This window comes from Sceloporus occidentalis, unplaced genomic scaffold (genome assembly GCF_023333645.1).
Source record: "Sceloporus occidentalis isolate IW3139 unplaced genomic scaffold, rSceOcc1.0.p SCAF_26, whole genome shotgun sequence".
In the NCBI taxonomy this organism is placed as follows: Eukaryota; Metazoa; Chordata; class Lepidosauria; order Squamata; family Phrynosomatidae; genus Sceloporus; species Sceloporus occidentalis.
The window spans coordinates 13,659,181-13,720,128 of record NW_028317006.1 but is presented as its reverse complement, the minus strand read 5'-3'; the positions used below and the strand labels follow the sequence as shown (position 1 = coordinate 13,720,128).

Here is a 60,948-nt window from a genome sequence, read left to right as displayed (position 1 = left end):
ATCTGCTGCGAATATCGAAGGAAAAGAGCAAAAACAAAACACGTTTCATACAGCCGGACACACTATACAGCTGCCTTGCAGATACAAAAATACAGTACAATATACTGATGCAGTTAAAACATCATGAAATACTATTGCTCCCATACAGTTCAGTTAAAATGCAACAGAAAATTAAATGGGGGAAGAGGGTATATGGTTAGAATTATAAATAGCAGCATATGCTATTTTTGCGCTTAATCCATCCACTTCCACAGTCACCTGCAAAACATTGCTCTGCATAGAATTACACAAACTCTGTGCCCCCCCCAGGTCGGGAACGCAGTAAAGGGGGCATGCGAGAAAGCTTTGAGGCTTCCTGGCAGTAAAAACTTCGTCATTGTGTTAAAAGGTCTAATAAATACAATAAAAATGATACCCAATTTAGTCATAATGTGGTGCAAAAGCATATAAAGGCAGCTTATGTGAATTAAAAAAAAACCCTGGGCATTATCTACCGGAAACACGGAACCTGTTCGCTTCAAGCAGGTGTTCGCAATACACTTTCTGCTTTACAGGATAACTTCACGGCAAAGATGGCTGAAATGCCTGTATGAATAACCGCACAATAAACAAGCAATGGGATTTCCAGGAATTCAATAGTAAAGAAATATAAATGCATAAAGAAAAAAAAAATCTATAACTTCATGTGAATTCTTTTGGATCAGAGGAGACCGAGATGGCATCCCCTGATCCAAAAAGCTTTATTTCTTCTTAATAGTATGGAAGCAAGCAGTCAATCCACTATGGGTTAAAACCTTGGTAGCAATTTTTTTGTTAAAAGTACAGGTGAAGAGTGAATTACAGGAGCCCCCCAAACATTATCAGGGGGAATGAGACCGTCAGGTAGGGTACCAAGTCCATCCAATATGTGTTCTAACGTAATTGCCCGGATTGTTAGGGGTAGCATGCTTTTTCTCGATACCCCCAGTCTTCTTGATCAGGCGAATTGCTTGTGGGATCTCACCGCTAGGACCAATTTTATCCTGGTGTTTGCTGTAAGCAGTTTGGAGGCACCAATCACCCTCCGAGGTACTGAGACTTTAATGCAGGTCTTTTTAATAATAAAAAGCCTGAAACAAATAATCATGGACCTGAGATTATCTTATTTAAAATGTGCCCAGTTGCACGAGCGTGAACTTTCTCCTCCTTGGCAGAAGAGGGTTTTCTTTTCCTTTTGGAGTTTTTCATTCACAGATTTAGATTGTATGGTTTTTTTGTCCCCAGTCCAAGATCTTTAATCTTGCGTTGTTAATGCTGGTTTTTGAAGAAAGGTGATTTGTGTCAGTCAGAAATCATCCATGATTGGCGGGATCACAGTTTTGTCCTGGTAGGAATGGTAGCTGGTCTTTGTCAGTTGATACTCTGCAAGTGTTAAAAAGCATTTAAGTAAGCGATCCGACGGGTTTTCCTTGTGCTTCAGGAATGGGTGGTCTTATTATGCACACTGTAACAGAAGCGATGGTCTTTTCTACTAGGGGGGGGCATCACTACAAATCCATCAAAACAGAAGGAAACTGAAATGGTGGTGAGAGAGGCAAGGGAAAGGGGCTAGAGGTATCTCTTAATTAACCCTTTCCTCTATCTTAGCACCCTTGGATAGTGGGGCAAGCTCTTCTGCGTAGATGAAACCATGTTACTCTGTGCTGGGTGTGATTTTACTTCTAAGCCATCCTGCCCCCACCACCCAGAAATAAGAAGAGACGGAATAGATTCTGCGTGTACTCACGCAGGTGTGTCAGCTCAACTGCACCTTTTACAGGAGGGTCTGAACAATACCGAGTACCCAATAAAAACAACAAGACTGAGCAACGCAAAGCAATTCCTGAAAATCATGCTATTCAATATATATGGGAAGGTAAGCGGCTCCAGGCGAGATGATGAAAGCCCCTCATTTGTGGCCCATTTTGTATAATACTGTGCTCCCCCCCGCTGTACTAGCCGTCCCTTGAAAGCATTAGCACTAGGTAGTTGTAAATAATGCACTAAGCATATTCAATCCTTACAAACATATGCGAGGCACCAAAAGAGGGGCTTTCATGAAAAAACAATAACTCTCTAACAGAGGTAACCACTGTAACCGAGCCGACGTGACGCCTGTAAATCTGCCAAAACAAGAAATGGGCGCCCAGAAAATGCAATGACTGTGACCGGGAAGCTTAAAATGCGATCCCTGGCCACCCAAATCTCAGGATTCTAGAACTGGTTTTTCATACATGCTGTGGGATATTTACCCAGATACCCTGCGGTACTATGCATGGCTGCTGACCATAGTGAATGGACCTATTTCATGTCACCTGGATGCTACTGACCCCCTCCCCCATCTATGTGCTCCTATAACTGTAATGAGTGTGTGGGTTACTGACCTCCCTCTCCTCAATCCCCCCCCCCTGGCCTCATCTTTTCCGTTCAATCGTCGTCCACATCTTCCGTCTCCGAGTCGTCCCCTCCTCCCCCGGAGCTCAGGCCGCCGCCCCTTTCCCCAGGCCCTCTCCGGTCGTACATCTTTTCGCGCTGCCTCTCCTGGATCTCCTTCATCTCCTCGGAATAGCGGCAGAAAGCGCCGCCAAACTTGCCCCAGGCCTTCAGGGGCACGGTGATGGAGTTGCGATAGCTGGGCTTCACCTCGCTCACCCGCAGGAACACGCCGTATTTATTACAGCCAACATCGAAGAAGAAGCGTTTGGAGTCCACGGTGATGGACGTGCCCTCGGGCAACTCTCCGTACATGCCAACGGCTCCTCCTCCCCCGCCAGGGCCCAGCCCCACTCCGAGCTCGTCGTCTTCCCCGCCGTAGTCGTCGATTAGCTTAGCCAGGGCGTCGCGGAACTCGATGAGGCCCTGGGCTGGGAGTGCGATGGTCTGCCCGCTCTGCAGGCCGGCTCCGCCGCCAGCCCCACCACTGAAGCCGGGGCCCCGATTTATGGTCTGGCGGATGCGCAGGAAGCGACCCCGCTGGTTCTCTTTCAGGTCCAAGTAGTACTTGCGGTTCTCTCGGACCAGGAACTCGCTCTTAAGGGCACGTCGGGGTCCTCCAGCCCCGGAGCCGTCCTCCCCGGAGGACTGTGCGATCTGTTCGGGGCTGCTAGGGCCCAACTGGGCGTAATGCTCGATGAAGTCGCCCAAGTAGTCGCGGAACTCGGCAGCCACGGCCATGGAGAGAGTGAGGCGGCTCTTAGAGCCCCCGGCCCCGACCTCGGCGATCTTAATGAAGCGCCCCTTAGCGTTCTGCTTGACGTCTAGGTAGAAGCGTTTGTTCTGGATGTCCAGCCGCTTGGAGGCCAGCTCCTGGGTCTCCTGGTCCCGGGACATGTGTTGCTGGAAGCCGCCGGGGCCCCCTCCTCCTCCTCCACTGCTGCCCCCTCTCTCGCTCCCGCTATCCCCGTCCGCCATCTTCTCCTCCTCACACGGCAACCTTCAGTCGCAGCCCTTATCAGCTTCCGTCCGTCCCCTGACCCGGGGCTTCCTTTCCTCTTTCCTGCGGGCTGCCTCCGGCTCCTGCCCGCACCCTCCTCTCTAACTGCCGCTCTCTGATACTCGTTGCCCTCCTCCGCACAGCTTGCCCCGCTTCTTCCCTCTCTCTCAGCCTCTCAGCCCAACCTCTCCTCCTCTTCCTGTGTGCGCCGGAAAAACAAAATGAGGGAAACCTGGTTGATGCGTAAACCGCCATCTTAACTGAGGGTAACGAGCCCCGCACAAGATGCCGCAAACTAGCCCTAAGATTAAAAAAAAAAAAACATAAATAAACGCGCGAAACAAAGGAACTGACTAACACCAATGATATGCGTCAGATACGCAGAGCGGTAAGAGTGGACAAGTGATAATCAGACATACATATGGTGACCTTCACTCAGTGGTATAAGCCCTTCAGATGTCCTTCCCCTCCATCCTGGTACATGAATTCATATCAGCGGAGTGGCCCTTGGCTAATGTCCTGCTCGGCTGCGTGCCAGCGACCCACCAGGAATCATTTTCTTAGAAAATGGCCTAGTGCTGCAAACTACTGGAAAAGGGTCCGCCATTAAAAAGAAAAAAGAGCCATATGAATGTATTTTCAAGGTGGAAGAAATAACACTTATGAGGGGGTGGAATAATGAATAAAATGCTAAAGGAAAGAGTTACATAGTCAAACGGTGACATAGCTGATACATTTGACGAAGAAGACACACGCACGTTCATTAAGTTTCTTTTTTTCCAAGACATCCTTATGTGTGTTGATCGAGATAAAGGTTTAAAAAAAAAAGGTTTAAAAAAAACAAAACCTTGTTTAAGAAAATGCATCAGAGGGAAGAACAAAAACATTTCATGATCCCAACTCTATAAATATATAGAGATCCGCACATAAATATATAATGTATATATAATTGTGATGATTTGCCCTACTATACTGTTTCGCCTGTTTAAGAGAGGGAACCATGCACCACATGCACTATATGTTTGATGGTTGCGACCTTTAAAGGTCAGAAGAGCCTTTTCCAAGCTGTAAAATACTTTTTGGCATCTACACTTCACTTCGTGTAACGGTTGACATTTGTGTTTCAGTCAGTTTTGTCAATCACATGTGTGTTTTGATACTGTTACAGCCCGATGATTATGTATTAGTGGAGGGTATGGAGTATCTAGTATATCTAGTTAACCCGCGGAAACATGGTGAAGATTCTTAGATGAGTGTCCAAGAAGGTATCACGGTCTCACTGATCCATGTTAATGAGGAAAGTTAAACACATTCATTATGTATCAATGAAGTTATGAGAATTCCGTCAGTTTTTTGACCTGTAGACGAGTCGTCCACCTTAATAAGAAGAATGCTGTGTAGCGTCTCACCAGCTGTAATAACCAAACGGTTCCATCACATGATATCAGATTCCAGCGCTCGGACTCAGCATGTTGGGCCTGAGGAAGAACGGCCTGCCGCTCCGGCCTAGAGGTACATCCGAGCCTCCATATTGGGGTCATGTAATGCACGTTATGTGACCCCGCTGCGTGCTTCCCCGTGGCCAAGCAGGGGGGGTCCAGTACACTAACACTAGTCATGCCCCCCATCAGTGTGTGTATTTATGTCTATATTAATGTGGTCATGCCTGTGGTGCATATGTGTGATGTGTGTGTATGCATGAACGTCCATTATGCTTTTAAGTGTCTATGTATATCAGTGCAGCAACACAAGGACAGAATCCGCTGCTGTGCCAAATGTAACGATTTATTTATTTTGATACTACCTTGTGTAATAGAGACGAGGTTGGCCATTCAGTTAACTATAATGCAGTTTTGTGCAAAAACTTGTTTAGCGTGATGTTTTTTGAATTGTGCTCTGAATAAAAAAATACTACATCTTTAGAAGAGAAGTATTTCTCCTGTGCCCCCCCCATAATTAGCACGCATACATTCTAACACACAAACTTGCTCTAACACCCACTCATTCTAACATTTTATGCTTACACACACACACATTCTCCTGCTGCTCTTTATCTCCCAGGCACCATTAACAGTAGACTCACCATATGCTGACATAGACATGCTAAGATCATATGCTCACACACACTAATACCACATGCTAACACCATACACATATACATAGACATACCCCGCTTTAAGAACATTTGTTATAAGGAAATTTGCGAGTAAGGACATAGCTGCAGGACAACCATTCCTATTTATGTACCCTAGCTTCAACAAAACGGACACAAAACAGCATGAGGCCATCACGTTAGTTTATCTTTTGAGCATTTATTGAGTGTTTTATGTTTTGTTGTGGGAATGACCTGATGATTGCAGTGCAGTAAATGCATTGATAACTGAAAAAAGGTAGCACGTGTTTTATATACGTGTGGTATGCCTGTACAATATCAAACTATATACTGACATACTCAGTCACACTAATGCCATACAGTAACATTCCATACGCCATACACTAATACACACACACTACCCAACAACACACACTATAGATGACTATACATACATATAAACACACACTAAGACTATAGATATTTGCGTATATATTTAATGCTTTTTTTTAATAAAAAAATACCCATAAATATACACACATGCCCTCTCCCTTACCCATTCATATACACTAACTACCCTTTACATATACACACACTCACTTCTACTTTACCATCATCTAAACTCTCCCCTTTCTCATTACCTCTCCTCTTTTCCTTTATCTCTACCCTTCCCTTTCTATATGCTGGTATATAGTTCATTGTATATTAGGGACCTAACTCACATGGACTCAAAGTTTACTTTCTGAATGTTGACTTTAACCACATTAAACTATGTAAATGTCCCCATAAGCAATAATGACAACCACAAGTCTTCTCACGGACATTGGTACCCAGGTATGGACCCTTTGCCTACCCTGGGAAGGGCAGAGGCAGAATAGACTGGCCCTGTAATGGAATTTTCATGCCAATCCTATGGATTTGTGATCAATTTATGGTTTAACCATTTAGGCAGGCACATTCAAATGATGTATTACCCTCTTAGTAAAGTAAAAGATGGCTGAGAAAAGTTACCAGGTTCCTAAGAGTGACCAGCACAATGGATTTGCCCTTATCCTTATAACTACCAAACTGCTACATTCATGACCTAGAATTTGATGGTAGATAAGAACACGTTTAGTCTGCCCATTTTTTCTTATGTAAGACTCAGGTCTTCGTGAGTCCTTAATCTTGTCTTATGTTCAGGATAGCTTTATAACTATCCCATTCTCTCAGTAAAGTAAAACTTATTTACCTTACATCTAAAGCTCTGACCATCTGGTTGTAGATTATTATCAAACTTCCCTCCTGTACTTTGTTAAATAATTTTAAGTATTTAAGGGTCCATCAAGGCTGCAGAGCTGTATATCTCTGTGTTTCTTGTTCCCATGTTTTGCTGTAATCCGTTTGTTGGTTGAAATAACGGTCAAATTCTCCTCAGAAAGAGTTTTCCTTTATTTAGATCATGCGCATAATCGAGACAAGGCACACAACACACAAAAGTCGAAGCGTTGTCTGATTACATGTTTGAATTACATGGTTTATATAACCTCTTATCTAATAGCATGTAACATTATGATTGGTTACTTTTCAAGCAAGTTACACCTCTTTAAGCTGCATAATTAAGAATGGCCTAGACTTGACCCTTTGCACATATATATATAGAACAACATAGAGTAGACGTGTTGGCGTGAACTCGTGCATATATCATAGACTAGACATTCCCTGCTTTCTTATGTCTTTGTCAGGAATAATATTTACGATAACATAAGCATTTTTCTAACACCGTTCCTGGATTTCCATATGCTCTGTTCTGTGCTTCTGAGTCATTGATTCCAGTTTTGCTCTTTGATTCAGCTCCTGTTTCCTTTATAAGGTGTGCCCCACCGGTTTGTTATGTTTGTCTCAGTTTGCAGTCTAAAGGTATGTCCTTGGTTTTGTGTTTAGATTCAATGTTTGGTTTCAGCTTATTAGTGATTCAGTAAGCAGGGTTTAGCGTTAGGACCCACCGAATATTGGCGTACTTTGGCATAGTGGTGGGCTAAGCATACTATGGCCATATGATGTCCCAGAATCTCCAATTGTTATCTTATAGTCCTAGGCTAGTCCTGTATCCATGTGCATCTGTATTTTGTGTACCTTTGCCCTCCTACCCCGAATCATCTGAGGATTTCGGTTCCTCTCTCCTCTCCCCATGTCCCCTGTGTTCCTTGCTCTGTCCTTTGTTGTGCCCTGTATCATGTATGTCTTGTCTGGTTATGTTACTTGGTCGGTCTTCCTGTCCCTTGCTTGCTCTGTCCCTCTTGCTTGCTATGTTTCTGCTGTTACTCTTCTTAGCTTCCCTACTCCCAGCCTGCAGCATCCCGCACATGAGTCTAGTGCTATGTCTCATGCCTGCTCCAGGGTGCCTGCAGGATATCTCCAAGTTCTGCTCTGTTCTGTCATCATCCGCTGCTATGTCAGGGCGATGGTATGTGGCTGCACAACCCTAGATGCTCACCACCTGGGTGAGTGCAGTTGCCCTGCACAAGGCCCTATCCTGTGACTCCGCTTCTGCATGTGGAATCCCTGCATTTCTCCATCCTTGGGCGCTCTGGGTCATTACAGTCGTCTGTATGGACCCAGTTCCTGACACTCACTTCTTTTCTCCAAGCTATACTGATTGAGTTCCCTTAGTGTTTCCTGCTAGTTCTTCTCCTGCACCCTGCTTGCTTTTTGTGGTGTTTTATGATATTGCCTACTTACCTTTAAGTCATCAGAAATAATTACTCTCTTCCTTTGTCACTGACATACAGCGTCCCCAATGCTATAAGCTGCCTTGGAATTTTTCCATCCCAACTGCATTATTTTACATTTATCAACATTAAACTGCAGCTGGCTCTCACCCATTCTTCTCATTTATTTGAATCACTTGCCGTTTTGCTTGTTCCACCAGGAATGTCTACCCTGGCGCAGACCTTTGTACCATCTGCAAAAATACATACCTTACCATTAAGCTCTTTTGTAACTCCTGTTTGTCTCTCTGTTTTATTAGAGATGTGAATTGCGGCACAAAGACGAAGATTTCACATATGGGGGAGCAGCATGCTGCATTGCAGAGCTGTGCATGTTCAGAGAGATGTGTGGGCAGAGCAGCATTCTACATCCAAAGATATAAATCGGCAAGGACACATTCCGTTTTGTTAACACGGTACAAGGAGATTATATAAAAAGCAAAGGCTGCTGAGTTACAAGGCTGCACACTTGCTGGTGTATATTATTACACAGTTACCGTGGAGACCATTCGTGTAGGTGCATGTGGGGTATAAAACCTGGAGGGAGGAGGGGGATGTGTGGAAAGGAGCACATATATATATATATATATATATATATACCGTATTGGCCCGATTATAGGCCGCACTTTTTTCCCCACGTTAAGTCTTTAAAGTGGGGGTGCGGCCTATAATCGGGGTTTAGCACAAGGTTGCGCAATTCGTATCACCCGACGCCCGGGACATGCAGTTCCGGGCACTGGGCAGGTGTTTTTTTTAATTTACTCTTTCATTTAGCCCTGCTGAAGGCAAGCAGCAGGGTTAGGATCCAGATCCTGGATCCTCCTCTCCGGCAGCCGGTGGACATCTGCGCGATGCTGGCACTTCCGCCGGGGCTTCTATAACGCAGCACGGGCATGACATAACCTTCCTGTGCTCCACCATAGAAGCCCCAACGGAAGTGCCAGCAGTAGCGAAGGTTGTCTCAGCGCAACGTGCAGATGTTTACAGACTGCCAGAGAGAAGGATTCCCTGCAGCACTGCAGGGTACCTGTATCCTTCCCTCTGGCAGCCTGTGAACTTCTGTGCGATGCGCGCAGACAACCTATGCTGCTGCCAGCATATCTAGGGGGGCATAAAGCATATCTGGGGAGCAGAGTGGCATATCTATAAGTAAGGTGCATTATGAATTAAGGGGGGGACCTTAAAATGGCTATTGGTTTTCCAAATTTGTATATAACATATGCTCACTAACTGCATAGATACCGAAAATGTTAAAATACATGTATTCCTGTTCATTAGGTAAAATACAGTTTTGCTATTCAACTGTGTATTTTTTCTTAAAAATATTTTTTTCTCTAACATAGCATCAAACTTTAAGGGTGCGGCCTATAATCGAGCCAATACGGTATATATATATATATATATATATATATATATAGGGAATGAGTACCAACACTAAGCGCTTTAACTGTAGCATTCCAGCATTTTGTTTTTGCTGGGGCCAAGTACCCATTAGGGGATAAAACAGAACTAGAAAAAGCATTTATTCTATCACGTCTGACTTCTTTATGACAAAATGAAAGCTGACATTTTAGTTTTTCACAGGAATTCTTCTAACTCTGCTTAATTAAATGGAACTCCCGCTATTTTCTAATTACTAGAATCAAATTAAAAATAAGTTTTGAAATATTTTCTTTTACCTTTGTTATCTTAGCCCAGAAAACGAAATCTTTAAACACGCTGCACGTCGGTAATCCTCCCCTCTAGCAGCCGCACACCCACGGACCTGGAAGGAATAGGTGCCAAAGACCTGCAGGCTTAGCACTCCAATAAGTACATATAAAGCGCTTGAATGTGTAATAAAGTGCCAATATGGCCGCATTGTACACAGGAGAAAAAAAACACAAAGCTTAACAGATTTTTGCGCCTTAGATGGCGCTTACTCATAAGCTCGTTACTTTTGCTAATCTTTTTCTCGTTTTCAATGCATTCATATTGATACTTTATTGCACATTAAAGCACTTATGTTTACTTACGTAGTGTGACTAAACACCCTGACTCTTGTCGTAAACAATAGAATGGCTCAGTCTCATTGACGCAACCGGACACTCTGACTAATGAAAGGTTAAGTAGGAAGTTACTTTTTTGTCCATTTAAGGGCCCACGATGGACACTGGACCCCAAATCTTCTTTTTTCCGAAGCTACACTCCCTGGAGGGATATCGACCTGAAGCCATGCAGGAGGCCAGATCATTTGTGCATTTGATACCAAGATCTTACTGGCAATACATGACCCCTTAGTTTCCATGTTGCTATTCTACGCTAGTCATACTGATAAAAAGAACACGTTGTGCATTTTCACACACCATATGGCTGTTTTTATTATATTTGCAAGAAAAAATGGTACCCAGCATACATCTGATCTCTCCATCCTACCCATTTTTAAGCTCTATAAAAGAGGTAGCCTATATGAATGCCCCAAATGCCCACAACACAGTGAGTTACACAATAGGCTGAAATCTATTACAGAGAGCTCGATAATTACCATATGGTGTTGTTACAACACAACATCTAGGCTGTTTTATGTTCTACTGGTTATTATAAAATAATGCACTTGGGAGGTAACAATCCAAAAGCAAATATAGCATTGGCAGTACATCTTTGTCAGCAAAAGCAGAAGAGGGGCCGGAGAGTAATTCTTTCTGAGGACAATGCAATAACGTGTCCGGAGAAATGTTAGAACAAGAGGCCATAATCTAAAACTAGAGTGTCAGAAGCTTACATGTAATACAAGGATGTTTTACTTTACTGAGAGTGTGGTGGATAAGTGGAGTAGCCACTCTGCATGGGATAGGCACGTGGTAATTCTGATTCTAAGACAAGACCAAGAACTGATTAGGGTTTGAGTCTTTACGGCAGGAAAACAGGCAGACAAATTCTATGTTTCTATTATTTCTGATGGCAGGTCCGCTCTTATATTCCATGAGGGCCTAGATAGGCAGTGTCCTAAATTCACATGAACCCGTATCCCACATATAAATATTGAGAATATGCTGCCTGACATACAAGGCAGGACTGCCATAGGACCGATAAAGTAGCCTTGGTAGTTTAATGGTTACTCCAAGCCCACTTAGGATACATTCCTCCAATTCAATGTAACATTGTTAGTGAATCGTTCAAGTAAAGATCATCAAGCAATGGCAAGACTCACACTCGCGGCACAAACCAGAGATCCCGTGACGCAACTTCAACGTATAACTTTATTTCTGTAGACATAAAGCAGTATCAGTGAAGGGCATATAAAATATCCATGCTTAGCTCTCTCTGTATATACTATATTTATATACATTAATTTATACATATAAATGAAACAAAAGCTTTGCATAAATACTGACAGTAAAATAGACATTTGGACTGCTGTACGTGCCATTACTTCCTAATGTCCAACGCGGTGGCCACCTGCACCTAGAAGGTATAGTTACTGTAAGGACCGAGCCAGTCCTCCCCACTCATACACAGAGCTAAATAATAATATGTATACCAAGCACAGGTACAGTGTGCCAACGTCTGCCAACACACACAACATTATGTCTACCTATAGCAAATATACAGTGAGAGCAGTGCCAGCCTACCTCACATACTGTTACGGTGTAAAGACAGCATAGGAATAGCTCAGGCAGCAGTGCCAATCAATTCCTATAGAGGAGACTAAAGCCCCCTACACATACAGCGTCATCATATAAATAATACAATGAAACAGTACAAGCAGCTACAGAACCAGTCAGGCTGCCATACATACAGATACAATACTTAATCACATCATAGGTAGTACCAGCCTCCCCTTCAAACATACATAAACACACTCAGTTGTACATCATGCCAATGTATACACTGCAGCTATAGGCAGTGCCATTATTCTTTTCACTCTAGCCTCCTCGTTGTTTTAACACATTACAGCAATCTAGGCCTACCTATATACCCTTGGATGTGACTCAATAATAGTGAAGTAGGTCATAGGATATAAAAAGGTATATAAAACATATCTCTGAGTACATGTAAACATAGTTCTAAAGTGTTTCGAGAGTTATGGGTGAGACTCCCCTATTCCATCCCGTGTGGAATTCTCATCGTATTTAAGGTTGTTGTTCATGAGCGTAATGTTCCCGATAATGACAAGTCCATCTGTTTGCTATGCTGAGATGCCTGACTCCATTTTTGAACATTACATGGCAAATTAATTAAATGGAGAATTATTTTGATGGAAAATGCCTTGTATTTTTATGTAAAAGGGTAACTGAAATTCAGGGTTTTAAAGACTTAGGTAAAGCGTGACCAATCAGACATAAAGGAGCAGACTTGTACATGGCAGAAGCCATGACTATTGAGGCATTGGATGCATCTCCCAAATCCCATAATGAACAAAGTGAAACATTGGACCTGTGCTCTAATGCAATTATTATCAGATTCTTCATTTATATTTTTTTAGATTTCTAAGGGTACAAAATGTGGAAACGTGAGACAACTACTGCAAACAATTTTATCCTGACTTTGTTCATTGTGATTTACAATAATCTGTATGTACAAATGTTATGGTCTAGACAAAGTGAGTTGATCGTGATCATGGTTGAGGCAGTGACTTCAGGAACAGGCTTTGGAATGGAGTAGAATTCTCCAAACTGGTGAGCCGTCTAAGAATTTTTTTTAGATACTGAGTCAGAGTTCTCACCACTGAAGCAGCATGATGACGCTCTCTCCTGTTTGAGAAAGAGTTTAGAAATTCACTATGTATGGCGGAACGCCTGACAGCGAGAACAACTCCTACCATCTCATAGTCCTGATGGGTAGCCTCATGCATTGTTTCCATTGCTGACACTCTGCAGTGATGCTTTTGAGACCTCAGTGCTGACTGTGGACAGTGGAAAACTCTCATATCTGTCCCTACCCCCAGAACATCGGCAGCGGAGCAACAGGGTCTTCACTTCTTTCTGGAAGTTGCTGTTGAGGAAGCCATACATAACTGGGTTGACACAGGTGGACGCCATGGCAGAAAGGTGGCAGAGTGAGAATATGAGGTTGTGGTAGCAGGCAGAGATGCTCTCGTGATCCCAGTCGAAGAGGGCATTGAACACAGTGAGTGGTAGCCAACAAAGCCCAAAGGCCACCACAATGGAAAGCAGCATGATGTTGACTCTGCGATGGCCTCCTCTACGGCCAACAGCATCACCACCTCCTGCTCTCTCTACAACATCCCTCCTTTTGCGCAGTCTCAGAAAGATGCGCAGGTAGCATAAAAGAATGAGGAGCAGTGGCAGGCAGTACTGGAAGAGTAGGAGGCAGGTAGTATAAGCCAGACGGTGATTCTCAGAAGGCCAACTGTCTGTGCAGACAAAATGATCAATGAAGGGGTCAAATGGCAGAGACAGGTTCTGGAATGGATGTTTAGTGAGGATACTGAAGGAGAGGAATGGTAAGGAGATGAAGCAAGACACAGCCCAGGTGACAGCAACAGCAAGATAGGCATGCCATGGCAAAGGTTTCCAACCAGTTGGATGAATTATGAGCTGGTGCCTTTCCAAGGCAATAAGGACCAGTGACAGCACAGATACTGTGACAGAGATGCACTGCACAAAAGGTGTCACCTTACAGAGTGCCTCCCCCAGAATCCAACGGTTCATCAGGGTGTAGATGACAGTAACAGGTAGGCACACCAAGGCCATGAGGATGTCTGAGCAGGACAGATTGGCAATGAAAATGTTGGTGACGTTACGCATCTCTCGTTGACGGACAATGACGAAGACCAGACAAGAGTTTCCAATGAGACCAACTGCAATCAGAGCACTGTAGGCTACAACAAGGAAGGTCACATTGCCCACTGAGTCTGTGCAAGGATCCTCACCATCCCAGTTGGGGCCCAGGCGCCCAGACAAATTTAGGTATAGAAGACGCAGGTAGTCCTCCATCTTTTAAGAATACAATTTCCCTGAGGCAGGACCTACAAAAAAAAATAGGACCCATCACCTCGATTCTACCATGAACAGTGTGTCCTGTTTAGTGAGCTAAGCTAATTCAAAGATTAATGAGGGAAAGCTAATTATAGGTACAGTTCAATGTAGTGTGTACGAAAACAAATTAAGCAATTTATCATTGCAATCCTATTCATCTGAAATATTTTAATTAACTGTCATAGCTGTAGTCTCAAAGCAGATGTTAAGAAGTAACACAAGAATCAAAAATCTAAGAAACACAATTTAGATGTATATTTTAATGTATTACTACTGAATTAGTTACAGTGAAAATCAGACTTGTTCTCTGCACCTGCCAATCAAGGATAGGTGAACTCTTGCTTTAGCTTAATAAATCAATTTTAAATAACACGGCACAAAATGGGAGCAAGGACATGATTGGGATTGTTTAGAATCTGCTAGTCGTATGTTCCCCAGATGATCTAGAATAGCCCTATATTCTTCTCTTTTATTGTAATTTTCAGAATGTTATACAAACCCCAGAGTTACAGGTAATGTAGATGCCGGAGAACATATTCCTCCATCAGTTTTAATTGAAATATAGGTGGGTGTTTGCGGTTATAAATCTTACATTTTCTGCCCCAAAGAGGTTCTAATCTTCTGAGCTGGGCAGACAACCCACTTTAGCACTTCACAAATTAGCAATAACATCAAAGCTGTAAGACTTCACTCACAATGTGGAGGAGGTTAATATTCCCACTTGTTCTGGCTATTCCTAGACTGTTTCATCAGTAAATATGCTCAGAAATATCTTCCAGTTAAAACGAGTCATTAATGATTTTTATATAAGGCCGGTCGAGCTACAATTCTCATCATTGTCTGTGGTTGTGCATGATGGGAGCTATATTTTAGCCATCCCTGATTGAGTGTCATAAGAAATGTGTAGATTTTCTACCACGAAACGATGGAAACAGCAGTGCTGGCTCTATCATAGAAGGACCAGGACTGCTGGATTAATGTCAGTAAGTCTTTATCTACATTTGCATTGGCTTCTCCTACAGTGAGGAAATTGCCCCCCTGCGCGTGGCAAATACAGTAACAGAAGTTGAAGACACCTCAGAGGGATACAACCACATCATAAACAGAAGGACCCCAAAAATCCCAATACCATGTTAGGGAAAGGCTATGCTGGGCAAAAAAAGGTGGACTTTTGTGCTGTAAAAGGTTGCATGAATCTGGATGCCATAGGCAGGAGGTACATTATAATATCAGGGATTGATGCACATAGGGAGCATATTGAGGCTTCACAGACCCTGCATTTTCCAGGAGCAGCCATGGCAGTTTACAGGAAAAGCAGATTCAGAATCCATATGCATTAGTAGCTTTTGGACAATTTTAGCCCCCAAAGCAGTAACAGAGTAAACTGGGAGAAGGACTACTCTATTCCTCAGGCAGGGGATGCGGAGGTCTCAGACAGGTGAGGACTACCTGTCTTACTTGTGACTGCATGATCTCTGGGTTCTCACAGCCAAAAGAGCTGCACCTCTGAGAAGAGCATGTTCCAGCTACAGCCCACCCACAGGACAGGAGACACAGGGCAACAGGGGTCACTTACGTGTCACTTACAGTAGAGTATCAGCATGCAGGTGGTGGGTGTCCAGAGAGGATAGTGAGGAGCAGTGAGAGATGGTGGGAGGAGAGACCTGTCAGATGTCTGCACACTGTGAGGATCCTGCTATCTCCCTCTCTTCCTCCACCCCTCTTTCCTCACTCTGCTCCTTACTCTTGACTCTGCCTCCAATCTTTTGGCATCACCTCTCTACTGGTCCCTTTCCTCTTAGGGTGTTCATCTGTATCATGATATCACGCCCTCCCACTTCCTTACGGTCTCTCTTTAGACGTCCTGCCCCAGCCTCTGTCCCTGACCCCTTCACCCCCACACCCACTCTCCCTTCCTCTCCCACTCCTTCACCATTTTCCCAGTCCCTAGCTCTCCCCCTCACTCCCACTCACTGGCTCCTTGTGACTCGCAGCGCTCCTTTGCCAGAGGCATGTGATGGAGAGGGGGGCTCTGTGGAGTGATGGACCCGTGCCGGTGCAGCCCCCCAAACCCACAGGAGATTAGGTTCACGGGAGAAAATCTCACATCCTGTGCGGGTGAAATGAAGAGATCTCAGCAGACGGACGGACTCATTATGGGGAATGAGCTGCTGTTGCTAGGAAACCGAATTCTTTTTATCTGGAATCTGCCAGCAACAGAAAACAAATTATTCCAAATCCTTCTCTCGCCCCACGGCCCTGTGCACACCCACTGCAGGGTCACTGCATCTCTGCCATTCGTGTGCATGCATACTGAACTATTACTGCATCTTTTTTACTGTGCACACACTGCACTGCTGGCACTGCATCTTTCCTACTCCTGGTCACTGCATTTACACAATGGCTACATGTCCCCTGTATTCCTATTCACTCACTGAATTATTTTACTTTACTGAGAGGGTGGTAGATATGTGGTACAGCCTCGCAGCGGAAGTGGTAGAGTTTTATACAGTGAGGGAATCTGGAAATCCACAGGGTAGCCACATAAAATTGCTCCTTGGGCTGCTGTGGCTTGGAGATTTCGGGCCACTGCCAGCAGCCTGTTATATATTTTACTCCTGGTTATGGATGTCTATTCTTCTAAGGCTTTAGCGATCATTCCCTGAATGTAACCTATGGTTTGGGGCATTTAGCTTGGGCTTGTCCACTGGGCTGAAACTTGTCGGCTGTCCACTGTGCTATCCTGTGCTTATCAGTGACGCATTTATCTACCCCCAGCAGCCCCCTCCGCATTGCGTCCTTCTCCTGCGCGCCATAGCTAGCTGCTCTGTATATCTAACGACACAGCGCCTTCTAATGCATCCAATGCAGGACTTTGCCTGCTTGGGTCAGGTAAATGGGTTGGAGATCAAAGCTCTCCCTTTAACCAGCCAATTGGCATATGGCTACAAGAAGCCTAATCGCCCAATAGAGCATCCAAGCACCCTGTTTTGTGCTGTCACCCACTTAAGCCGCTGCCCTGGGCCTAGGCTAGAATATGCCACTAGTGCGTACAACACCTATTATACCAATCCTATGCACCCACAGCTATTCTACATTTTGTTGTGTTTGGTTACCATCCTATTGATCACCAACAATCATGTCTTCTGGGTGGAGGGCGCTCATGTCTTGTGTACACGCAACCTAATGTATGTTGAATGAGAACGTCCACTATGGCACGCAGCAGACATGGCTGGAAGGTGGACCGATGAACACTGCATCAACAGCCTGGGAAGAAAACATTGGGCCTAATGTTTATGTAGTCTGATCACCATAGCAACCAAAATAATGATCCAAACAGTAGGGACAAAAAAAGCCCCCAAATTTCCTCCTTCATGTAAATGTATTCCAGGAGGATTTATATTCATATTAAAACAGCGCATTTTTAGTTGCCCCAATCTCAAGGTCACAGAGTGAAGGGGCAGATTCTCTGGGGCAAACAGTCTGCAGACGACCCCTTCCAATTCCACGCTGCTGTGATCATAAAATGCGGAGTATGGCTATGGAAGAACATTTCATAAAAATGAATAAACACAACATATCTTTTTTTTTTTTTTGGTCATGAAACAAACGTGAGATTGCAAAAAATAAACATTGTTACCAATAAAACATAACGCCTTGACAAATGAATCTAGTGATGTTACATACCATACCTTAGTGAATAAACCTAGTTAGTTAGCTATGGGTCACTGCGCATGTGCATATCTGTACAAATACTAGGAATAATCTCACATATTCTCCTCTTGGCAACCGTCTGACAGCTGGATCCGAGACACGTGCCCATTATATATTCGAGTCTTCCACTGATTCTTTGCAAAATGGCCAATGAGAATATCGGTGACAGAAGATGGAGTCAACATATATATATATATATATATATATACGGTATATATATATATATATCTATATATATATATAGGGTACACTTGGCCTACGTTTTAATGTTTGAATCCGAATTCTCCATAAATCCTGGGCTTAGTATTAATAGCCAGAAAAACAACATCCAATACAAGAGTGCCAGCCTTAGGACCTAGTTGTATGTGAGCCAAGCATGTTCACACAAACATTATTTGGGAAGCACTTTATTTTAAGGGCCACCATAGTATTTATTTATAAAATATGGAGCCTATCTGGCCAGTATTATCTATCTGCCACCGCTACTTCTCTTTTAATGTACAATTAATTTTGTTCTTTTGCAATCACGCCGCCATTGAGGGAATTTGGCTGAAATGAATAAGACACATGAATACTAAATGATAAAAAAAGATCTAAGCAGAGAAAAATATATTTTTTTAAGGATTTTTTTTCAAAAGTAAATGTTTTAAGGCTTATTTTGGTGTCAGTCTTTATTTGAGTTCCACGTGCAACACCTTATTTGGATTATCTACAGGCCCCTTAAAATGCAATACGTGTACCCCTGATGGCGGCCCCTCTGTCGGATGGCATGAGAAAATGAAATGATTAATCATGATATAGCATCGTGGATACGGCATGGTTGTGTTGTGGGGGGCCGCAGCATAGGATCCTTGGACCCAGGCAGCATAATGTTTTGGCCCAGCCCTGGTTGTCTAGATGCTAAACATAGGTCTATATTCTTTAATATCACTTGCATACCCGATTTGATCACAACGTTCCTAAATTATTTGTGGTCTTGGCTCCCAGATAGGGGAGATGTGGTAGAGTGCAGTGTAGTGAGCGGTTCCAAACAAGAGAGGTTTATTTCAAACAAGGAAACATTTTTAAATGTTTTGGAACACGTTTCAACATGCGAGAAAGGTCATAATCTAAAACTAGAAGGTCAGAGGCTTAGATGTTAACTTTACTGAGAAGGTGGAAAAACAGAACAGCCTCCCTGCAGACGTTGTAGAGACTAATACAGTGGGGAATATAAACATGCATGGGATTGGCATCACTTGGGATTTGGGATGACTCCCATCACCTACGTGCAAGCAGCCAACACCAGAACTGAACAGAGTATAAAACCAAACTTTTAGTTGTATGTAGAAATTCTTTAGTTTCCCCACTGAAGAGCCTCCTCTGTAAATTGAGCTTTCGCCTTTCACTGCAGTGAACTTTGGAGATTAGTTGATAGCTGCTTGTATTGGCTCCTGTCCAAGACCTATCCAGACGTTTTGTAATGCTCAGTACATTCAGTATCCGCACCTTCTCTCGCTCCTCAAGGCATACCCAGCTCTGATCAATCGGATTGTTTAAGAACTAATCTGATTTCCGGGCAAATGTCTTCTTTTTGTTGTCAAAGATGCATAGATGGCCACCACTTTACCACCAGGACTGATCTCCACATATCGCTCAGTATTTACCTTTGACAAGTGCACCCTTTACTCACTGGTTAGATAGAAGCCTCAGACATAGGAAGGGTTACTTTTTAATATGATTTGCCTATAAGTGTGCAAAATGTTCAATAAAGCCACTCTGACCCAAAACAGATGTTACAGGGAATAATAGATTAAAGATGAATCAAGGATTCATCTTTGGCTACTTTACAGGAAAGCCCAGTGGAAACATCCAGTGATATATTAGTTTAAAAATGAAAAACTCAGTCACGGTGGAAAGGTACACCTATAAATATATAGAAAAAATATATATAGAAAAGGGCCTTCCTCAAACTGTCCCCACAAAGTTTGAAGCATAGCATTGTCTAAAATGTCTTGGTTTGTCCCATTCAGCATATCAAGACATTTTGGACAATGCTCTGCTTGGGGAAGACCTTTTATTCCAACATGACTGTGGCCCCAATGCACAAAGCAAGGTCCATAAAGACATGGTTTGATGAGTTTGGTGTGTAAGAGCTTGACCGGCCACACAGAGCCCTCACCTCCACCCCATCAAACGCCTTTGGGATGAACTGGAACAGAGATTGCAAGCCAGGCCTTCTCATCCAACATCAGCGCCTGACCTCACAAATCCTCTGCTGGATAAATTGGCAAAAATTCCCCCAGAAACTCTCCACAATCTTATGAAAAGCCCTCCCAGAAGAGTGAAAGTTGTTATACAAAGGGGGACCAACTACATATTAATGTCTATGAATTTAGAATGCGATGTCATAAAAGTCCCTGTCTGTATTATGGTCAGTTGTCCCAATACTTTTGGTGTGTGTGGATAGATAGATAGATAGATAGATAGATACACAGATAGGTGAGGGGTCCTTAAGGAGCCACACCTTAATGTTAAATGTCTTTAAAAGGTCAGAACAAGAAAGGTTCAGGGCCTTCATTCCTCTGCTGGTTGCAGAAAGGAAAAGAGCGGCACTCAACGTTATTTATTGAGGTGGAAAAGCTGTGTATTTGAATGCTGTGCCTTGTAAGCGGTTTTAGCTGATAATGGATGCTGGGTATACGTTCAACATGGTGTTCCATCCCTAAAAGTCATACAAATGTGCATAGAAACAACAAGATGTGGTTATACAAAGCATTTCCATAAAGCATTTCCATAAATAGCTATAGGTCCATCCTCTATCCACACCCCCATAAAACACAAGCCCCCATCTTTGGCTATTTGAAATGTTGGGAGACATGTCTGTCGTCCGTTCTTTATTTCGTTCTCTCTAGGATTAATGGCGACTCAGCTTCTCGTGCTCAGGCCTGACTTGCCACTTGTGAGCTGAATAACTTATGGAAGGTGTGGACTGCATGTCAGTGGACTATGTTGAGGTAGTGGCCAAGCCCTTCATTTCTCACCAAACAAAAGAACCGAGTTGGAACATATTGCACAACAACGCTCTGAGATTGAAACCGTTTTATGGAAAATCATGGGGTATCTAGGTCCTTAAGAGATAAACTGCACCTTATACCAGCCTGAGCCAGGAGGAAAGCCTGTGTCTTTCTCAGCGTAGCATATTCTGATCGGCCCCAGAGCAAGAACATGGAAAGTCAGATGTACCCATACTGGTAATTATATTGAGATTAGAACCAGCAAAGGTGTGAATGAGCCATTCCTCCCAGATACAAGAAGAGCTGATGTTTCATGCAAACCATTCTGGAGGACAGGATGAGATAATTTACACTGTATGCAGATTGGATTAAAAATCATTAAAACCAGGCCCCAGAGCTTTATATTCCTCTCAAGGCAAGGTAAAACGTATTAGAAATGTGATTTGTAATGGCAGCAATTAGATTAGTTCCAGAATGCTTTATTTAGCAAATGACTTGTTTTCTCGCACTGTGGCTTGAATAAGTTCTATATGCATTCTTGTTTTACGGACTAGCCAGTTTTAATCTTGAGATGTTTATGTTTCGAAGAATTATTAAAAAAAAAAAAAAAAATATGCATCAGATTCGATGATGATTAATTTTCCATTATTCCCAGGGATGCTTGTAAGAGCTGGAAGTGTTGTCACATTACCCAGCAGCAGACTGCCACTGTGAATGCACACTATCGATGTCTCCTAACACATCTGTAGCTTTTCCTATACAATCCTTAAGTGTACCCAAACGCCATTACAGCAGAGCAGAACAAGAGCAAGGTAGGGCTGGAACACCCCAACACATGCCCCAGCCAACTATACCTAATGCCGCTCCTGTTTCCATGAATATTTTATATATCTGTGTATATCGACTGGCTTGGTTATATGTTCTTTTATTCCTTAGCTATAGCTTCTACCAGTGTAGAGTTTTCTGCCTTGTGAGCTATACCAGCTTTCCTCATCAAACAATACATTCAACTCACGGCTTGTCAAGATCCATCTGCGGTAAATATTTTTAATAAGCTGAAATCGTACACATGGGGCAACAAATGTATCAGCTCATAACAGTATTAGTAGCAGATGGGTGACCAGTGTGTGGCTCATAGCACATCTGGAGGTTACATGCAATGCAATGGGGGAAACATCAATATTTTATAGAAAACGTTATACAAAATTTCATTGTATTTTACTGGAAGGCACCAGAGGCAGCCCGCAGAGAACGTGCGCTTCAATGCACCGGCGCTTCACAGATGAGTCTTTTGAACTCCAATGACCTTCATCATGCTTTATCTAGAGTAGGCACCAGCTATCCCACACACATAATCTTAATGGAAATCGATGCCAAGCTGCACTCCAATAAATCTTCTGGATCAAGCGCACATTTTGTTAAGGAAGAAGGCTACCTTTCCTCTGCAATGAGATAAAATGGACAAGAAACAATGGAAAAATTGCATTTTTAAGAAACAATAAAAATGTAAAATTAACTAAATATCACACAGGCCTGGGCTTGTGTACAATACACTTTTGGTTTGAAGGGCTGAAGAGGTATCAGCATGTGGATGAAGTAATACTCTCCATCTGAGCTTTGGTAGAATTTGCTAATGGGGTACATGTGCATTTAAATACGCATGAATACCAGTCTTGGTAGTAATACCTGCCAAAAGCTACATTTTTGGTAAAATACTGCTTTAGGAGAAAACCAATTGGGGTAAAGCGAGAATAATAATGTTTTGTGTGTCATATAAAACATTTTGTTTGTTCATATGTAAATATAATTTAATAACTGACTGAGGAACTTACTGAGAAATTTGCCTCAAGGTTCCATTTATTAGTCCACCTTTAAGATACTGCTTCAATGCGAGGTAGTTGTCTCGGTGATCAATTACATTATTCTGGAATATTGTCTACAGTATTCCATTTCATGCATGAAATAATTAAAACAATTAAGAAATTAAAAGTTTTAAGGTGAGAAACAAGCCTGTCTGTTTCTTACAGTACTTGCAGAATCTTTAGGTTGATGATCTGGAGTATTGTTATAAGAAAAGTTGGGTGCTTAACTGAATCGATTAGACTCACATAATCCCCAGAACTAACATCCTCTGACCGAAAAACCTGGGTAAACTATGCTCTGGGTGTTGGCTAAATTAAACACTTTGGTTAAAAATGTTTATCCTGTGGTATCTATTCCCTAAAGGGAGAGTCACCGGGAGAATTGTGGTTTCATCTGCCTCGCTTCACTATTCATTACAAAGTCCCATTTTTATCCAGCAAAAAGCAGATGGCCCTGTACAATGCATAATTCAGTGGGTGAGCATTTAAAGTCACTGATTTAACCAGGCATTATATATATATATATATATATATATATATGACCAAGTTTTTTCTGCAGCTCGCTTAGGTTGTATCTTTTATGATTGGCTGGCCTTGTCTAATGTATAGTTAAATCATTGAGATTTCTTTACCCATTGACTTATACACTATGCAGGGCAGTTTTGGGTCTTCTTCCAGTGTTGGGCTTTCATAATGAGTTGAAACAACTCTCCTTTTAGAGAGAAAACCCCAGACTATGAAAACAAAACCCACCCAAAGTAAAAAAACAACTGCATCATTCTTACAGACTCAAATAATCTTAAAAGGAATGTATTTTTATTAGCTTCCTTTTACAAAAACGCAGAAGCTCCACTTCCAGAAAATTAATTAATGCAGTCCTGTCATTCCAAGTTCCTTTACCATCTATAATTCGTGGTAGCACAGATGTATATATATATATATATATATTCATTCTAAATCATCTTCCAACCTTAGTAAAAATGAATGGCAAGCGTTAAAAGATCTACAATCAGATACTACCATCATCGTCAGACCGCTGGATAAAGGAGGGGGCGTAGTGATCCAAACGTATATTGATTAATAAACGGAAATAATGTCACAATTAAATGATGAAGAAACATCCGTAAGATGAACAAACAACCCGTCCAGCAAGTTCCGGAAAAAGATACAAGACCTTATACAAATGGGGTTGAATACCAACAGTATAGACCAAACCACAGCGAAGTATCGTGAAGTGCTCCATCCTAAACATCCTATACTACACACGATTCCTAAAATACACAAGGACAGCCGCCACCCTCCAGGAAGACCTGTAGTGTCCACTAGAGACAGCATGTTGGAACCTTTATGTAAATACATCGATTTCCACTTGAAGGATACCATTAACGCTTTACCTACCTGTCTTAAAGACACACCAGACTTTTTATCCAGATTGGAAGAAGTTAAACAACTTAAGAATTTATATACAATTATACCACAGCAAGCTGGCATTCAAGCCATTAATGACATCCTGACGACATCATCTAACTACAGAGCCCCCCCCATTGAGCTCTTATGTTTCTCACATGTAATTATTTTATTTAATTTTTATTTTATTTACAGATAGCAGGTGCTGCTACAGGAGCAGCTATGGTACCATCATATGCCAACACCTTTATATACAGCTTTGAAAAAAGATATATTTTGGATGCATACCGACATCAAATCAAATACTATACATGTTTTGTTGATATTTTCTTAATTTGGCAAGACACCGAGGAACAGCTTCAACACATGGTGGATACCCTCAAAAGCTATGACACCAATGTCAAGCTTACGCTTACACGTCAGTCATTCAATTCAATTTTTAGATGTAAGTGCATACAGACACTCCGATAACAGCTTGGGGTATACCCTGCATAGAAAAGATACTGACCCAAGGGTCTCAACGAATATGTTTCGCTAATATTGAAGTTTTATGATTTTTGTTTATTATAACTGGTTGCCTTATATACGTCACACTTAATTTTTGAGTAGGTATACTGTAGTAGTGTTTTTGGAATTACATCGGTTTCTTTACATGTAAATACATTTTAACATATTTTACATAGGCATTTTCTATGGATTTTTATTATGAATAGTGCTTATTGTTCAGCCTCTTCTATGAGATTGTATCATGTACCTCCAAACAACTTGTTTAGTATTATATTGTCACTTTGGGTCATGTATGAGCACTATTATGTGGATTATCCACACATCACATATCACCATGTTTTATTCCGTTTTAAATATTTAATTTTCCCATCCCATACACACAATGCAACATAGCTTTCACGCACACACTACTCGTTTAGTCAGTCCTCCTATTTAGTTCATACCACCGACTCTGGCACTCATACACAGCTATCCACTACACTTTTTTTTTTGTTTTTTGTTTTTTTTAACTTCAGAGCACATTTTCTTGCCGTTTTTTCAGCACTTTTGGTCACTACACTTCAGTTTTGATTAGAACGCCCTTAATACAGCTGATTATCATGAGGAACACATCACACATGACCACGTCCCATACAGGTTAGTAAACAATTTAATTTGAGTTATAAATTTGCCACAGATTGCATCATTTATTGTTCTTGAGAAAGGCTCATTGAGAGCGGAAACGCTGGACATTTACTAAGCCAATAAACTTTATAAAAAGAAGACCCGCTGAGTGCATCATTTTTATTTGCAAGCTGTATATACTTTTTGGATTGTTAGCACCCGGGCATATTACAACTGCTTCCAGTCAAGTGAGTGCGTTACACACCATATCTTGTGTGTGTGTGTGTGTAAAATATATATACACACACACACACTTACCTTACACGTTCCCCTCTGTGCACCCGGTACACTGTCACAGCTCCTTATGAGAGCAGAGGACTGTGGGTATGTGATGGCAGCCCAGTGGTCACCACATTTGTTTTAATCTATATGTTGACTACACACATCCAGTATCTTGTTCACACAGCAAACAAACTGAAGACTTGAATATGCTACAATGTTAAACTGTATTTGTAATCACACATCCTGAGCTTCAAACTTACATAAAATGTAATTGAGAAATATAACAGCAAAAACTAATGAGCAATATAGAGACATGAGGCTATGTACATTTCTTAGATCGAACAGAAGAGTACTATGAAGGCCGACCTCTATGAAGCAATGTGCACATCTAGTAAGATATAAGGATGATATTCTTCTGGCCGGCAGAGGGGAGTATTTACTGCTACTGATCTGGTAACTGCTCACTAATTTCCCAAGGCAGCAACATTCATAGCAGAAATAAAAAGAAAAACAGACAAGACGTAAGGAGGCTGGACAGCTGCATTTTATTCATGGTCCCAGGCCAAAGGGAATTAAGATACAGTACACAATAAAATGGTAAACTGAGACAGGTTGGTTGCCCCGACTAAAACAGAAGACCGCACGTTAATGCTACTTAGTGGGAGAGATGGTGTGAAGCCAGCTTGTAGTGGGATCCACAAGACGGGCAGCGCTGGGCTTCTCCCTGGTGCAGCCAGAACCAGATTACAGAAGTGTTGTCTTCTTCACCTGTTGGTGGACAGGATTGTGAGTACAGTAAAAACAAGCATGCTCAATGTAAATAGCAACTCAATATCAAGGAAGGGACCAAGATGGTCTGCTTAACGGTTTCTAAAGCTGTAATGAGAGTGACAAACCGCCATGTGAAGTTGTGTTAGTGTTACTCATGACTGCTGCTCTTATTAAGCTAATCAAACACCCCAGAGGTATGGGCACACATGTATGGTGTTGTGTACCAAGATGCTTATTTGGCATGGCAAATGGGTCAATTTTATGAAAGAAAAGGGAAAGACAGAACACTAATTTAAGCTCACAGAGACAGCTCTGTACTAAAGGAGCTCACAGATATACTCTAATTATTAAATCAGGAATTTGAGTAACTGCTATTTATACTATTTAGAAACATGAAATATGCTTCTATCATCACATTGAGTTAGGTATATACAAACTTACAGATACAGCCCACAATTCTCTTGTTGCTAATAGAAGGAACAATATGAGGATCCTCCTTGGTCCCTGCATACCGACGTGGTGACAGTACGCTGTATGGATCCTGCAAACAAAAATAAAACATCTATATAGCACAATACACAAAAGCAAATGACAGCACATTAAGTTATTACAAGAGGTTTTCACAACAAGAGCGGTAAACTGGCAAAAGCAGATAATCACTCACTAAATATAGTACTATCTCATTACATTGCGGGCATAATTAAAACATTATAATATGGCGTGGATGCAATCTTAACATCTGATCATAGAAATAGAGCCACAGTGATTTACAAACTAACACTGCGATACGTCTGACAATGTCAGCAGGAGGCTGCAAGATGACGGGAAGAACAAAATAAATCAACAACATTTTAGAGACCACTTATTCCAGTTTCTCTGCATTGTTACTTGGTTGCCTTCTCTTAAGAGTTTAGAAAGCATTTTGCTTTGAATAGGGTTTAAAAGGGAGGGTTTAACAACTCTGCAGCATGTTTCACAAACATAAGCAAAAAACAGGGCTTATTCTTTAAAATAAGATATACAAGGGCATGGCAAAAAGAACTGCCAAGTATAAGCACTGGGCAAATGCCAATACTTTACACTTAGCGGCCAGACACACTAACTGGTTCTATACAGAGCAGTGTCCATCAGCCATTTCTATCCCAAACTGGTTTGTGTCTCCACCCATTGGCTGTATAGAAAGCCGGGTTCTCCTATCTTTGTGCTAAAGGTCACATAATGCAATATCACATGACCCCACAACAGCAGCTCCTGTGTTTTGTTAAGACCCGGCTTAATAGGACCACATTCTTAACAATGAGAATGCTTGATAAGTGACCCTAGAATATGAACGAATGAAAGGAATATTTTTGAGAAATATTTATCACCACATTATAAACCTGTGCATACTAATATACAAATTCCCTTTGTGAGATTCATGGTACAGGTACTCATTTCAAGCATCTATTTCCTGGTTCTTGCGCCATTAAAAATACAAAAAGATAGCGGACAGCTGCCCATGAAAGGGGATGTAAAATGCATTATAGGTACTATCATCACTTTATAACAATAAAGTATGTAAATACTTAGTTTAATAAATCTATGCTTGTATTTAATGTATCCACTATAGATTTTCACAACATTACCAGAGTAAATTGACTTTAAATCAACGGATAAAGTTCTGTTTTTGTTTCCGCAAAACAACAAAAACATCTGATCGCTTCTTTTCCAGCCGACCTTAAACATGTGACCTCCCAATACGGTCAACATGGATACAACCCTTCCAGGAGTCATGCTTTTGCTGCAACGGTAAGTGGGGCAGCATGACACAAGTAATCCCAATGTAAAATGAAAATCAAATAATATAATTTAAAACACGAAAGAGAAACCCCCCCAAGTCTACTGTCCAGTAGTGGCAACGGAGTGTGTGTGACTTACAGCGCCATGCTCCTGTGCAACCATGATCTCTTTCTCTAAGCCAGTGGCTTGCTCTTCATCAGTTGGAATACCTGCAAAGGAAACACGATAACCATTAACTGTACTAAGAAAAGTGGACAACAGTAACATTATATGTACTCCTCACAAGGAACATTTACACAATAAACACACAGACTACTTAAAATATAAGTGTTTGTAAAATATCGCTCTACACAGAGGATAGTAAAATGATTGTAGATAAAGATACTGGATATGCATTTTGCAGTCAATGAGCAGGATTACCATGTCCAGAACCAGCATTCATAAATACTTCTGTATTAAAGCACAAAAAGAACATGGGAGAACAGGAAGTATGTTTCAAGGACACAATGTCTGACAGCTCTACTCTACACCATGCAGCTCCTGGGACACCAAACTACCATTTATATGCTTATGACAGTAACGAGAGAGACTCGCTAACTCAATGTGCTGATTTAACATACTAGTTACAGGGATCTGTTCTCTATAGTGTAGTAGAGGTCGGTTTACAGATATAACGTTACTAAACCCTGGTGGCAAAAGACTGGAGAATGGGGTATTAACATTAATGAGAGAGACGACTGTCTGCTACCCCCCACTGCGGGCTTATCTCCGTCACAAGCACGTCCACCTCAGCAGTCAGCCTGTCGCACCGACATCCAGCTCACCTCGTTGGGTCATTAAGGATGCACTCGGTACATGGCAAATAATACACATCGTCTCTGTAACAATGGCCGGTAATGTTAAATAAAGCGGTGATGTGTCCCAGATAAGTCACCGTCACAATGAAATGACGGGAGTTATCATGCTAGCTACTATAGGTCTGCGATAGCATCTTATCACAATATAAACGAATACAAGGCGAAAGATTAACCGACTGGTATCTACGGCCATTATTTTCTGTGTCAGGCCCCCGTCCATGCGCCTCTGTCCAGGTACTAAAATATGAACCGAAAAAAAATGCCTTACATGCCTCAAACCACTCCTGTACTCACCGCCTGCAGCCATGCCGCGGACCGGGGCAGCAGCACGTACTGTGCCGGTCCTAGTAAAGGCCCGAACGGCGCTGCGGAACAGTAACCTTGAAGCCATGACAGAGAAGTGATCAGCAACCGGCGGATAGGGACACTGTAACCCTCCCAGGAAGCAGCGACCTACTTCCCGTCCTGCGCGCTGCAGTCACGTGACGAGAATAGAGCTCTAATCAATAGAGACCGGTGTCTGAAAGATAGCGAGCACCGGGTTGTGTGAAAGTGGGCATTCCTGCCGAGACCAAGATTATAGCTCGGGTGAACAGCGCCATAGACCAGACAATTCGCACTGCGCTTTCTGGTGCTTTAGATTTGTTGATTTTGTTGAGGGTGCTAGTCCCACAACCCTCTCTCTCTGTGTGTCAGCCAGATGGCCACAGTCTTGCAGAAAATAAATGCACCTGACCTTTTCGTGTAGAGCAGCTCTGTTGAAGTTGATCGGTTTCTCAAGGCTCTTATATCAGCTGCAAACGATGCCTGCTTTGCTTAGGCCCCAAATTGTAAGTTAATTTGGAAGGGAGAAAGCGAGAATCACTCCTACACAACTACAAAGATCACAAAGGGTGGCAGAACGTAATGTCCCAAAGCCAAAAGATTACAACATTGCAGCACTCGCCCACTATGCCATTGACTGGATCTTAAGGCAGGGGTCAACTGATTTGGTTTGGATCTAGGAGCCAGCCAAAACAGTTAGGAGCAGTGTTCCCTCTAAGCTGTGCGCTTGTGCGCGCGCACATAGCATTTTTAGAGAGTGCACACGTCCAAAAATTGTGCGCACAACAGTTTTTCCCAATAAAAAATATATATATTATTTTTTGATACTTTATGCGGTGCGGATATTGTGCGCACATAATTTTGGCTCTGGGAAAATTTTTGCACAAGAGAAATTTTCTGCACACGCCACCTAAGAAAAATTGGAACATTGATTAGGAGCCAGTTTTTTTTTCATTCCCCAGTCATGTTTTTATTTTCATATATTACCCAACTTGGCGCCTGGGTTTGTTGAGCCTTCCATACAACATATATTTACACACTCTTATCATACACTAACACACACGCTTACATTCTACGCTCATGTACCCACATTCTAATGCCTTACACTAATACACACAGTATGACAATACCATATATTCTGACATACACATTCCTGCTAATGGCGTACTGTAATGTAAACAATATCATACACGCTAGCACCACACTCTTATACATCTGTGCACGCACACTGACCAACACAACACATAAATAAAATACACACTCTAACACTATAAACACATACACACTGACTCTGGCACTACAATACAGTAGAGACAATGACTCTAGCACTATGCATTAACACACAAACAGTGATTCTAGTATTATACATATAGCCCCCACACACACACACTGATACTACAGTATACACATTCAGTATACAGGCTGACTCCAGCACTATACATATACCCACTCACAGACTACAGCATTAGACATATGCACACTGACTCCCACTACAGTATACACACACACACTGACTCTAGCACTAGAGATATACACACTGACTCTGACACTATAGTATACACGCACACATACGCTAATCTCTCTCTCACCTGCTTCCTATATTATGTCATTGTGAATCTGACACACTATGCCTTCCTGCGAGTGTGCGATAAAGCGACTTAGGGCACCCATCAGGGGCCTGTGGTGTGCATTAAGTGACCTCGATCGGTGCCTCACATTCATGATGGCAGCTCTCCAAAACCCTGGGTGCCAGGAAGTGTTTTCTAGTCCCCATGGCATCGTACGGGAAACAGGTTTGCTGAGACAGTGTGGAAATGGCCACCTATTCTGCCTACTCACTCTAGTCTTTGCTACATACCCCACTCTTGCAATCGCCTGAAGAGGTTACTTCTATCTCTGTTCTTGCTACAATTATCAAGGCCTGATAGTTAATCAGAATGTGCTTTCAATTGTCCTGGCACATTTTGACCACTTACCCTTTCTCCTCTTGGTCAGCGCACAGAATAAAAACATGAGATACATTTCTTGATCTTGAGTCCAAAAAAGATACAGACTTTTCACAAAATTAGAAACAAACTTCCAAACTTACTTATCCCCCTGCTTACATAAATAACTTGCAGTCTCAAAACTGACTCTTTGGTCCCAGGGATTGGGATAATCCTCTCGATAAGCTAATATGTAATGGTAAAGGGCAGGGACGTTGTACGACATCCATATAACGATTGATGCAGCACACAGATTAATTACAAGCTTTGAAAGGGTGGATTGGACACGTCATATGCCATCCTGACTGCCCTGTACAGAAACATGTAACTGAAAAAAACACATTACACATATTTCTCAGCCCAATGGGACATAAGAATGACCCAAATTGTAAAATTGTATATACAACAATTTTGGAAAGACACACAACTCTTCCACAAAACACTGGATTTGCCCTTACATGATCCTACTGGAAATGAATTCTAGTATACAAAAACAAACTATATCTCGGCACATTTTACCCACAAACTTCATAACTAAAAAGGAAAAAACTAAAAGATTATGGAAATGAAAGGGTGGTAGATAAGCAGAGAAGCTTCCCAGCAGATGCGGTGAGGAAATTTAATGTGCCTAGTACGTCATGCTTAGAAAATGCCTCCACTACGCCACAATCATGGTGATCGTGGGAGACACTGGTGCTGCCTGCCTGGAAGTTCAGGCAGACAGCACCATAAGCACAGAGCCTACGAGCCTTTGATACCCTCCTACAAGAGCAGCTTCAGTGAAGGGGTCTGATTGTTTCTTCTGTCCCTGTCCGAGTGTGGGGATCAGTCCCAGGATTCCACTGCTTCCTGATCACTCCATGTTATGATCATAGAGGCTCCTTCCCACAATCGCCGGTTTACTGGCAATTGAGTCCCAGCTGACAGAGGCAACGTCCAGTTTCTTATTCCTCCACACAAGTATGTAAACCAGCCCCAACCCTCCTCTACTGCCAAATTGCTCAATGAGAGCGATTGTATAACATTAACCCTTTTAATTCCACAATTATGTCTATGAAGCGATCGCATTTTTGTGGTTGATATTTGTGTCCACAGTCCCCACAAGATCTAATCATGATCCCTTTCAATAACACTATACAGTAACTGTACCTTTCACTATCCACCAACAGAACCCTGGCGTTACCCATAATGCTATCTGCTGGTATTTTCACTAAGCTAGGTTAGTTACTTGTGTGCTAGTTGGTTCTGAGACAATATAAAAACACATTCATAATATTAGCCCCAAACCCAGAGAAGCAGAGATACCAAGGAGAAAGAGAGAAATAAAAAATGCTCCCAAACCCAGGGAACTGACAGACGCCAAAAATGCTGAAGAAAAAATTGCCCCAAAAACCAGGGAATGAACTTAATGCAAAATCCGTACTGCCTGTGGAAGAAAAAAAGGAAACCCTTATGTTCATCCAGATACGTGCAAGAAATGTGAAGGAAAATCCTTCCTGTCAGATTTGAGGTCATGTTGGTCCATATAGAAAGGTAAGTGGGGCAATTTTGAGGGGCTAGTTCTTTGTGCCTTCTGGGAATATATAGGTTGGGGTATGTTTAGGGGAATGTTTACCCACAAAATCACGAAGTACACCTTCCTGGTTCAGATGTAAAAAAAAATAAACCTCTTTGCACTCTCCTTTTTGACATACAATGCATATGTGCTTTCTGTGTGCTCAGGAGAAGTAGGAGATCACTTGATGTGTTTATTTCTTGTTACCGATGTCCTAGCATGCAGCATTTGCCCCAAAATGTGCCTGACATGTGGAAAGGTACAGAGACACCCCCTCAAATGGTTGTGATATTTTTAGGTTTTACACAGAGAGATTCCAAAGTGGAGATGTGGCAAAGATCTCGAAAAGCTAACTCATTAGGATATCCACTCTGGGTATTAACCCCTGAATCTATATCAGATATCTCTGAAAATTCTGAAAATGGATGAGACCTATGCTAAAATTCTCAAACCAGGTATTAAGTATATTTCTAAGCGACCGCGTACCCTGGGCAACATGCTCACATCGAGCCAGCTACCTCAATTGAAGAAAAAACAGTACCTAGCTTAATACTGTGGGCATGTATAGCTGTGGTCACACTATTTGCAAATGTTGCAGAAAAAAACTATTTGTGTCATCAGCCACAGGGGAGAAATTTGAGATACGTGACTATATTAACTGTGCCATCGATCATGTCATCTATCTAATCTAAGTGTAAAATACAGAATGTATTGTAAGTGTAAGTACAATATGTTGGACGCACTGTCCGTGAATTGAAGGCACGTATCAATATTATTCAGGACAAAGAGATAAAAATCTCCCATAGGTAAACATTTTTTTGATTGCAATGGTGGAGATTTATTTTTCATTCACAGGGATTGAAAAGGTGTCTGGCTCCCCAGATGGGGGTTGTATTACCACCCCTCTATTGGATATTTTGGCTGGGCACTCAAATTCCCCATGGGCTCAATTCACAATTTAAGGTCTCTTGCTACGTGGATTAATTTCTATAGTGTAATAGTGTAATGTTTGTATTAACCGACATCTACAGCCTCCTAGTGGTTGCATTGGCCCTTGCCTATTGGTAATTTAGCAGTGATTTGGAGACTCTGTATCACTGGAGATGGTAGTAAGTGTTTATCCCAGATCAAATGTTTTTTGTCTTGTGTAACATTTTGCTGCAGATAGGCTCCTGGTGTAGTACATTTTTTGTTTTCTTTTCTTCTATTCACATGAAATCAAATTTATGGTGTTCTTTCTCCATTTGTGTGTATATATATCATTATATTAATATATGGTATTGGATCTGTATATTACAATACTATGTTTAATTTTGCGTTTGTAATATTGTCAGATATTTTAGGCTGGAAAACAAGTATTTTATATCATGTTACATGAGCACAAAATAGAGTCAGAACCATTTTGTTTTCCTTAATCATATAATGATTTTTTTTCTATCCTTGTTCTCTCTCTATAATTGAGAACAAAGAAGCGTTAATGAATATAGCTGCTTCAGCAAATATTACCTAATTAGTCTTGTCTTCCATGAGCAAATTAAGTAGTAGAAGCAGAAGCTGCTTATCTCTAGGAACGTAAATTGGAATGGGGGATACATTGTAAGACCACCAAAACGGATTTACCACCTAGAACAGGGGCGTCCAGCATGCAGCCCGTGGGCCAAATGCGCCCTGCGGGACCTCGAGGTGCGGCCCCCGTGAGATCAGCAGCCAGGGCAACCGATATCACAAGGGCCCTGCTGCTTACCTGTGGGAGGGTCTTTTGTACTGCACAGAGGAAGCGGAACCCAGCAGAGTCACGTGAATGTAAATGACATCACATGATTCTGCTCCTGTCCTGCTCCTGTCCTGCTTCCTCTGTGTACAAGTACAAGAGAACACAGAGGGAGACCGCGCTCCCTGCTGAAGTGTCTGAGCGGCATCGAGAGAGCTGCAGTGCAGGTAAGTGGGTGAGGGAGGGTGTTTGAATGAGAATGCCTGATTGAGGGAATTAATCTGTGAATGAATGAATGTGTGTGTGATAGCATGCATGTGAAAGTGGGGGACGTGGTACAGGGTGGCTGTACAGGGAGGCTGTAAGTGATGTGCAGACCCCATACTGCTGGCAGCATTAATACACAAGGGGGGTCAGCTAGCCAGGTTTCAGCATGTACTGGCTGACTTGGCATGATAGGAGTGTGATTGGCTTTTTGCAGTTGCATTTAGCTTGGACACACAAGCAAATCCTGAGCTGGGGCGAATCTCCTAAGTGACATCTCTAAGTGAGGAGTTACAAGCAAAGAAGGAGTTAAAAAGCAAAAAGGAGGGTAAAGTATACATCCTTGTAATTCCATATAATATATTTATATATATATTTTGCATCTTACATTAGTAGGCATGTTGGATAATGCCACTCAGTGCATGTCTTGCAAAATGTATGTGCTCTTGGAGCGAGCTCCCCAGGGACCATACCGCTGTTGCAAGTGTGAGCAGGTTGCTTCTTTGGAATGTACTGTGATAGATCTAAAGAGGCAACTGGCAACACTGAGGGACATAGACAACATGGAGAGGAGCTTGCTGCTTACAGAGCAGGCATTGGCTGGGGCCAGTGCTGAGGGGGGAGGAGATGGGGAAGAAGAGGTCTCGAGGGCAGAAAGCTGGGTTAGTTGTGTAAGGGGCAGCAGGGGCCGGAGAGCTAGGGAGGTTTGTTCTGGGCTAGATCACCCCAACATGTTTGCCAGTTTGTGTGAAGATGCTGGGGAGACCAGCTCAGAGGAAGCATTTCTGGGGCAGGCTGACTCTCCTAGCAGCCAGGAGAGTAGCCTCTCCAGCATAGTGGGGAGCCAGAAGGCTAGACAGGTGCTGGTGGTAGGGGATTCAATTATAAGGAAGGTTGATAGGGTAATCTGTCGCCAGGACCCCGAATGCCGAACAGTATGCTGTCTCCCGGGTGCTCGGGTTCGACATATTGTGGACCGGGTAGACAGATTGTTGGGAGGGGCTGGAGATGATCCAGCGGTCGTAGTACATGTTGGTACAAACGACATAGTTAAGGGCAGGTGGGGGGCCTTAAAAATGAGTTTAGGGCACTAGGTCAGAAACTTAGGCAAAGGACCTCCAAGGTAATGTTCTCTGGAATATTACCAGTACCACGCGCTACTTCAGGGAGACAGCGGGAGCTTAGGGAGATCAATGCGTGGCTAAGAGCATGGTGTAAGAAAGAGGGATTTGGGTTTTTGGAGAACTGGGCAGACTTTGCAGTCGGCTACAGACTCTACAGCAGGGATGGACTGCACCTCAATGAGGAGGGGGCTGCAGTGCTAGGGGAGAGGTTGGCTAGGGGACTTGAGGATCTTTTAAACTAGGTTCTGGGGGGGACGATAAATATAGAAATGAAGTGCTAGCTAGAGTAGACTCAGAAGGGGGTCTAGCTATGGGAAAAGGGGGTGAGAGCACTGGTGGGGTTAGCACAGACAATATGGTGTTGCATAGTGTTGCATAGTACAAAACCTGCTGTCAAGAATTATTTGTCAACTGTTACACCAGAAATGGGTAGTAGCAATGAACAATATGACTTGATCGGTATCACGGAAACGTGGTGGGATGATACATATGACTGGTCAGTAAACTTACAAGGATATTCACTTTTTAGAAGGGACAGAGTAAATAGAAAAGGGGGAGGGATTTGTTTATATGCAAACCCTAAATTTAAGCCCAGTATTAAGGAAGATGTGCATGATGACAGTAGTAATGTGGAGACGCTGTGGGTAGATGTCAGGAACCAATTTTTCGCTACCTGAACCATGGCTTTTTTATACCTGTGGCGTTTACATCTGTGACCACTAGTGGCCACCCTCCGCCCTCTGGAGCACTCAGAACTCAGGTGTGCCTTGTTACCTGGGCTGAGCCCTACTCTACATCCAGCTGGGCCTTGTTACCTGGATTACCCTGCCTTTATGAACCTGCCCTGCCCTTCAGTCTGGGCCTTTGTATTGAAGTCTATGGACCTTCCTGCTGTGGCTCTGCACCTGTACTGTTCCTGGTTCCCTGCTTTGTGTCCTGATCAAGTGGATTCCCTGCTTTGTGTCCTTTCAAGTGGACTCCCTGCTATTGTGTCCTTCCAAGTGGACTCCCTGCTATTGTGTCCTTCCAAGTGGACTCCCTGCTATTGTGTCCTTCCACGTGGACTCCGTGCTATTGTGTCCTTCCACGTGGACTCCGTGCTATTGTGTCCTTCCACGTGGACTCCGTGCTATTGTGTCCTTCCACGTGGACTCCCTGCTATTGTGTCCTTCCAAGTGGACTCCCTTCTATTGTGTCCTTCCAAGTGGACTCCCTTCTATTGTGTCCTTCCAAGTGGGCTGTGTGCCTTTCCGTGCCCTTCCAACCGGGCTCCCTGTCAAAAGACTTATTACCGGTATTTATTTTGCCATACGTCCGGTTTCTTGCTTTGACTGTATTACCCTTATTTGCTGGTCCTGTTATATACATAAAATACACTGCATTACCTGGATTTCTGCTTGTGGTGTCTTTGTTTGCATAATCATGCACCGTGGGTTACATACTGAACCCCAAGTATCCCCTGCGCATGGGCTCCTACCCGACCTGATCACCCAAGTCCTGACAGTAGAGATTAACCTAGATAGTAAGAAGAGTCACACACTACTTGTGGGTGTATGCTACAAGCCACCCAACATTAGCAATGAGGTTGGAAGATCAACTGCTACTTCAAATTGAAAAGGCTGCATATAGAAATGAAGTTTTGATCATGGGAGATTTTAATTACCCAGATATAGATTGGAATAGTGGAACTTGTTCCACTAAGGGCAGCAAGTTTCTGAACCTGCTTAATGACCAATTTATGTCACAATTAGTAGAGACCCCAACCAGAATGGATGCCTGTCTAGATCTGGTAATAACTAACAATGAGGAACTTATCTCAAACATTAAAGTAAGAGAACACTTGGGAAATAGTGACCATAACATGGTTTCATTTGAGATTAATTCCAAAAAGCAAATGGGTAACTGCTCTACCAAAACTCTTAATTTCAGAAGAGCAAACTTTGACAGACTAAGGTCCACCATGGAATGTATAGACTGGGATGGATTGTTCTGTGGGTTAAACACAGAGGACAAATGGAATACGTTTAAGCACATATTGCAAAGTTACACATCCCAATATATACCTGTGGGAAACAAATACAAAAGAAACAAATCAAAACCAATGTGGCTTACCTGGAAAGTAAAACGGGAAATAAGGAATAAACAATTGGCATTTAAGCATTATAAAAGCGAGGGGTCGGTAGTATCATTTATGGCATACAAAGATGCCAACAAAGCCTGCAAAAAGGAGATTAAAATGGCTCAACTAGAAAATGAGAAACTTATTGCCAAGGAAAGTAAAACCAATCCCAAGAAATTGGTTAAAGTTAAAGGTAGAGAATGTTGGTCCGTTATTATCTGAAACTGGAATTGATTCAAGGGAGGAGGATATCATCTTGCCTCTGTACAGGTCGTTGGTAAGACCTCACCTTGAATATGCGGTACAATTCTGGGCACCCGTCCTTAAAAAGGACATTATGGAATTAGAAAAAGTGCAAAGGAGGGCTACGAAATTAATAAGGGGATTGGGAGATACTAGTTATGAAGAGAGACTAAAAAAGTTAAAATTATATACACTGGAAAAACGGCGTCTCAGAGGGGATATGATAACATTATATAAATATATGCAGGGCCAATATAAAGAGCTCTTCAGTGACCATTGACAGAAATATACAAAGAACAAGAGGTCACCCTCTGAGACTGGAAGAGTGCAGGTTTCATAGACGACAAAGGAAGGGATTCTTCACAGTGAGGACAATTAAGGTATGGAATTCACTTCCAAGGGAGGTAGTGCTATCCGATACATTAGATACCTTCAAAAGCGGCCTCGATATTTTCTTAGAAAGGCACGATATACAGGGATATAAATAGAATAATATTAATATTTTAGAGCTTCTTGATCCAAGGAGAAATCCGATTGCCTCTTGGAGTCAAGAAGGAATTTTTTTCCCCTGATGGCAGAATTCGAAGTAGCTTGATTAGGGTTTTTTTTGCCTTCTTTTGGATCAAGAATAGAAAGGTTAGGTAGAAGGGTTGAACTTGATGGACTTAGGTCTTTTTTAGGTCTTTTTTCAACCTTATGAACTATGTAACTATGATTGCTAACAGGAATCACAATCCCATCATGCCTAGGTTCCAGCATTTACTGGTTGCCTAGGTATGATAGAAGTGTGATTGCTGTTAGACTGAATTTTCAGTTTTGGTCCAGAATTTTCATTTTGGTGCATCCCTAGAGTAAATAGAACTATTTCATTTTTACTTATCCAGAATCCTGAATTTGTAGTCGCAAAACTTTCAAGGCCCAGAAATCAGTGAGAGGAAGAGTAAAGGTTTTGTGTTATTTACTTTATTTTAATCTGCATATTTTATTAAAGGCCATATTTTCTCACAGTGAAAAATGAGTGCGGCCCTCGCACGTATACAATTCTGATGAAGTGGCCCACCGCAGAAAAAACTTGGACACCCCTGACAAAAACTTATGTGTAATTGTCTTAGGGTGTACCCTATATATTCAACACAGTGTACCACTCTGTTTAGCCCTTTTTTTTCGTGTTCACGTACTGTTGTCCTTTCCATTTTATTGTCCACGGACGCTCAATCAATGTATTTTTTTATACATGCATGGACTTCCTGGTGTGATACTGCTGTCGGCTGGCGCAACTATCGTTTTTTATTTGAATTTATATGGGATTGTAACCTCTCCATTTGTTTCTTTTTGCTTTAATAGTCCATTGTGGCAATTTTATGAAATGAGACAATATAAAAACACATTCAAAATATTAGCCCTAATCCCAGAGAAGCAGAGATACCAAGGAGAAGGAGGGCTCTTTGGGGGTGTTTTGTGACCGTGTAACTGTGACATACCATGCATATGTGGTATCTACGTTCTCAGGAGATCATTTTGTGTGTTTATCTCTTGTTACCGATATCCTAGCATGTAGCATTTGTCCCAAATGTGCCTGACATGCGGAAGGGTACAAAGATACCCCTCAAATTCTCTTTTGTGTTTGTGGTGGACAACATAGAAAGATAAGTGGGGTGTCTTCTAAATCCTCAGGAGAAGTGCTTTTCTCTTGTGAGCGTGTAATGCTGACATACTACACTTATGTGGTATCTACATGCACAGGAAAAGTAATTTTTTTTTGTTTTAGTTTTTGCTTTTCTTACATTATTCCAGGAAACTGAATGTGAAGCATGTATCCCAATATGTACCTGGCATTTGAAAGGTTGAATAAAAACCTCAAAATTCTGTGTTCCTGTTTGATTTGTGGTTGCAGTGGACCACCTAGAAAGGTACATTACATTACATTTATTTATAAAGCGCCGGCCGATTCCGCAGCGCTGTTACATTCATTAGAACAAGTTATAGGGTGTCTTTGAAATCTTCAAGGGGTGTGCTTTTAGGGAATATAGTTTTATGGGGTTGAATTGAAATGTGGCACATATAAAGTGTCACAAATGAGACATGGGCCCAGTAAAGAAATGTCAAAATTCTGAGTTTAAAAAATTCACATATTCCTATTTTGAACCCACAGTGCCCCAAAAATGTGCCCTTCTAATGCATGTGGGGTATTTTTGGACCCTTGTATTTTTTATTTTCTCTCAGTGCCAAAAAAACCTCTTGTTTAGAAACAGCGATTCATATTTAACACTGTAAATCAAAATAAATGAAAATACCAGGCAAATGAGCGCTTTCCAAAATCGGGACAAACACCTTAATACATTCTGGAGTTTTTTTTCTATTTGCAATGGCTATGTATAGTTTTTTTTAGGTGAAACCATAACCCCCCCCATTTTAAATATTTGGTATATATATATATATATATATATATCATTGGTAACGTCTCGTCTTATAGCCTTCCTGCACCATAGCAAACAGCCTGCTTACCACCATCTCAAGCCAAGCTCTTGCAAGAAAGAGGGTATTCAAACTAATTTGGACGACCATGTCAGATCTGCAAACAAGGTTCTCGATTCATATTTTGTATAATTCTGCATGTTTTCCTGTATATGTGTATTTTAGTGAGATTGTTTCTTTTTTTGGCAAAAGTTTGGTATTTACCTATTAGCACATTCCTTTGTCCTGATGCCCTCACCCTCTGGCCCTACAGCCAACTCCCCTTCTTTTTAACTTTAAACTTTTTTAGCTTTCCTGCACCATAACAAACAGCCTGCTTACTATCGCCTCACGCTAAGCCAAAAACCTCTTTCTGATTTGATCTGGATTCAATTGGAGCCGCAGCATACATCTTTCCATTCAGATACCCCCACATGCCCCAAATGATGAGACAGACACAAATTTTTTATTTTATCATTTTTGTAAAATGTATTTGTTTTCCATAGGTAACAACTGCTAAAGGAGCCGGTGTGGGTGTTGATGCTGTCTCATACTGTCAATCCCCTCTTGTTCTCATGGCTCCCCCCTTCTGCTTTCCTCAACCGCTTTCGCCACCTTCCGATTTACTAAAGCAGAAATAGTAATTTGTGGGTCATATAACACAAGGTATACAATAAAAAAGACATTTTGCAGAATAGAATAGGTGATACGCAGTGTTAAGTATGTTAAACCATGGAAGATAGGTGATACGGAGCCATCACTTATACAGGGGTCTCTCAAGATGGGAGGGGGCATTTGTCACATGTGGAAGTGTGGTCAAGAAAAATGTTGTGTTGTTGTGATGCACTTCACACTTTAGCCACTATTCAAGTACAAACTTGAAAGCTTCAAAGAAACAAGTTAAAGGATCATGGAATTGGCAGGGTAGTTCATAAGCAGAGTAGCTTCATTTAACCCCTTAATGACAATTGCCGGTCCTGGCACGGCACGGAAAAGCATGTGCTTTACGACAATTGACGTGCCAGGACCGGCACGTCTTTAAACGGGTGCAGAAAGCGATCTACTATCGCTTTCTGCACCCAAAAAGCGTTGCTGAATGCCTCGACCTCGAGACATTCAGCAACGCCGCGATCGGCACGAAGGGGCCATCTCTGGCCCCTCCACGGGGCGTCAACATCCGCCATACTTTGTATGGCGGCGGACGCCCGTTTTAAAAGCGTTTAGGAGGCGATCGATGATCGCCTCCTAAACTTAAATGGTGTCGCTGGAATGCCTCGATCAGGAGGCATCCAGCGACACCAAACACTAACCTTTTGATGGGCTGTGACCGCTCCGGAGAGCGGTCACAGCCGCAGCTGCCGGCAATCTTCGCCATCAAGGAAGATGGCCGCCGTCCTGTAACAGGAACCACAAATTTTAAAAGTTCGCTAGATGGTCCAGACCATCTAGAGAACTTTGGCTCCACTTGCAGGTTGAATACAGGTACTGCATTCACCATGCAAGTCAATGGAGCCCAGCTTTCTAATCACAGTGTGATTAGTAAAAATAAATTAAAAAATAAAATAAAATTAATAATAATTAGAAAAAAATAGTAAAAAACAGTAAAATGTAAAAATCATTTCCCACTGATGTCACTATCAGGGGAACCTCCAAGTTGAAAAAAAATGTTAAATTTTTTTTTAAAAAAAAGAATAAAAAAAAAATATATATATATATAAAAAATATATTTTTGTGAGCAAGTCCTAAAATTAGCATATTAGCTTAAAACAATTCTCGCATGGAAAGAGTTAAAATACTGGCATATTAAATGCCCGTGGGGTGTCTACTTTTAAAAAATGTATGATTTGATGGGGTAAATTGAATGGGCCAGGTTCAACAACGTCCCAATTAACACGGGGGGAAGGATGGCCACACATCTAATTTCCAATTAGAAAAATGCACACGTACCAAATGTGGCCTTTTAGTTCCCCCAAAAAATGACACACCCATGCATGTGGGGTATCACTGCACTCAGGAGATGTTGCTGAACACATTATGGGGTGTCGTGTGACAGCGGCATATATCAGGAGCTGTAAATTCATACATAAAGTAGGTGTGTGGGGGAAAAATACACACACAAAAATATTACTGCAAACTTTGAAAAAATGCTGGTGGTAAAATATGTGCATGCAAAGAGTTAAAATACCAGCATTTAAAATACCCTGTGGTGTCTAGTTTTGAAAAATATATGGTTTTGTTGGGCACACTGAAATGGCCTGGCTCAAAGATGTACCAAATAGGGCATGGGCAGTGGATCCCAAATGCCAAAGTTCAACATTGAAAAAAGCGCATGCCCCAAATGTGGCCCTTTTGCCCCAAAACAGCCAGGCAAAATCATTCATGTGAGGTATCGCTGTACTCAGGAGATGTTGCTGAACACATATTGGGGTGTTTTGTGATAGTGACATATACGAGAACATTTTAATTCATACCTGAATTAAAATGTGTGTGGAAAACCAAATGCAAAAAAATGACTACCACAAAGTTTGACAAAGACTGGTGGTAGATATGGTGCATGGAAAGAGTTAAAATACTAGCATTTGAAATACCCTGGGGTGTCTAGTTTTCAAAAATATATGGGTTTATTGGGCACACTGAAATGGCTCGGCTCAAAGATGTACCAAATAGGGCATGGGCAGTGGATCCCCAAATGCCAAAGTTCAACATTGAAAAATGCGCATGCCCCAAATGTGGCCCTTTTGCCCCCAAACAGCCAGGCAAAATCATTCATGTGGGGTATCGCTGCGCTCAGGAGATGTTGCTGAACACATATTGGGGTGTTTTGTGATAGTGACATAAACTAGAACATTTTAATTCATACCTGAAGTAAAATGTGTATGACAAAACAAATGCAAAAAAATGACTACCATAAAGTTTGACAAAGACTGGTGGTAGATATGGTGCATGGAAAGAGTTAAAATACTAGCATTTGGAATACCCTGGGCTGTCTAGTTTTCAAAAATATATGACTTGATGGGGTAAATTGCATTGGCCGGGTTCAAAGATACCCGAAATGGCACATGGGGGGAAGAATTACCAGATTTGGAAAAAATGGCTTTGAAATAGCAAAACGCTACCTGTACTTATTGCCCCATAATGGGTAGAAAAAAGCAAAAAAACATAAAAACATTGGGTATTTCTAAACTCAGGACAAATAGTAGAATCTATTTAGCAGGTTTTTTCATTACCTTTTATAGATGAGTAAAAGATTTTTCAACTAAAAGTTAGAAACAGTCATTTTTTTCTAAATTTTTCACCATATTTTATAATTTTTTTAATAGTAAATAATATGATACAATCAAAACAATGTCATCTAAAGAAAGCCCTTCTTGTCCTGAAAAAAACAATATCTAATGTGTGTGGGTTCAGTAAACGGGAAAGAAGAAAATTACAGCTAAACACAAGCAGCGCAGAAATGTTAAAAAGGCCATTGTCACAAAGGGTACAAAAAGTAAAATCAGCCTTTGTCTCGAAGGGGTTAAACATGTTTGTGATCCAGGATATGGTTGTTTACACCACCGGTTAGCCTTATTAATGATTTAGGCAACTTTTATCACTTGTGCTTACTCTGTGATATGACCCACTCTATTCTATACATAGATGGCGACAGGAGGGAAGCACACAGAAGAATCACATGCAAACATACCTTACACACAGGGAGGGTACATATAATGCAGGGCAGTACTTACATGCATTGCTTCAAGATTGTTTTAGGATGGAAGCACTTATAAATCAAAAAAATTAGAAATGGTAGGCTGGCCACTGCAATCACTGTAAGAAACAGATACGGATATGTTACTGATTTCATTTCGCGGCACCTGAGTTCATATTAGATAAGAGTGACTTAAAAAGCTAACTTACATATGGTATACCATGGGAAACTTTGTTTCTCTTGCTGGCTTCCAAATTGGACTGAAGGGACTGGTATAGCCTCTCCCATTCCTGGGGGTAAAAAAACATGATGGTGGGTAATTAAGCATTATCTATATGGCAGATAAATCTTAAATATATTACGGAACTGATCACTAGGTATTCACATAATGACAATGATAATAACCTACCTATGAGGTTTAGGAATAATATTCCATATAATCCCAGAAATATCTCTGGTTTTCTCATTTTGCAACGTCAGAATCTGATGGCAGATAACAATTTTTTGGGCAACCTAGTCTTCTCTAGTGTTCGCATCATAAGTGTGCAGTGTGATGTCAGAGCCTCAGAGCTCTATAGGACAGCAGCTGGATGCCAGTGTGCATGGATAGCTATGATTGCCTACTGTGGCGCTGCCAAGTTAGTTCAAACTGCCCAACTTCAGCTCAGTTTCAGTATCAATGATAACATTATGGCAAGCAACATTTGCGCTAAACGAATCCACAAACTACTTTAAAATATATCCATTTTTTTAAATATTGCTCTACACAGACGGATAGTAAAATTATTCTACAAATAATATTGTATATTTGTTTGCAGTTAACAAGTAGGATTACAGTGTCCAGAAAACCAGCATTCATCAATATAGCTGTATTATTATTATTTATTGTTTTATATAGTGCCATCAAATTCTGAAGCGCTGTACAATGTTTTTTATATTAAAACATAAAAAGGACATGGGAGAACAGGGAATATGGTTTTAAGTACACAATGCCTGGTTAATCATGTGCATATCCGAGAACTTTGTAAATAAGCAGACCCTGAGACGCTTGAAATATTTAACCCTTTAATAGCCCATCATGGTAATTTTATGTAGTGACTCAACAAATATGTTAACCAAATGGGTCTAATGCTGGTCTCCATGGAAACCTCGAATTGTCATTATTTAAAAATATCCTTGTTTCTCCTGCAGTTAAGCAGGGATGTCAACCATAACACTCCAGTGGCAAAAGTATCAATTGTGAGTCTTATGTGATCACTGGAGTGTAGGAAGGAGTCAGTTCCAGATTGGGGCAAAAACTCTGAGACCCGGGGGCAAACCCAGCGAGCTCCCGGGGAAGTTCAAATGCTTTTTGCACGGAGAGGTACCTGCCAGCCTAGTCGGGTGTTGCATCCATTTTTGCAATGGCCTCTCGTCACTTGCGTTTGCTTAACAGATGACTTCTGCCAAGGGTTTGGATTCTCCTCAGTACCAGTAACGCTGCATTTGGCCGGGAAGATGTTAAAGCCACCTATTTTTATTTCATAAAAAAAACAAACAATGGCTTATTTGAATCTTATCCCACATGGGTTTTTATCGTAACACCCGTTGCTAGCAATGATGTAAACCTCAAGATAATACACAAATAAAGCAATGGAGTTATAGGTAGATACCAGAAAGCGTTTTGTTTTTTTTTGCTAATACTTTATTTACATGTCATTAAGCGCCTTTCTCATACACAAACCGCCTTCATCGCTGCAAAGACAGCTCACATCGTAACACATAGCAGAGCTTCCCGCCAAACTGTCGTCTCGCGCACCTTTTGTGCGTTCCTGGCGGTTTACCCGCCTCTAATTTTCCGCGCGTGCGGCGTGTATCGCTGGCGCTGCGCGTGTCTCGGCTAACGTGGGCGGTTCCGGCTCCCGTGTCCGTTATTTTCTTTTTTTGTGTAATGAAGAATATGACCGGCTTTCAGAAAAGGGGGCTACCCATGGAGTCTAAAGGAAATAAAGAAAAACATTTGAGGTATAAGTGCGGTAAATAACCACTGCAGCTCATGGTAACGTCTTGTCTGTGTGTGCTGTGAAGCGGGTGTGAGGTAATCGGTGCATTAAAGTGTGTCCATTAATGCAGTATAGCCGTGCCTCAGCTATAAATATATATATATATATATATATATATATATATATATATATATATATATACACCAACCTGTGAATGTGTAGCTTTGACAGATAAGTGCTCCCGGAAAAATAATTCCATCGCGTTTCTAAGGCTACATTTAGTTACCAGAGTGGTAAGTAGATGGCACTTCGCCTTTATAACACAGCAGTCGGCAGCATACGGCTGAAGAAATGTTTTGTGTTTCATTAGTAGTATTTGGTATTGGAAAGCACCTCAGATTAGGGTAAGGCCCCAGCAATAACCTACGTTAATTTCAAGTAATAACATAAGTAGCTGCAATAAAAAGCCTATTGTATTTGTATCCCGTTTTTGCGCACCCATAACTTCTCCTTTTTTCTCATTTACTGGGTATTTATTGCTTTTTTTAACACTATGCCCCAGGTCTGTAAAATATGTATTGGAAACCACGATGAATGGATTTCAGAGCATTTTGCTTCATGCACGTTTGTAAATGGACAATTTAGAGTCCCTCATCCACTCTCCAGTACTTTTATTTTGTGTAATTAAATTACTACCACAAGCAAAACAAAAACAAAATATTACAGCAAAGGCTGTTGGTAAAATTAGTTATAAAGATGTCCCAAATAAGACATGGTGCACAATGACTAGATGTCAAAAAAATCCACACCTCCGAAATGCGGCACTTTTAGCCCCAAAACAACCTGACAAACCTATGAGTCGTATCACTGTACTTAGGAGATATAACCCTTTAAATTATCAGTAAATTTACATGGATTGCAATTTGTGTGAATAAAATGACCAAAACATTTTTACCCCTGCAAACTTTGCCCAATTTGCATATACCCTGGGTTTACTAATATGTAGATGAAAGGGTGATTCAGGGATTCATGACAGATGTCACAAAGGCACTATTGCTAATTGTGAAGTTGCTATTTTGAAATAGCAAAACGCTACTTGCAGTTATTGTCCTATAACATGAAAAAAAGCAAAAACAAAAAACATTGGGTATTTGGGCAAATATTAGAATATCAGGCAAAAATTAGTTTTTGTAGAGTAAAAGATTTAAAAAAAAAAAAGTCAGAAAAAAAGTGTAAATAAAGCCCCTCTTGTCCTGTTACCGTGCCACCAATATATAATTTGTGTGGGTACAGGAAATGAGAGAAGAAAATTACAGCTAAACCGTAATACTGCAAAGATGTTAAAACAGCCATTGCCATGAATTGTACAATATTTGAAAACAATCCAGTCATAAAGGGGTTAAAAGAATGCTCAAGGCCGTTAAAGATGGTTTGCATTTACTTTTACAACACAAGGCCCAGTCTGAGGAGAAGAGAAGTCAGTCTGTGTTTTAAAAAATAAAAAATCAGATCGCTGTCCTTAGGCAGGAGTCAGGTCCATATGGTAGGTGCTAGACTTGGCGCCGGCCAACTCTTCGTGTTCGTCTTCGTGGGGGAAAAAATCTTCGTATTCCACGAATATTTGCCTGTTCCTGTGTTCGGTTGTGGCGAATATTCATGTACATTCTTCGTGTTTGTTTTTTTCTTCATTTTTGGCCATTTTCTGTAGAAGCGGTTAATATGTGGGTTAATGCGGTACGCACTACGCAGCAGCTTTGGCGCCAGGATTTTAAATGTCCGTACAAGCAACTCTATTGGTCGCCTGCAGGGGCACCTGTACTTCATTGGTTGATGGCAGACAAGCCCTCTGCTGGCGACCTATAGAGTCGCTTGTGCAGACTTTTAAAATCCTGGTGCCGCAACTTGGCCGGGAGAAACCACTGGTCTCCCTGCTCAAAGAGTTAAAGGTCAGTACGAACGACCAATAGAGTTGCTTCTACGGACCTTTAACCTCCGCGATGCTGCGTAGATAACCGGGGCGAAAATCCGTAGGTTCACCGTCAAGAGTTAAAGAATTTTAACTCTTGGAGTGGTGAGGCCATGTCTCCCCAGGCCAAGTTGCGCCATCAGTAGATAAAGGGCCGTGCGATTGAGTCTATTGGTCGTCTGAAGGGGCCTCCTCTGGCATCAGCCAACCAGTTTTTACCACTATATTATTTAATTTTGTACAATAAGCCTCAACGTATTACTGAAATGGCTTAAATATGAGCGTGTATAGTGATAACTAAACTGTAGACTATAATTAAAACTTTCTTTTTCGTAAACTAGACTTTATTTTCAAGTGCATCCAGATTAAATGGCTAAAATCAGGGGTGACCAGATGGCTAGTTAACCTGTCTGAGACATTTCCTGTACTGCAGCCAATTTATCTGCTGTGACTGCAAGATTCATTTCTGTCTTTGTTGTGAAACTCTACTTTGTTCATGCAGTATTTCCAGTAGCCACTAGATGTCACTAGAATGTAATGCACAGCTTTCTCTTTCCTTTCGACACATCCATTTTTTCCACTCCAGTGGTTTAAAGTGGCATCTTTAAATCCATCCAACGCAATTACAAGAGGACCACTCGGCTATCATATGCATTGAAGTACATAGGATGGCTAGTGTGCCTTTAGGTTTGTGCAGCAAACACAATCGATAATTATGAAGCATGCAGCCAGTATAATGTTTTATTTCAGCCGGTGAGGCAAAAAGGCCAGATTTATGAGATGACGTTGTGTGTCATGTAATCGCTGTAGTGTTATGATCTCCTGGAGACTTAAAGGTTGCAAAGACAAGTTTGAAGAGCACCAGAGGATGATGGGTAGGCGAGTACCTGAGTCTAACGTTTACGTAAATACAATTATGTAATTACGCGGGTTTAAGTATATGTTACTGTGGATGTGGTAGCTGCCATTTTTGTCACTCTTGTGGAATTTTGAGTGAGTTTCCCTTCTCAAGCACCACACTGAGCAGAAATAAATTGAAGCTCTGATCACTGCCTATAAGCAGGTATGTCTCTTATGAGCGTTACAGACGCCCCTGGGATTCAGTACTGTCGCTTTTACTGTCATAGAGGGGAAGCTTTAATGTTTGATATGAGCGCTGATTACATCAGAATAAAGGAGACTGTCCAAACAGAAGTGATCAAAGTGAAGTGTTTCTTCCTCTACAAAAATATTAAAACAATTAAAAACATTTTTAAAAAATAGTGAAAAAAAAAAAAATGGGTCTAGTTCCAAGAATGATCCCTGAGGTCTTTAGGGAAGTGTAAAAGGTAAAAAAAATGAAAATGTAAAAATAGGTGTCCAAGCACCTAGTGTGTAACGGTCTGTGACTAAGGCTAGTATAGGAGTCCAAACACTAGGTGATTCCAAAAGGTCAATGCCAGGCAGCAGGCAATAGAATATGCAGGTCAGGGGCAGGCAGGAAACATAGGATAGCCAGGTCACAGTCCAAAGGTCAGGAGCAGGCAGCAGGCAATAGGATATCAGGAGACAGGCAGGGGTGAAAACCAACACAATAAAGATAGCTTGGGGAACTTAAGAAGATGCAGTATACCTGAGTGCCGGTATTAGGGAGTCAGAGGATTTTGTATGGTTCCCAGGTCAGTGGCCCCGGCACCTTGCACGCTAGGAGGGGAGTTGATAAAAGGAAGTGATGCCTCCGTAAATGGAAGCGCCTCCACTCCTGCTGGCAGCCCACCTCCACTTCCATGTACGTGTAGGAGTAAATAAAATTAAAAAGAGCCCTATTTGTAATAATAATAGGTAATTTGTGTGGAAACATGGAAAAGGGATAGAAATGCTTAAAAAATGGCAAAAACATGGTCGCTTAGGAAAGTAAAACCCCTGGTCACAAACGGGTTAGGTGATTGCATGATAATTCCTCATATTAGCTCATCTCTGCTGTGTTGCCAGGCTTCAGATTGTTATTGACTGGTTCACACAGTCTTTGTGAGAATGCATGAGGAGAAGGGAGAGAACTTCAGGACAGGAACTGTATCTTTGAATGCTGGCCCTGCTGCTCTGAGACTCAAATCTCAGCGTCCACAAGCAGAGCTATTACACTCCAAGTATCTTCAAAACAATTACATTGATTGCCATGCAAAACACAAGCCTTTGATAGATTTCATCATTGAACTGAATTATGCTAAAAGCATTGAGGGCAACAGTCCCCCCATTAATGACAAATTCAAATATCATGATTAGTGTGTCAGCGGTACAGACAGATCACACGCTCGAAGTTGAACCCTGCTGTTTTTTGGCAAATGCATTGGAAACGTGAACGGAAACGGTTTGCGTCACACATACCTGAAAAGGAAAACTGGGTCTCATTTCAGAAATGTTTGTGGTATTCGAAATATAATATTTAAATGACATTATAAAATGTTGCCATACAGATATCATTTTTGGAAGCCACATCCTGTAGTTTACTTATGCCTAACACTTCAATTATGACACTGCAAGCACTGTACAAAGCAATACAATTTGTGAAAATTAAATTTCTCTTGGTTAGTACATTCCCCATTATTACTGATGAATTTACAATGTGATGTATTTACTTTACAATGTAACTGAAGCCAACCCTTTATTTTGTACTATATAATAAAAGCCTGGTACTCCAGGGCAGATGAACCAAATAACACGGTCTGAAACTTCCATTATGTTACGCCTAATTGTAGGCACTTCCGGCAGTGGACAGGTGTCAGCATGGGCACCCTGACTGGTCTTTGGCTATTCAGCCCCATACACATCAAACTGCGATGCACTGTGTGTTCTGACAGCTTTCTATCAGTACCAGCATTAACCTTTTTCAGAAATTTGTGCTGCAGGAGCTTGTCTGTTGTATTTAACCACACTGGCCAGTCTTCGGCCCCCATGTGCATCAATGAGGCTTGGCTGCCCATGGCCATGTGGCTGGTTCACCATTTTTCCTTTCTTGGACCACTTTTGATAGGTGATGACCACTGCAGACCCCGAACACCCCACAAGAGCTGTAGTTTTGGAGATGCTCTGACCCAGTCATCTAGCCATCACAATTTGACCTGTGCCAAAGTCACTCAGAAGCTTATGCTGCAAATTTTTGCTGCTTCAAACACATGAACTTTGAGAAAATGTACACTTGCTACCTAATATATCCCACCCACTGACAGATGCCATGATAACAAGATTATCAGTGTTTGTAAACTGAGGGGCTACAAATACCAGATGCGCACCCTAAGACAAAATCAGAGGCGAGGAAAACAATGCTCCAACAAGAGAGGCTTGGTCAGCAGTAGGTGCGTCAGGGACCAGAGATAACCATGATAGGGGACATGGGGAAGACAGTAATCCAACCAACAACATAGCCTCTTGGTGGCGACGACATTGGTGAATGGATTGCCCTGCCCAGGGTCGCTGGTTCTTGATGAATTTGAAAGCTTATCTTCCAGCTCCACTGTACTTTAGCATTACTAAGTAAACCCCATAGAAGGCTTTATTGAAAACAATGTCTAATATAATTTAATGCGTGACCTACAAAGGCAGTTCATATATTTATATATATATGTGGTTCATAATCAGATATTGTTGAAGAATCTAATTAATATGTTAGCCATATTAATACATAGCCAAATGTTGTGTTCATAAATGCAGACCATTGCAAAATTTTTAAATTGTAGCTTGAACAGACCTTACAGTTCTCTTTTTTTGAATAGATAGTTGCAGAGTTGACTTTACAAACCAGGACCCTTAACTTGCATCCTTGACAAAGTACCAGAGAAAACAATACCAGCCAAACCAGGGCAAGATGTGATCACCAAATGAGTTCACTAAAATTACTGAAGATGAAAGGACCAGCCTTGAGATCTAAGACCAAAACCATAACCCAAGGGGAAATTTCTTATGGAAGTAATGTAGTTATGAGATTAGGAAAGCCAAACACATCTAGTGAACCTGTGGCTTTACAGTCTTCAATGGCAGAACCATTAGAAAATGATAGGAATAATTTGGCAAAAGAAAAACCAACTATCAACAAGAGAAAGCTTCCTGGCTCGCCTGAATCCAGCACACCAGATTTTCTACCAAAATGCAAAAAGTCAACAAGAAATAATCTCTCCACACCCAGTTCTGTTTACTCCTGGAAGGCTAGACCTTGGTACCACATTGAAAGAAATCACAACAATGGCATTTTCAGCAAGAGGTTCCAGACTTGTCTAAACGAATACAAGCGTCAGCGAGACTCTAAAAAGATGAGACACCTTACCGCTGGGTATCCAGAGAATCCAATGGCAGAGGTCAGTGCAAATGTTCCATTTATGTATGTATCAGTGCTTGGCAAACAAACTAAGATTTTTACTGGATTTTTGGGTACTTTTTACTTTCAAACTTAATAACTTGAATTTAAACTTAACAGAGTAAATTTATTGACAAAATATATTTTTCAATGATTGATGTTAATCTAATGTATTAAATGTGGGTCAAGAAAATTTTCGATTTATTGGTTTTTACATAGGAACATGGTTAAATATAATTATTAAAGCAAGGTTATTTTAAGCTGCAAATATTGTTCTAGCACATTAAACATTAGCAAGCCCACGGACAGGGTCCTCAGCTCATGTTGTATCTGTATGTGTAAATGTGTATTTGTTACTCATACCATTTTTAAATTATACAGCGCTGCAGAATATGTTAGTGCTTAGCAAATAAAGGATAATAATAAATAATAAATCTGCTGAACACATTTTGTACATCATTCCAGGAACTGTGCCCAAGTCTTTCCCAGAAATAATTGTTTAACCAAGTAAATTTTTACAATATTTGTAATGTAACGGAACAAGTTAGACTGAAAGGTCTCTGTCCATCTTTGTCAGATTCCCCTTCGCGGAAAGCAGCTACATCTTGGAGATGTGCAATTAATATTTTGTCTAAACGAAACTGCATCTTTAACAACGCAATATTAACCATAATGTTAGATTTCTTTCCTTTATCTCAAAATATCCTATTTTCGTTTGATGGACCACGCAACAAAAAAATTAAATGCCAACAAACAATATGTGCAAACAAGTTGTTTTTTCTATTATTCACTTACTTTTAGTAATAAATGTGACAATGTGTTGAGTGGCAGATGGTGGATGAAATATCTGCTAAAACAACTCTTAAGACTACAAATGTTATTAAGGAAATCTAAATGTTTCACTGTGAATAATCTATAGTTAAACAATTTTGAAAGTTTTGAAGATGTCAATATATGTTAATTTTCCCAAAATATGCATTTTCGTTTTACAATGTTTTACCATATGAAGCTGAATAAAATTGTAATAATAAGTATGAGCAATCTGAATATGAATTTTTCTTTGCAATAAAGAGACCAGAAGTGTGTATCGCGGTTAGTATGGCATGAGAAATAACTAGGAGATATGAAATGCCAAACAGGCATGTTGGGCACATATATCATTTGCAATTTGATCAGCAACAGGGAAACCTGATTGGGTCTCTACAAACCCTTTTGGGTCTCCATCAGAGTGGAGTTATCACTGGAAAGGGAATGCCAGAGCATAATTTTGGGCATTTAAGTCCCCATAATGTGAAAGTTCCCCTTTTGATCACATATTAGATCGCTGAGCTTGAGGCCCTTAATTTTGGCCCCGGTTAGCAGGTTGGAGACCAGGAAAAAAGTTGTCGGAATTTTGTGAAGTACCATTAAGTCCATCATCACAAAGGGGTTGAAGATAATGGATACATAAAACATTTTGCATTCTTTGAAAACAAGCTTTGCAGGAACAAATTAGTTTCTCTGCGGTACAGAAACGAACAACCTGCTTTGTGGCATAGCAGATCCTACTGGGGGAAACGGCTTAAAACCATCAGTTAGTGACATAACTGGTTTTGGTAGCCTACAACTATATAAAGCAAGGTGTTATGCAAATGTCTGTGGCTACAAACAGCTAAATTACCTTTTATCCCCCAGCATGATTTTGTTTACATTAACTCTGTCCTGGCAGATACCAATTACCGGTATGTGTGGGATAGCCATACAGCTGTACAAGACAAGGCCAAGTACACCCTTGCTGTTTCTGAGTTTCTATATCAAACTGTAATATATCTTCAACAGACAAATGCAGACTGGAATATTAAGTAAATGAGTATATTTATTTAAACCGTGGATTATATTACAGTTGTGACCAGGGTTTGTGGCTTTTTCTTACAGAGTGAATCATTCCGTACAGTGGAACATGTAGACAAACATGACATCACGCACTCTTTGCCATTTACAACAGGTAACCTCAACGACGACGTCAGATGCAATGTACAGATATATTTTACTAGGGGATATAAAAACATATTGGGATATATCCATGGCATTTTTCATAATGCTTTTAGCAAGCCTACTCTCATTGTCACTGGAAGCTGGATTTGAAGTGACTGATGAGTTTGTTTCACAAAAATGTGCATCTATTAAAACCAGAAGGAATTGACTGGGATATGTTTGTGTATCTATTTGCAGTTTCATTATTATATTAGGCCATCCTTACCTAATATTTTATATCTGGCATCAGTGTGGTCAAGTGTTGACACGTTATTCTATGTTCTTCTGTGCTGGTTTGTGCTATGAATTAAATGTATTGTTAAAGATTGCCCGCAAAATCATTTAGTGCACCCTCCACATATATAGTTTTTTTCCACCACAAGTAGGGCTTTCGTTTGAAAAAAAAGATTATATATATATATATATATATACCATCATTTAGTATGAAAAATATCTAAAAATGTGGGTAAAATTAGGGAAAAAAGGAAAAATGTTTACAGTTTTACCTATAAAAACTATATATAACCATTGCAAATGGAAAAAAAACACCAAAAGTGTATTTAGGTATTTGTCCTGTTTTTGGAAAAACCTCATATGCCTGGTATTTTCATTTATTTTGGCACTTACAGGATTAAATATGAATGACGCAGCCAGAAAGGAGCCTCAGTGACCCCCTTACTTCAGTTTAGTGAAAATAGGGGTTAGCTGATAGCATAAGGGGTAACATAAGGATCGTGTTGGTGGATAGTTATAGGTAGGATTAGATGTTACAGTACTGAAGTCACAGTCCAGAACTCACGGAAATTGACCTGGAAACACCCTTGACTTCCATGGCAGTGCTGTTATTTTTTTTGTAATTTAGTTTTTTCACTCCTCCAATGCTGATACTCCATAGAAGCTCAGCGTTGACTGATATTTAGTCCCCCCAGGCTTGTGGAGACAAATATTAACCCCTGCAATGCCACAATCGCGTCATACACAATCGCTGCATAGAAGGGGTTAACGCGGCACCTTCGCTCTTAATGGAGCTATCGGGCAGCAGGGGAGGGTTGGGGCTGATCACCACACTCATGTGGAGACCGCAGACACCTTGACCCTTGTTCTTGAAGCTGCTACGGTAAACTGCCAATTGTGTGGAGGAGCCAGTTTGATCACTCCTGTAGGGGGACTCTTTTTTTGCTTTTGTTGGTCTGCCTGGACCGACAGCAGCAGAGCCCTGTACAAAACCAGTATTAACCCCTGAAATGGCGCGTGTTTGCGGCATTTAAGGGGTTAACGCTGCATTGTCGGTCTTATGGAGCGATCCGGCACCAGGGGAACGTGATCCAAGCAACAGACAGCCCCCATCCTTGAAGCTGCCTGTGGCAGCTGTGGCAACAAATAAACCGCTATTGCTGGTTTATTTGTATTTTTTTTTTGTGTACTTCTAAATTAGCTTTGTGTCTAACAAGGAATTTACTTATATCTTGCTACACTTTTATGTGTTACTTACAGACTCATTGGGAGGTTTGTACCAGCAGTTGTCCAAAGCAAGAAACAGGTTACAAGAAACAGGTTGCTCAAACGAAAGAATAGACAGCCATAACGTTCCTCCAAAGAAAGGCATATATAGCATTTTGTGTATTGCAAAGAAAATTAAAAGGAAATACAGCAAACAGAGAATGAAATTGTCAACAGTTACAAGACCTTTCTTAGACACCCCTTATTTAACTTTCTCTGCTGAAGTTCCAAGACACAATTATATAGATAATCCGAAAACAATTAGTCGTATACCTTCAAATCCTGGAAATGAAGCGAACATGTGGGACCTGTCAGAAGGAAGTTCTAAGCCTTACACAACTCCTGATGCCGATGTAACACACGAAACCTTAATCAGAAACGTAGAAGTAAATGGCAATGCGATGAGTAGCAGTCCCGTATATTCTAAAGACTCTGAAACCAAAGAAGGTTGTGAGATCACAGCGCCAAAATGTCCTATAACTCTACCAAAGGAGGCAGGCAAACAACAAAACCAATATTCTAGAGAAGATTCTGGGTGCGGCAATAATAATTGGCAAAAAGTAATGGTGTGGGATGCACCTGCGAAGCCCCGTTCCTCTTCATATGGTGAGGCAAACCTTCAAAACAAAACGGTGTTTGTGAAATCAGTAAATTATGATACTAAGGTGTCTGAAAAAGTGGAGGTACCTTTAGAGATAGATAAGCAATTGAAAATAGACTACATGTCAAAGGAGGATTTAGTACACGCATTACTTTATAGGAAAAGATTTTCTAGCGTTAGTACGAGGGAACGCCTTGACATAGGTATGGTGTGTCCAAACAGTAGCTGCTGTCATAATTCAACTGTTACAAAGAGGGAAAGTGAATCAGCATGGTCAGCCAAAGCCGAATTAACCCTTCCAAACAATAAAAAAACTTTGTCGCAAACAGCTTCAGAAGCCTCTCATTTAAATGTTGAAACAGTTACCCAAAAAGACATTGGAGACAGTAGGAATGAAAACGTAGAAAGTGAAGAAAGCCAGAACAGCTTTTTAGAAGATGAGCCGGACTCCAACTTCAGTATTGAGTACATGCCTTCTTGTTATGGTGTTTGGAGCTGTTCACACACAGGATCCTTGCCTGAGTTGTCCATTTCTTATAATAATAATAGGGCTGTTCAAAAACATGAGACTATTCCAGAACCCGATAACGGCTTTATGATAGATGGCAAAAAGCATTCACTAAATTCTGAAATACACAAGGCCAACCCAAGTACTCCAGATTTTACCAAACCGGATGGCAGCAATATGAGACTCGGCAGCGGGCATTATCCAAAATACAACGGAGAAACACCAGCCACTCCTGAAGACTATTTTGGCATTGATAACTTCATCCAAAATGTTTCAAGATGTATCAAATGTAGGAAAGATTTTCTGTGGACATTGACATATTGCACTGATGGGCAAACAGAGCTGAAGAAAGAGCAGACAGAAACCTCTACATATAATCAGGGTCGTTTTCAAAAGAAAGATGTTGGAAAAAAATCTACAGAGGAAAAATATTTTTCTCCTGTTATGGCCCAGGAAACACCATCCTTTGCGAATAACTTGCCTATTTTTTGTAGCACTCCTATAAGCTGTAAACATTCAGAGATTCCAGTTGCAACAGACACCATGCTAGATCATGAAGTACTTAGGGTGCAAAAGCATGGAAACTCAAAGCTTGCACTGACCGGGAGTTTACAAACCAAGAAAGCCCCAGATTCTGGAGTCTCTTACAGGGAGAGTCAGGATGAAAACAGATCCAAAATGTGCCACCAGGCTGGGAACGAGTTCCATTCGTGCAAAAATGCGGGTACTGGAAAAGTCAACTCTGTTGACGTGTCTGCATGTCGGGAATCTATGCATTATTCTGAAGAGGAAGCCGAATGCGTTGAAAAGGTAACAATCAAATGTGTGTAAAATGAAGAAATATATCAAATTGTTTTCAATATGGCGCCAGGAGTTTAAAGCTGTTTGGTTCAGGTAGTCATGCATTAAAATGCACCTGAAACATTTAACATAAATAATTCTGAGGAACTAAATGTTTTTTTGATTTAATAGTTTAAAAACTGTTTTGAAACATTTAAGCAGGAAAGAAAAACAAAAAATAATGCAAGCAGGGAGGGGACTGAGACAAGGGTCAACTGCGATTATACAATACTACTATCATTTTGGTGGGCGAAAAAAGGCAAATAAATGTTGCCCTTAAGACGTTGCTCCTCCTTTTGTTCGTTTACTTAAATATTAAAGAATCTAGTATGAAAAAGGTGCGATAATGGTTTATTGTTATTTTTCCATGTCTTATGAATGGGAAAGGCAGAGTAACATTTTATGGCCAATTAAAAAGAAATTATGTATGCTATCAGGGGCATATACCGTATTTGCTCGATTATAAGACGACCCTGATTATAAGACGACCCCCCAAAATCTGAATATTAACTTAGGAAAAAAAGAAAAAGCCTGAATATAAGACGACCCTAAAGGAAAAAAGTTTTACCAGTAAATGTTAATTCATGTAAACTATTTTTTTAAATAAAAGCTATGATTGAGAAAAATATTTTTTTTGTTTTTATTTCCTTGTATTTTCCAACCTGTCCCCCAGTTATGCACATCTGCCCCCAGGCTTGCCACACCAATATGGCACTGTGGCCCATGATATGCCTTTTAACCCTCTATATGCCACTGTGCCCCATGGTATGCCTTTTGACCCCCTATGTGCCACTCTGCCTCCAGAAATGCCTTATACCCCTATATCCCATTCTGGCATTTAGGGGGTTAAAATGCATATTATGGGGCAGAGTGGCATATAGGGAGGTATAAGGCATTCCAGGAGGCAGTGGCATTAAGGGAGTTAAAAGGCATTGTATAGAGCACTCTATAAGGCATTTCAGGAGGCAGAGCGCTCTATTAAATGCCCCCTTAACGCCACTCTGCTTCCTGAAATGCCTTATAACTCCCTATATGCCACTCTGCCCCATAATATGCCTTTTAACCCCCTAAGTGCCAGAGTGGCATATAGGGGTATAAGGCATTCCAGAAATGCCCTATGTCCCCCATTTAACACACACACGCACACACACTTACCGGTGCTTCCAAATTCCTGCTGTATTGCCGGGGCAGCGGGTTGACGTCTCCTTCCGCTGCAGCCGGAAGGAGGTGGAGTTGGCAGCGGGGGGTTGTCTGCGTCCGTCGCGGATACCTTTCCCGGCTGTCAGAGATCAGAGTTCCGGCACCTGTGCGGGGAACTCTGATTTCTGACAGTCGGGGAAGGTATCCGCGACGGACGCAGACAACCCCCGCTGCTAGCCACACCTCCTTCCGGCTGCAGCGGACGTTGTCTACGCGGATCGCGTAGACGTCAACCCGCTGCCCCGGCAATACAGCAGGAAGCACCGGTAAGTGTGTGTATGATGGGGGGGGGGGGTGAGACAGGAGGATCCAGGTCCCCTGCAGCGGTGCGGGGGATCTGGATCTTAGTCTCATAATCAGACCTCTATTTGCTCTGAAAAAACCTCGTCTTATAATCGAGCAAATACGGTAGTTGCTTATGATCAAGATTATTGCGTCACGAGTAGCTGCTGCGGATTGTGTGTCGAATATCTATATACAATGCAATGTACTCTGTCATCGGTGAGCCCTCATGCATGCTTTTAAACATAGGAGCGCAGCATGCTTTGGTTTTGTAATGTCAGATAACGTCAGAGTTGAAACGTGGCACAAACAGGGCCTTTGTACAGAATTTGCATTTTGAATTCTCTCCTCAGCAGCAAAGTATAAGATGCACAACACAGTCCCACTCAGGACATTCTTCATGTGGAAAAATGGAACAGCTTTGCATTTCTTCATAAGAAATCACTTACAAATTAAACAAACGGCTCTTTGGTTTTGTGAGAATGCACCTCTGCTTCTCCCACTTCTGCGTTAAAGCATTTCCATAGTTGACGTGGTATCTCCCCCAAAAGACATTCCAAGCGATAGAAAGGAACCCACTACAAATAACATTTAATTTAAAAAAAAGGTTTCTTCCTCTGCTTTGACCCCCAATATGTTTGGGATAAATGTAGCATATTATTCTACTGTTATAAACTGTTTTGTTTTTTTTTAAATAAGAGTTGGGTATAGTTCAAGATGATCAGTCTCATCAATATTTAGTTAGCATAGACGATACAGGTTACACACGTCTTAGTAGTTTTACAGCCTGTTAAAAAATGGGTATAAATGATGGACTCTATAATATGGTTTGTAAGACAAGAGTACTGAATTGTGTATATTTTCCATAATCATTTTTTACTCATCAAATTATGACTTGTCTCATATGTTTTTATGATGAGGTCCACTTCATTGTTGTCGGCACATTTTTAAAATCTTTGTAACGTCTTACTGGTAAAAAAGTAGATGTTAGCCTTGTATATTTAATTTGTATTTTATCAGTTTGACCGTTATTAATAATATCTTAAAGGGAGAGTAGAGGGAAGCTTTATGGTAAGTGTTTAGCTGAAGCCCGTCACTATGTTGGAATATGATGAGTATTCATTATAGCTACTGTGTACAGTATATCTGGCATAATCAAGAATCCTAATATAAATTTGTGCTTTCAGAGTTTCTCTAATGCAAACGG

The 60,948-nt window shown here is 41.3% G+C and overlaps 3 protein-coding genes across 3 annotated transcripts; all 3 read right to left on the bottom strand.

Moving 5' to 3' along the window:
* Window positions 1-2,445: 2,445 nt before the first annotated feature.
* Window positions 2,446-3,429, bottom strand: PURB (purine rich element binding protein B). Its single transcript, XM_089485681.1, has one exon. The coding sequence runs from the start codon at window positions 3,427-3,429 to the stop codon at window positions 2,446-2,448; it is 984 nt and encodes a 327-aa protein (XP_089341807.1).
* A 9,690-nt stretch (window positions 3,430-13,119) lies between these two features.
* LOC149300200 (neuropeptide Y receptor type 1-like) lies at window positions 13,120-14,232 on the bottom strand. The gene has a single exon (XM_089485653.1). The coding sequence runs from the start codon at window positions 14,230-14,232 to the stop codon at window positions 13,120-13,122; it is 1,113 nt and encodes a 370-aa protein (XP_089341779.1).
* Window positions 14,233-26,300: 12,068 nt separating this feature from the next.
* On the bottom strand, window positions 26,301-29,359 carry LOC149300199 (cytochrome c oxidase subunit 5B, mitochondrial-like). The gene is made up of 4 exons (XM_089485652.1): window positions 29,347-29,359; window positions 28,334-28,404; window positions 26,858-26,957; window positions 26,301-26,413 (listed from the first exon to the last, which is right to left on the bottom strand). Exons 1-4 carry the CDS (start codon window positions 29,357-29,359, stop codon window positions 26,301-26,303), a joined length of 297 nt encoding a protein of 98 aa, XP_089341778.1.
* Between the last annotated feature and the right edge of the window lie 31,589 nt (window positions 29,360-60,948).

Bases quoted from the DNA above. Each gene is read 5' to 3' on its own strand.
- LOC149300200 (XM_089485653.1), bottom strand. From the start codon at position 14,232: ATGGAGGACTACCTGCGTCTTCTATACCTAAATTTGTCTGGGCGCCTG.
- LOC149300199 (XM_089485652.1), bottom strand. The intron at 26,958-28,333 runs GTAAGTCACACA...TTTTGTTTGCAG, and splicing joins TTGCACAGGAGCATGGCGCT to GATCCATACAGCGTACTGTC. The intron at 26,414-26,857 runs GTAAGTTTGTAT...GTCCACCAACAG, and splicing joins GAGAATTGTGGGCTGTATCT to GTGAAGAAGACAACACTTCT.
- PURB (XM_089485681.1), bottom strand. From the start codon at position 3,429: ATGGCGGACGGGGATAGCGGGAGCGAGAGAGGGGGCAGCAGTGGAGGA.